Genomic DNA, 72,089 nt, shown 5'->3' on the forward strand with positions numbered 1-72,089 from the left:
GTTTGGAGAACTGGCAAATACCACCTCTGACTGGCCCCTCCCCCATCTATTCTCTGCCTCCTGAGTCCCAGCTGATTGGCTGGGTCTTCTTTTGTTGCCCTGCACAGGAGAACGGAGCTGGAAAGCAGGTCAGTGGGGTGGGGAATGGGAATGTTGCAGTAACCTTCCCCCAGGAGTGGGGTGGAAATAGAGATTTTGCAGTATCCTTCCCCTGGAGTGGGGCGGGAATGGAGATTTTGCAGTATCCTTCCCATGCCACGCCCACCAAGCCACACTCACCAAGCCATGCCCACAGAACCGGTAGTAAAAAAAATTGAATCCCACCACTGCTTTGCATGTAGATTTGATCATTTTGAACTTTTAAAGCATTAAACTTAAAGTGGAATGCTACAGCAATTGAAAAAAGAGAAACTATAATTTGAAAAGTTTTCTATAGCAGTACTGTGTATAAATATATTACCTAGTGATATGGAAGAAGGTATGTGACATGTATCTTCACAATTGTAATGTTTATATATAAACAAGAAGAAACTGGGAACATTTTTGTTATATAGGACATTGTCATCCATTACTGTAAGAAATGAATGAAAACAATGTTGGACACTCCAAATTTGGAACCTCAGCTCCTGAATTCTCAGCCAACATGGTGAAAGGCTTGCAATTTTGAAAACTATAATGTGAAACCATCTGAGGACGCTTATAGACAAAGCAGTATTGTCTGCACAAAACCTATTATATTGCATTATATTATATAATGTTATATATAAACAAAAAGAAACAGGGAACGTTTTCTGTTGTATATAGAACATTGACATCCATTACAGTAACAAGTGGGTGAAAACCATTTTGCCTTCAAAGATACATAATGATGTGGATGTATTCCTCCATTATCTTAACCTCTCAAAAACACTGCTTAAATAGCAGCTACATTAATTTTGAAAACCTTTTCTTAACCAAGTATAAGCATCATTTCAGAAACAAGCAATCCTTTACAGTATTTGAAAGCCTGATACTCATCCCTATAAATTATAATGTTGACGAATGAGTGCTTCCTTCTCTTTCTCTTGTATAATCAAGGAGTGGCTATTCACCTTTTGGCAACATCAGTCTTGAGAGCAGAATTAAACCCAATGTTGTTTAACTTTGGGGATATTCCATCTAGGCTGTAGTGATGGTCTGCATTTTTCCAAATCAGATGGAGAAGCACCAGGACTTCTCACAATGTGCATGGCTCCCACCCTTCTGCTGACTGGCATAAATTGTCCCCCTCCCAAAAGCCAAGGAATAGTACATTATGGCCACCAGCAATATCAAAGCATTCTAGACCAGGGGTCTCCAACCTTGACAACTTTAACACCTGTGGATTTCAACTCCCAGATTTCCTCAGCCAGCAAAGCAAAGCTGGCTGAGGAATTCTGGGAGTTGAAGTCCACAAGTCTTCAAGTTGCCAAGTTTGGGGACCCCTGTTCTAGACCAATGGTTTCCAACCTTGTGGCTTGGCAGCCTGACTGAGGCTGGGGAGAAGGGAACCAGGCCCCGTGAGTGGTTGGCCGGCACATGTGCACATGGATGCACAGTTCAACTTGTATAAATCGAGCTGCATGCACATGCTCATGCGGCCTGATTCCAAATAGGCCACAGTCTGGTAGTGACCTGCAGCCAGGGGTTGGGGATCTTTGTTCTAGACTGTGCAGCCAGATTTATGTACAATTAAAGGGGAAACAGTACTTTAATACTAGAGCAACATAAAATAATTTCAGGCTGCCTCTGCAGTGGGCTGGGATACAATGGAAGGGAGCTCATAAGTACATGCCTCTTCAAAATGGTTGCTGGTTGGGAAATTCTGGGAGTTGAAGTCCATACATCTTTAAACTGCTAAGTGTTGAGAAACACTGCTCTAGTATGACTAGATGTCATCATAATATATGCTAGGTTTATGTTTGAAGGGAGGTTTTTTTTTTAGGATGGAGTAGCAATACAATCCACTGGCATTTCAGACTTCAGAGTTTTAACCACTTTTATCATAGCACTGAGAGGTAGGTCAATAGGGCTGGGATGGTGTACATCTTATAAAATGCTATATGAGGGAACCGGAGCAAATGCTTCTTGAATCTGTTCGCCATATTCTGTCATCTTTAAAGATCAAATGTTCCTCGTTTATTGTACACCGATTCATGCAGGTCAGCAGAAGGTCCTAGTATGGTTAGACTAAAGCTGAGCTCTTGGCGTCAAAGAGAGCATCTGGGGTAGATACGAGTTGCAATCTCATTTTTTTCTTTATCACTTTTTCAGAGAGTATGTTCTGCAGCCAGGGTGACATGGAAAATGTGGGGATGGGAGAAGGGCCGTATTATTGTGTCCTTCACTACATATATGCATATGAATGGAGGGAAGGGGTTGGTTGGTAGCCTAGGGCTACCATACATAATGATGGCCCATTCTTGTTCTGGAATAGAAGGAAGGAAGGAGCAGACAGGAGAAAGGAATTAAAACCCTCCTGCCACCAGCATTTTTCCTCTAAATTGCTTTCAAAAAGCTGCCTTCCATGTGGCTAAGCTGTGTGCAGAGCAAACCTTTACCAACCCCACTAAAAAAAAAATAAACAAGAAGAGAAGACAGTTTCAGTGGAAATCCCAGAGTGAGAGGAACACAGCATTTTCTCTTTTTCTCCTACTGTTTAATTCCGTTTTTGTTTCCACCATTTTATAATGTTCTGGTCAAATTTTGCTTGGGATTTGCCCCTATTGGCTCATTGCACCCTGAGCATTGCCATGTTTGCTGGCTAGCACTGTTCCAAAATTGTGACTTTGCTTATTAATGATTGTTCTCGCTCTTTTTTTATTATTATTAGTATTATTTCTGGGTAATGCGCCAATGGCTTCTGCCAATACTTAAAAAATAGCAAGGAGTCTGAGTCTGACTCATTGGAATGAGCTGGCTTGCTACACTATGAGTCTAGCCAGATGGTGTATTGCTCTAATGGGGCACATTTGTAATACTTCAGGCACTGAATTAATAATAGTTAGTTTAGCCCATGGGGAATAGAAACCTAATTGAGTGTCTCCTCGGGATATCTGGCCCCCATCATTGTGATTGCTTTGTGCCTGTGAGGTTTTCCTTGAGCCTTAAGGGTGATCGTTTGAGAATTCAGGGGTTTAACTATGTAATACATTCAGAGGGATGGAGAAATAACAGGTAAGGGTTGAAGTATGCATTTTACGCACGCACAAATGAACAAACTAAAAAGTGTGACTTTTTCATGTCTATATCCTGTAAGGATATTTCATTTTATTTCAGGCTTAGAGGGGTGTTCCTCTGCTCATGTCCAGGACTAACATGTGTATGGGAATTGGAGTATGCTCATGAGCCCATCCTTACATGCTTGGGTCTGTAAAGAAATCCATGCATGTTCTGGATAATGCAAAGAATTGCAAATGACTTTCTTTGATGATGTTTAAAATCCTGTCCCCAATCAGAAACTCTGATTCAGCTGAGTGCCTGAGTTCCACAGCTGTAGGAATCTTTACCTTTTTGTTGATAACCCGTTTTACTTAACATTCATAGAGTTAACTTTATTATTACAGGGACTGATTTTTTATGTGCATTTTCTCATCTTGGTCTGATACACTGTTTAGTTCTAATGAAGTCATTCTTAATGACTATGTGTTGAGCAGAATGCATTGCTGAAGGGCCTCGCACTCAACCAAATACAGAAATTCTGGAATTTAAAATCCTGTCATTCTCAAGCAACGTGAAAACATCTCGGGAAAGCAAAGAAGATGGTATGGCTTTCTAAGCTATCTTAAAGATTCGCCAAGGGAACAAGTTGTAGCACCAGTCATCTGTGAGCTCATTTAGAAAGAAAAATAGAATAAACAGAGGCAACAATAAAAAGACTAGAGGTTTTGTCCAGGACAGCTCAAAAGGTAGCTGAAAAAAAAAATGATGGAAGTAAATACTGGGTTTTAAAAGGGAATTGTTTTGTCCTTGAGAAATTTTAAAAATAGTATGATAAACATATTCTTTCCTTCCATATGGTGAAGGCAACACAAATGGGATTTGCCAGCAGCATTGAAATCTGTGAGATTGTGGCTATGGTCTGAAGATCCATGGTCTTGTCTTATTCTAAGAGCATAGAGGTTGGGGCTTGAATTGTAATACCATATCCATCATCTTGCAGTTCGTGACACCTCGCCTCTGTGGACACCCCTGGGATTTCCAAATCTTTCCCTTTGTCCCCTTTGTCAAGTACTTATACTGGTATTTTAATATTTCTTCCCTATATCTTTCATGAAAATATTTACAGATCTCCACTATTAAGTGTAAACTTTTTTAATGATTAAGATTTATCTACTTTACGGGACGAGGGCTTCAGTGTACAATACCTGCCCATCATACACATTTCTGTGCATATTTTATTAATACTACGCACTGTATACACTAAGTTTCAGTTTCTTGTATTGGCTTCATTCCATTTCCCTATCAATTTGTTTTAAAGTTTACAGAAGTTTAAAACAAAGGATTACATTTTCTGAATGCGCTTTTCCCATAATATACATATTTTTTCTATGTAATTACCACTCACATCATGTATTTTTGCGCACTGTTTAGATATTCTCCTGCAGCATACTTTTACAGCATACTTTTCAAATACATCAAAAATATTTTTAGTGAGAACATGCGTTTAAGCAATGTAGTTTGAAGAAAAATATAAACGTATTAAGGCCTGTTTAAAATTTTAAAATCCCCAAATTAACGGCAAAAGAGAATGGAATCAGCAATAAATTATGCAAAAGTGGCATGGTTAGATTTCAATTGATTTAGCAGTCCCAGTCACTGTGAAGAATATACTTAAATCGTAGGTTTGTTTTTCTACCCCCGTTGTTCATTATCACTGTTATTTACCATTAGACTCAATCTTTTACATTTTAAACTGGCAAATACTTCCATTATTTGTGTATAAATTGCAGATATTTATAGTTAAAATGCACAGTAAAAAAATGTGTGTGTGTGTGTGTAAAATAAATGACAAAAATTTCTGTCACAAATAATCTGCCATCCCGAGTTGGTTATTCATAGCAAACAGGCATCCGTTGGAACCCTGACAATGGTATTATCTTAAAAATTAACAAAGATTCCATTACACGCGCAACATGTATGTATACTCAAAACACATACTTTGATAGTAACTACTACTAGCCTGGATTTGATGCATAGAAATGGGTAGTAGGAAAATCAAATTTCTTCAAGTCTGAATTTTTACTGTCAAGAAAGGAGAAGGCGAATCAGAAGAAATGCAAAAGAAGGGGGAAGCAACAACAACAACAAAAAAGCAAAACTGAGTAACCCAATGTGGTTTTTACACAAGTAACTTTAAAGAGCCAAAAATATATTAAATGTGTAATGAGTGAAAGCCTGAGAAAGTAAACACAATCCTTTCTCAGAAACCAAATCAAATCATAAGACCAAAGATCAGTAAATTAGAAACAAGGCTGCAATACATCGATAAAAAGCAGAGCCATCCATTAAGCACATGGGCAAATAAGTAGCAATGATGCTACTTTTTGAAAGGATGGGAGGTACACAGAAGGGTTTGGACGTCATCTCCTCCAATTTGATGCCAATCCATGTTGGTTAGTTAGCATTTATGTCCAACAAGCATGCAATGATGGAAACTGTAGCTGTCATCTGGAGTTCATCAGAGAAGACAGAGTAACAAAATTCTTCTGGAGGAGTCTACTGTAGTGCATACCATGTGCCTGAGATAAGTCTGTTCCACGTTATTTAATGCTAAATACTTTTTAAAAACTACCGATTAATTTTTAATCAACATCCCTAATTCTTAGTACTCTTGTGCTTAGAATCTCAACCAGCTGGAAAAATAATAGCATCCTCTATCATTCTAGAGTAAAAAAAATTGACTAACAGAAAGCAATTTACAAGAAGGAACCACATTAGATCTTACATTAGAACTACAGCAGCAACCCATGTATACATCTGGACATATCTTTTTATTAGGAGCTCAGTATTAGTCTTAAAAGCACCCGATGCAGACACTGTTTCAAAAAATCAGAGTATGATACTTAGAACTTTTTCTGGAGAGATTCAGTTCAAATCTTTGTCTACCTATGAAACTCTCTGAGTGGCTTGGATCAGTCTTAAGATCTCATAAGCATGTAGATGATCACTGTGGCAAATGCCTTTGATTTTATCCAGCCTTTGGTCTGCATCACACTGGCTATGTTTTGCTTAGTTGATATTTTAAAATATATTATTCTGAAACGGAATAAGACAATTTGCTGAACCTAGAAAAACAACCGCAGCGCTCGCCTTCTGTGGAATGACCACTTACAGAGCAAACTTTGCTTCTTTTTCTGGGTTCTGCTTAGGATATTTGAACACTGTTTAATATTCAGAGAAATTCTTAGATCTTTGGCCAGTCACAGCAGACCTGAAGGTGCTGGTGGTTGCTGTGAGACTGGGTGGAATAAGGCCATTTTCCTCTATAGCAAACAACAGCTCCATTCTCAAAAATAATACCCTGCTGTCTAGATTGCTTAAGCTGTTTTGCCAGGTGACAGATACATATAAGATCGGCTTGGAAAAAAAGCAACATGAAAAGCAAAGAATGGCAAAGAAGCTGATTTGCATTTATTTGAAATACTCTTGGAATTTAATTTTTTCCATCACCTTAAGTAGAAAAGAATTAAGGTAGCTCAACCTGGAAATCAACTCATTTCCTGACACCCTGTTTCTAAATTTAATTCTTAGAAGGAAATATTGCTGCTTCAACAAGTATCCCCATAGTATAGCTTGATGAATGAAAGATACATAACATACAGAAACAACTAAGTATTCTTGCTCTTTTTTCCCCCCTTCAAATGTTTAGAACTGCTTCAAATTGCACCGACAGGGTATCATTCAAAACATGAGGGTTTTCAGGTGTAAGCGGGATTTTAAAAAAGGCTTTCTTTTTGTCTGGCTGCCAATTATAATATCTCTTCTCACTCAGTTACATCTCACTCTTTAAGCTGCCAAAAGTATTCTCTGCAAAAAGCATTGCCTCTTTAGGGTATGAGGTTTCGTATTTGAAAAAAGCCAGTTACCTTTTGAGAAGCACACAGAATATATTTCCTATTATAAATCTCAATGCGGGAGTAAGTTATTCTTCCGCAAATAAAAACATAATTCTGGAATAATCCATATAGATATGTATCTGGGCCTGAGGTAAAATGTAATGAATACTTTTGTAGTTCTAAAACAGGGTTGTCAAACTCAATTTCATTGAGGGCCACATCAGGGTTGTGTTTGACCTCGGGCGGGGGGGTTTGGACGTGGCCAGCTTGACATCACTCATGTCGGGGGTACCGGTGGTGGCCAAAGCACTCTGTCAGCGAAAACATGCTCCCAATCTCCATTTTCAGCTGGGACTGCCTCCTGCAAATCCTCTGCCAGTGAAAACAGAGTTCGGAACTGCGTGCGGCCCTCGCAAGATCTATTTTTGACTGGGACGGCCTCCTGAAACTCTCTGCCAATAACAGTGGAGCTTGGGGGGCTCTGTTTTTGGTTAGGACAGCCTCTTACAACCCTCTGCCAGTGAAAATGGAGCTTAGTGGGGGCCATGTGCAGTCCTCCAGAGCCCCGTTTTTGCTGGCAGAGGCATGCACCAGGACAGCCCCCGTGGGCCAGATCTAAGCATCCCACGGGCCATATCTGGCCTGCGGGCCACGAGTTTGACATCCTTGTTCTAGAATGTCTACAGAAAACTACTCAGAATGCCACATTTGGTGAGATGAACAGCACAGTCTGCATCTTCAGAAATAAATCCCAGAATTCAAAGGGAATTACTCATTGGTGGTATCGTCTGTCTATTCAGAAATAAATACAAATGACTTGAACAGAGCTTACTTCACATGTCTGTGGCATAAGATAGGATAAGAATACCAAGTGTAAAAGTATTACCTTTAGGAAAAGGAAATCAAAAGTATAGATATAAGTAGCCCTTGACTTACAACAGTTCACCTAGTGACCATTCAAAGTTACGGCTCTGAAAAGTGACATGACCGTTTTTCACAGAACCGTTGCAGCATTCCCAGGGTCACATGTTCAAAATTCAGACACTTGGAAACTGACTCACATTTATGACTGTTGTGGTGTCCCAGGATCACGTGATCTTTTTTTACGGCCTTCTGACAAGCAAAGTCAATGGGAAAACCAGATTCACAAATTATTGTTACTAATTCAACAACTGCAGTGATTCACTTTACAACTGTGGCAAGAAAGGTCATAAAATGGAGCAAAATTCGCTTAACAAATGTTTCACTTAGCAACAAAAATTTTGGGCTCAATTGTGGTAAGTCAATTATCTTTACTTGATAAGTAATAATAAATAAATTAAACTGGTATATATAATTAGTCCACTTGATCACAGTCTGAGTTAGCAGTGAATTGCTAAACCAACAAAGGCAAATTAAAATTCCATCTACAGAAATAAGATTTTTCAACCATGGAAAGTAACGGCTCTTTATATCTTGCACTACTTAGTTGCACCACAAGAGTTGCATTCGGGCATCAGAGTTGACAAAACAAATCAAAGAAATTATCTTGGGTACAGAGAAAGAAATCAACATGATTAGAGAATTGGAAAGAAGGAGGGAATTGGGTTAATCTTAAGAAATAAGAATTGATCCAGGCTATCCAGATACAGGACTGGGATTTCTGCCTCTACTTCTGCCCATCTAATTAGACCAGAAAGCAAGAGCTTGCCGATGCTTTGGTTTTTGAGGAAATTTCATCTACAAAGACTGGGAGCTGACATTTATCAGTAACAGTCCCAGGGGTAAGATTCTACCGATTTGGACCAGTTCTATAGAACCGGTTGTTATGATTCTGTGCAGTTCGGAGAACCGGCAAATCGCGCCACTGGCTGGCCCCTCCCTCACCACCTGCCCCTCCCCACCCAGTCACTCCTTATCTCACATGCACGCCATCCAACTTGCCTGTGTTGTGCCTTCACCTAATTTTTGGTAAGTTGCTATTTTCCCTTTTTTCCCTTGATGAACAGCTGTTCTGACTATCAGCTGTGCCATGCAATTTAGATTAGCTAGAAAGCAGGAAGTTGTCAGATTTCTTGCTTTCTAATCTAAATCACTGTTGTACTGCTTTGCCTTCACCCAGGAGGCTTCCCTGAGGCCTAGTCAGGGGTGGTATTCAGGGGGTTGGGGGGGGGGAAGTGGCCTGAAAGCAGAGCTGAACCTTCCTTAGGACTGAAGCTTCTATTTTTCAGTGCAGACTCAGGCAGCAGATTGCAGAAAGGTAGATCTGTGAGTGACTGATTCTGCAAGCAATTCAATCTGCCTGCTTGCTTTGCCTGATTTTGGGTAAAAGTTGCTCTTTTTTTAAAAAAAATATTTACATAAATATTTACAATATTTACATACAAGCCATGCCCACCCAGTCACGTGACCACCAAGCCACGCTCACAAATTAGGCCACGCCCACAGAACCGGTTGTTAAGAAATTTGAATCCAACCCCAAATAGTCCTGTCAGGGAATTGCTTCCCTCCAGATATCTGATCACACCCTCTAAAGGACCAGAAGGATTAGTCTTTTAAGGAATGCATTTGGGGTGTGTGGAGATTTAGGGTTAGACTAATCATAACCTATTAGACCAGGGGTAGCCAACCTTTTTATACCTACCGCCCACTTTTCTATCTCTGTTAGTAGTAAAATTTTCTCTAACCGCCCACCGGTTCCACAGTAATGGTGATTTATAATGTCGGGGGCAAAACCCCGACCGTCCACCATGAAAGCTGGAATGCCCACTAGTGGGCAGTAGGGACCAGGTTGACTACCACTGTATTAGACAATTGTTTCAGAAAAAAAGAATGACCAAGGGCAAAATAGTAGTGGGAGAGGAAGCAACTTCTGACTTCCTGACAACTTGATTGTGGCTGACCACTCTCCAGCAGTCAATGATAGGACCAGTGTAGCCAGCCTTCAGAGGGCTAGGGTGGGACCAGTCTCTCTGATGCCCAGCAGCCAAAGGAGGAATCAGTCAACCTAGCTTCTAGAGGGCTAAGATAGGACCAGTTTACTGAACCTCCAGGGGATGGTAAGACAGCACTTGAAGCAACCTGAAATTTGCTCTTGCCAATTTTCAGTCCCATGGAAGTCATGGGGCCCAGATTTTATATGTACAGGTAGTCCTTGACCTACCACAATTGAGCCCAGAATTTATGTGGCTAAGTGAGAAATTTGTTAAGTGAGTTTTGTCCCATTTTCTGACTTTTCTTGCCAACTTTATTAAGTGAATCACTGTTTTTGTTAAATTAGTAATGAAGCTGTTAAGTGAGCCTGGCTTCCCCATTGACTTTGCTTGTCAGTAGAGCATTTCCCTTCGTAGATGTGGTAGATTGCCTAGAGACTATAGGAACTTAGCAACAGAGATACCTAAGCATGTGGCTGTGGCTAATCTATTTTGGTGTACACACACAGAATAGCATACTTCTGAATAGAAGATAATGGAACTAATTACAAGAGAGGTGGGAGGCTCTCGTTCACCGGGGGGTTGGAAGCTACACAGAAGCTAGTTGCACACTTACCAGGGTGCATTTCAAGGTTCTGGTTTCATGTTTAAAGCCCTTCATGATATAGGTCCTGGCTTTATAAGGGACTGCTTATCTCCAAGTGTTTACACAATCAGTAAGGCTAAGTGTGTTCTGGGTCCCCATCAATTGAACAGGTTTATTGTACAGGATCCAAAAGCAGTCCTATTCTGTTGCAGCACCTCCCACTCCTAAGAGATTTAGGCAGCTCCCACCCATATGACATTCATGAAGCCATTAAACATCTGATTGTTTTGGCAGGTCGTGTGGTTTGGTGGTTGTGAAGCTCTCTTTAATTATATTTAGTTTATAATTGTTTGAATTGTTCTCCCAGACAGCCAGGATCTCTTTTTATGCATTGTAATGTTTCTGTCATCAATACATCGGATTCAGTGGTGGTATTCTACCGGTTTGGCCGAACCAGTATCTCTGAGGATTATCTGTGAGCTAACCAGTTCACTCCGATGATCAGCTGCTGGGCCCACCCGCCCTGGCTCTATACTGACCTTTATTTCCTGGTTTTGAAGCTCAGTTGCTTCGCACAGCAGATTGCCACCCATCTGCACACACGCATGAGCATGCAAAGCATGCCCACCAAGCCATGCCCAAAGAACCGGTGGTAAAAAAAATCGGATTCATCGAGTTGGGCCCCATCGAAATTGTATAAGCAAGTAAATAAATGTTTTAATTTTGCCCTGAGCAGGGGGAAAGGCTTATGCAGCTTCTTCCAGTTCTAAAGTTCTACAAAAGTAAGCTGTTCTCCCAGGTTAATATGTGAAAACATCCAATTGAAACCCTTTATCGGCACAATGGATCAAAACTGGGAGGCAAGTTAGTAGGTCTGAAAGGATAAAACAGTATCACTTTTCACTGTAATTGGGAGAAGGGTTTTGGAAGATGTGCTTTCAAGATGCTTTTTCAGTTAGAAAAGAGATCAAATGTTCTAGGTGGTGTAGACTTTCTGACAGCAATTAATGAAAAAGGAGCAAAGAGGAAGTAGTCAGGTTATAACATGACATGGCAGACCAAAAAAAATGGCTACAGGAAAATTTTACAAAGGAATTTTTTTTTTATGTTTTTTTATGTTTCTTTTGTTGAAAGGTCTGTACATGCTTATCACTTGATGGGGTATCATGTGAGCTTTAGCCTGAAGGAGAAGAAAATCAAGGAAGTCACCATGAAAAAGAGAGATAGGAAATAGAAACATTTAGAGGTTCTTAGGAAGATTCTGCTTCCATCCCCCCATCCTTTTTCTGGCTTCAGATACTACTAATCTCTTGGGATTAAAAAAAAAGTCGCACACAGCAGCTGACAGTTGGGTTGTTCCTGTCAGAAACTGAAAACAATCTGAGCATTGAATTTGTTTGTATTTCCCCCCCTGGCTTTATAGAAAACTATGTAAGAGAAAAAGAGTAAGAGTAATATTCTGATGGTTTGTTCCCCATTAGTGATTGTGGGTTGTTGTTTTTTTGGTTCTAATCTAATAAGAAGAAATTGCTCCTCCTTTAATTATTGTCCCCATACCAGCCACATTTTTCCTCCCCAACCCTCCCCAACCCTAACCCCAACCTGACCCTCCACACCGGGAGAAATGTTTTAAAATTTTTGTCTTCTGTTACAACTCTTTGGCACACGAAACAAACAACTTCCCTATTCTTCCATTCTTATGTTTTTGAGAGATTCAGGATGCTGCTTCTGCCTCATCCTTTTCCCATAGCTGAAGCATCAAAGAGCATTCTCAGTTCTTCCAAATTGGAAGTGTTTTTCTTATTTGCTTCATATAAAAGATAAACAGGATAGGTTGCTCTGGGACAAACTTGAAGATGTTGTATTTAGCAATGGTAATCTCCTCAGCTCCAGTTGTCCTGGTAAGTTGCTACGCTTCCACAGCCATTTTGAACTTGACCATAGAAGACCAGACATCTGGTTTTTTTTTCTTGTTACGCTATCAAACTTCCACTTAATTCATAGGGACAGCAAGGAATCATGTTATTTTTAGTGTGGATGCATGATTGCATCTTGCATCCAATCTAACATCTTTCACTGGTACACATCTCCACAGCCAGGTGGTTTTTTTTTTTGGAAGAACTGAACACCTTTTCTTACCCCCTAAATCTACATGATCTGAAAGAAACATAGGCAGAGGCCAAACCAGAGAGCTCTGTGCCTCTAAGAGAGGGATGTCAAACTCGCAGCCCATGGGCCGGATGCATCATGTGCTGGCCATGCTTATCCCTGGTTTAGCAAAGGGGGGGTGAATCGTGATACATCACATGATGTGACGCCACGGGTTTGACACCCCTGCTGTAAGACGTCTTTCCTTGGGTTTCTTCTGAGTCATCTTTTGGTCCGAGAGCCTCATCTATTCCCTCCCCTCCTCCATACCATACCTGTAAAGGTGTGTATGATCTCTCTAGCATACACACAAATATACACAACACTTTTTTATTTGTTTGGGGACTCCCCCCACAAAAAAACCTAGATATTCCAAAATCCTGGCAGCTTGTTTAATTTAAAAATTACTCAGCTGTCTTTTTACTATAACATTCAAATTTTGTATGAAATATCCCTGAGATCATTCTTTCTCGTAAGACATTTTTACTGTAGTGTTTTGTGTCCCCATCTCTGACACAAGGCTTCTGGCTGGAAAAGGTAGAAAGCTTCTCATTTAAACGAGGAAACAGAATGCTGTCATGTTGACATACTTTATTTCAGATAGAACTGTATTTACGAAACGTACATTGTATGAATTAAAGCAAAAATGAATTATGTGAAATACTAACAGCTCTGCATGGCAGAGATTAACTGATGCAAATCAATACTAGTTTAACTGGTATTTTGGACAATGTGCTTATACATACAGTTATGTATAGATTTTGTATGTGCAAATGTGTGTGTGTGTGTGTGTGTGTGTGTGTGTGTGTGTGTATTTCATCTCTGCTCCTCTAAACCAATTCATTCATACAGAAAGCAAATCCTCACTTCAAAGACTGCGGAAGACAGGTAGTATACTGTGATAAAGCCCTAGGAATCACTCATACCCAACACCTTTCCTTTTGAGACTTAAATCTTTGGAATGCATTCAGTTTCACTGTAGCAGTGCTTAATAGCCAGGAGATATGCCAGTCCCAACCACAGTCCATGGCCACTTCCTCCAATTATGTTTAACACCCCTTTTACAGTTAAGCGTTAGGTGGCATTCTTTGTGGTTTATGAACGGTAGTTTCTGCAGAATTATTTATGCAGTTGATACTTAAATGCATTTGAACTAAATTCTACTTTCATGTGAAAGTCCCGTTCATATTTTATTGCTGTGTATTATTCAAAGTTATCCTGAAGATACTAGACCCAACTGATACACACACACACACACACACACACATACTATTTTTTAAGGAAATAAAAAGTTACTTATATAGTCTAATAAGTTGTCAAGAGAAAGCAATTGGCTACCTTATGGCTCACTGATTCTGGATAAACACTCTAATCTTAGAAAATATAGGCAGGAAGGCTAGGTGAATTTGAACTCGGAATATTTCTAAGAAGCTTCAAGCTTAGCTTAACCCAACTTCAAAGTATACCCAATGGGTTCTGCCCCAGACTGCTTCTGGATTCTGGCATTTGTAGATAAGGAGAGAATGGCATCCACAATATGAGCTGAATGCTTGAGAAACCGTATTTCTGAAATAATACAGGTAGACCAAACAGGTTATATTCCCAAAAGGAAAAAGATGGGGCAACCCAAGATTTATAACAAATGCATTAAAATACACCCTCAGCAAAAAAAAAAAAGGGCAGCAGTAATATTTTTCAGATGCAGAAACAGCCTACAACTTCAAGTGGCTTTTCTCATTAAGAGAGTGAATCCAGGAGAAGAATTTAAAACTTGATGGAGCACATATCAGTGGCAAACAGCAAAGATCACAAGCAGAACCGTCTCCACAGGTGTTCCAATAAGCAAAGGCACCAGAGGTGTCCATTTCCCACTCTCATTACTTGTAATGGCTTTAGAAGTTTTAGAGGAGATGATTCCGCGAGACAAACAAATGCTTTAGAATAAGATCTAGGAAGACAAATTCAAGGGGAAACACTATGCAGGTGCACATTCTACGCAGATGATTAATCACCGTGCAACCATAGAGCACTCAAAGGCTTTCAAGGCAGAGCAGAAAGGCTGGCACGGGGTATCACAAGCCAGATTTTCTCTTTACAGTTTTTGACTAGGCTTCCTACTTAGAAGCAGAAATGTAGGCCACGCTGAATGAGACATAGAAAATAGGTCTCTTAGTTTTGTTTTGTTTTTCTTTAATAGAACATTGCTGCAACACATTTCAAATATAGCACCATGCACAGCTAATTCAGGTACGAAGCACTGAACTCTGAGCACACAAATTTGAAAATAGCCCATTCTTCCTTTTTTTTTTTTCATTTTCAAGGAAGAGTTATATATATATATATATATATCGCTCTTGAAATATATTAACATTTTTTTATACTCTAACTCTTTTCATTAAATATTAAGTTTTCTTTATATGGAAATTTTTGTTTTTTGTTTTTAAAAAGTGGAAAGAATCAAGAATCGACACAGACTGCTCGGAATCCCCAAATAAGTGTCTCAAAAACCAAGGGGATAAAGTGCTGGGAAAATAACGGAAGTCTCAAAAATAGCTTTGACTATTGTTTCAATAAAGTGCTTCTTCTAGGTTATTTTAATAACCCTACCATCACTTCACTGATATCCCACAATTTTCTCGCAACCAAGTCATCTGTGGCCTTGGGCAACAACTGCTCCTCTTTGCAGTCCCCAAAATATTTCCCAGATACACCCTCTACTTCAGGAGAAGATGACAAATAAACAATGGTCTGGGCTCCTTCTGATGGAGACTTGAAGAATGCCCAAGATACCAAATTGAAAAGGGGCTTGGCTAATAAAGGAATATGTATATACCTACCTAGATTTGTTCTGACAATACCAGGATGCAATACATTCACAGTGACACCTGTGTTTTGAATGCGTCGGGCTAACTCCCTGGTAAACAATATGTTGCCCAGTTTACTTCGACTATAGGCAAAGCTTTTGTTATAACTTAGTTCACTGTTTAAGTCATCAAAGTTGATCTCTCCATATTTGTAAAGCTTGGACGATACCACTACAATCCTGCTCGGAGCAGAACTTTTTAGAAGACCAAGGAGAAGATTTGTGAGCAAAAAGTGACCTAAGTGATTGACGCCAAACTGCATCTCAAAACCATCCTCTGTCTTCATATAAGGACACTGGAATATCCCAGCATTGTTTATCAGGACATCCAGCCTTGGCTCTTCCTGTACGAGAGAGAGAAAGGGGGGGAGGGGGGAGAGGGAGAGAGAAAGACAGAGAGAGAATTAAAATCTTTATCTTCTAAAGGAAAAATGGTGAAAGATTAAGTTCTTTATATTCCATGTTTACAAAGCATTTTTGATAACCTTTTGTCAAATTTTCTTCTTGCACAATTTTGAAAGACTGTCAAACTTAGACAAATAGTTCCTGAGAGGGGAAAAAAAGAGAAGCATGTCTACAGAAAGTCAAGCACCACAACGCAAAAGGACCTTAGCCAGTCTTTACAGCTTGCTTCATGATTACCTGATTCTTATGTGCTTTTTTTTTTTTTAAAGACACACATTTATTAGAATTACAAAGCATCTTTTCTTCAGCAATACACAGGGGGATTTCCTTCTTATTCCCACAGCAACTATCTTGTGAGATTGTCTGGATGAGAAACAGCAAGTCTCAAAATTTCCATAGATGAAAGACTATTCAGAACCTGTGCTTCTCATGCGGGCTGCAAGGAATGAGTGGCCATCCAGTTGTTACAATTCCCCAAAAGCCATGATGTGGTGCATTGTTAAGCAATGCGTATGAGGCTCACAAGTTTGTGACAGCCCAGCATTCCTCCCTATTAGTTGTGCCAGTTAGGGTCAGGAAGAAATACAATACAGCAGCCATAGGAAGTGGGCACAAGTTCTTCATTTCTGCAACAGGATAAAATCTATTAGCTGAACTTCTATAGAACAAGCAAAGGCAAACCCAACATTGCTCATATTTTTATAATTTCTTCATAGGCTCTGGAGATCCAATCATTCCTACATCTTACTCTGATGCACAGTCTTCCATTTGATTAAGATAATTTCAAAATAAAACACCCTCCTCTGTTTAACATACAAACATAATTTTTCATCTTACAATTTGTATACAAAAGAAGCCAAGAAGCCTGAAGGACCAGTAAATCTACCTCATCTACCCAGTTTTAAATCAACAGAAGATTGTGCCTGTCTTAATTTTATAATATCAATGTGGTGCTTGAGGTTATGAGCCATTCAACTATTCAAGATTGTCTTCTGAACTAGTCTTCATTTCAGGCCTCACATCCTATCCTCATAACTTAAAACACACCGCAGTGCTAATATTCATGCTGGAAAGGCTGTTCATTGCTTCTTCAGCAATATCTGGGGGGAAAAACAAACAGCCTCTTGATGTTGCATGCTCCCAGTGGAAAATCACAACTAATTTTAGCCTACCAACTTGCATACACACAATGTAATGTATGCGTTGATGTCCTTTTCCACATCTGCTGTCTATTAATTCCCGTAAGCTGAAGTGGTTTCTTTGGAGATACTAGTGGAAGGATCTGGGACCCTTGTCTACATCTGCAAAGCATACACTGTCTTTGAGCAATCCACACAAACATGCTTCCTTACTGTCGCTCATGGGTGAGGAGCAGAGGATAAACAAAGATCATTTGTGCTGATGAAGAGGCTGTGTAAAACTTGGATCTTTAAAATCCTATACAAAGGATCCTCCTGATTTCACAATTTTTTTAATACCACCTATGAGAATCCAATATTAAAAAGTAAACCAGTTGCGTTATTGCCTAGTACATTTTAATGATCATGGATCTATTTTCAGCATCATCATGCTGCAAAAAATATGAATGTAAAGAATGGATCCTCTTAATGATGCATGATTTTTATTTGGAATACATAAGCAATTAGTATATTACAGTTAACTTCTATCTACAAGCAATGAGTCATCTCAACCACAGAGTTGACAATTTAAAATACCATCTGTAAGAGCTGGTTCACAAGCTAATAGGATGGCCAGTAGGGGTTTTCAAAACAACAGGTGCAGACAAGTCTTTGTTACATAGGAAAGAAAAAAAAGGAAATAAAATAAAATAAAATAAAAGCAGAAAACTAGTTTACATTTTGCCTATGTATAGACTTCTCATGTGAAAGTGCTCACTGGAATTATTGTTATTAACATACTTCATAATAAAACTTACTAATCAGAATATGGACACTTGTTTTTAGGGCTAATTGCTTCAACTAGAGCCTGCTACTTTGGTTGAAGCTGGATGTCATTGGGTGCAAAAATGTAGTTCTATGGCATGGACCCTCATAAATCTACACTTTTTCATACAATCTTCAGGAAAACTCCATCTTGCTGAATGCAATGTCTTCAATGAACCATCACAAATATGGATCTGAAGTCCATATTTGGTTCCATAATGGTTCCAAAATCCATAATGGTTCATTATAAGGCATTGCAAAAACCCAACAATGACATAAAACCACTTTGGAACTGTTTTTGTTATATGCCTCATTGTATACAGATGGATGTAATCTGTGATTTGACAGCTTGAAGTTCAGATCATAAAATAAGGCAAAAAAAAACCCCAAAACCCTACATTCTATATTTCGTATACACACGTTTGTACTACAGTTACATCATCACAATGTGGCCTAGGATTTAATAGAGAGGTCATGTAGATCAAATAGATTTGTGGTTATCCATACTGCCAAAATGGGTCATATCATGACTGTCAGGGTTCCCTGTATGCAGGCAGATGTGTTCTATTATCTGATTGTGGTTTCATGTGGCTAACATGTTTTTATGTCACAGCAGTGTCAACAGTGTGAGATCAATATTGGCCTGCAGTTTGCAGATATTTAATGGGATGGGGACTGAAAGACTCCATGTAAGAAAATCATGTGGATCACGTATGTCTCTGTGCCATGCTGCCAGAACCTGCATATGATATTCATGACAGTGATGGCTTGTTATGTGCAGCTGAACCTGCTCATGGAAGATTAGATGAAAAAACTATGAACTGCAAAAATGAGATTCAAGGATACAGGCACCAAATGCCTCCCAAATCTTCCAATCTGTGATAAGATAATGCATGGAGCTGATACCATCTATGACGTTGCTATGCTCAGACCTATGTAAAAATCATGCGAATGAAGAAGAGCCATTTTCCAGTTTCCTACTTTAGCAATTGAAGGGTGCGTGGGGGAAACAAAAAATAATCAAAAGATATAATTGTCAGCATGCCGGCATAATTGTCAGAAGATGCCCATGAAAAAAAGCCCTTGATGGGAAATCAAGAGGCTCTGTATTTAGAACCCATGTTTTGTTTTGTTTTTCTGTTACTGGATTAGCCTCAAATGGCCTGACCTATTTTAGGGCGCACTGTAGGTTATTTACAGGCATAATAATCTGTTCAGGTGGATGCCATGTAAAAGCAGCATCGAACGAAAAAAAGACGTTATGCTTGGTTTCCAAGGGCTGCAATGCGGACCCCTGACTAGCCATAACCTGCTGCAGAAGAAATGTTGATGCCTCGGCCAGGCGCCACAATGCAATTAGGCGAGGGACCCTCTTTTACTTTCCAGGCTCTGCCAACTGGATCCTGCTCGCCCCACGCACGAAGGATTCCGGGACCCCCTTTATGTTAGACCTCCCCTCCAGCCGCGGGGTGGGCTCCATTTGTATTTCCTGGAGCAGGGAGGGCCCCCTAATGGATTAAAATCCACCCCCCCCCGCGCTCCACTCCCACCCGACCGTACCTGCAGCACCTGCTGGCAGAAGCTGCGCACGGAGCTGAGCGAAGCCAGGTCGAGCTCGTGCACCACCAGCTCCCCGCGGCACTCGCCCCCTCCGCGCGAGCAGAGGCCCACTTCGGCGCGTAGCTCGCGGGCGGCTTCCTCCGCGCGGCCGCAATCCCGGCAGGCCATGATGACCCTCGCGCCTTGCCGTAGCAGCTCGGCCGCCGTGGCCCGCCCCAAGCCGCTGTTGGCCCCGGTGATGATGGCAGTCTTGCCTTCCATCGGGCCGCCGGCCGGCATCCTCAGCGCGACTTTTCTGGCCACGGAAGAGAAGCAGCGCGCGATGAAGAGCAACCCTCCCCCCAGAGCGGCGGCCAGGAGGATCCCAGCCGCGGCCATCGCCTAGAGCCCCAGGCGGGACGGGATTGGGCGCGGGCTGGCCCGACCGAGGGATCACTCAGAGTTACGACCCAATGACATTGCGCGGCGGGCGGGGCGGGTGGGGGGGGGGGCACGAGGAACCTCCGGGAGTTGGGTAGGTTGGCCGGCTCGCCTCGCTTGGCATTCTGGGAAATATAGTTAGTGGGCGCGAAGCCGAGATTCGATTTTTACCTGTCGCTCACCCTGCTCCGTCCTGATTGGCTTTTTTCTTATATTCAATTTTTGTCTTTATTATGCAAATAAATGAGCCTAAATGAATGTCAACTTGCTTTAAAACAAGTTGCGCCTGTGCAAAGAGGAACCGGGTCTACAAAGCGGGAAATTAATTTGCTTAACTGAAATGTTTGTGCTTTCATCAGTCTCTATAGTTATGACTGGTCCTTATAATTTGGTATTCCTTCAAGTTCAAACTTCCTTCTGTCCTGTTTAAATCTAATTTCCAGTTGCTTACATTTTTCCTCTGTACCATGTGTGGAGGACAACACTTTATGTATTTGATGAACTGGATTCTGTTCTACAGTTTACGGTATAATAAAATTACTAAGTCATCTGTCTATAAATAAAACCATGGTGTGGCCATAGAACCAACCCCTTTAACAGGGGACTTCAATCTGCTGCAGATGCCATTGTGCAAATGAGGTAGATTGCAGCAGAAATCTGATGTATTGCAAGCTATATTTGTTGTGCCTATATCTGGTAATATTTCACTGTAATGCCTTTAGATAACAACTTTACACAACAACCCAGGATTGTTATAAGTCCAGTTTTATCTAGTTGGAAAAAAATAGTAATAGAATCATTTAAGATGACCAGTCTAGAAATGTGATAATAAATATAGCTGTATTGTTATTGCTGAGTCCTTCCCAACCTCACTTTTAATTTATAATGTCAATGGTAAATTCTATGGGAGGGATGTCAGAAGCAGCAGCATGTAGCCTTTGGTTGTAACTGAACACCCCCCCATGCATATCTCTTTTATCTCAAAGCAAGATCTTGCCAGGGATGTCAGGTTCCTGCTCACTCAGCAGAATGAGATTCCCCTCAACCCCTCCTTTTCCAAGATATGAGGCTTGTTCTTAGAAACAGAGAGCTCTTATATGGGAAGAAAGAAAATAACATGTTTGCTGATGTAGAAGGTAAAAGCTGAGATATCAGATTTAAGTTTGGGGTTTCAAAAAAAAAAAAACACCAAGAAAAATTGAATCAAAAAGGAAATATTGCTTGGATAAACATTAGCAAGTGACTAGTTAACTTTGTTATTGTTTATTTTCTGTTTGCTAGTCAAAGTTGTTATTTCTGAAGTTTATCTAAATAAGCTCAGTTATTGTATGCTTAATGCAACCTGGGATAATTAATTACCATTTGAGAGCTGCCCCATCTCAAATTCATAATTAGGGGCAGGTGTGTTAAAGAAAATATAAATATAGAGAAAAACATACAGGTTAGAAAGAATAGCTGGGACAAAACCAGACCCCTCAATCACAAACCAACATAACCAATGTACAGGCTCAGCCTTACCTCCTGACCCCTAGATCCTGTGTCACAATGTCATTAGCCTATCCATCATAGCCTGTGATTGATTGATTTACCTATACATTTACTTATTTGTATCCCACCTTTATTATTTTTACAAATAATTCAAGGCAGAGAATATATCCATCATACCTTCCTCCTCCTGTTTTCCCCACAACCACCATGTGCGATGGGTTGGGCTGAAAGAGAGTGACTGACCAAAGTTACACAGCTGGTTTTCATGGTTAAGCTAGACCTGAACTCACAGTCTCCTGCTTTTTAGCCTGGTGCCTTAGCCACTAGTTTTCCACTGAGTTTATATGTTCAGTAATACTATCTTTACATTTTCAATAATCATTTGTAGAGCTACATCTTTATCATATGATAACTAACATTTAACATTGAACAGTAATGCTTGTACTAAGGCAGAGGGAGCAATACAATGTATTTTCTATCTTTTGTTACAATAAAATGTTGATAATTATTTATTAGGAATTCTATTATTTGAGAGAATGATCATTGATTATAGAAACACAAAATACGTGCAGAGTTTAAGTCTGTAAGATAATTGGACATTCTTTTATGAAAAGTTCTTAAGTAGAAAAATATTGAACATTTAGATTTTATTAAGATGGGAAAGTAGCTTTAAACAGAGAAGGTTTGCTTATAAATAACAAGATAATAACTGACATTTTCACTTCACTCACATGATCATTCAGCAGGATAAATAATGTAATACATTTAAGAAAGCAAAGGGATAAAAACAAAGCTACATCTGATTCCATTGTGTGGAAAGCCTAAACTGGGATGGTTTGATCATAGAATGAATGGAGATCAAAATGTAAAACAAATAGGAAGAGTACATAGGTTGAGAAAAGGGAAAGATGGAGAAAGTCATGGCTAGATGGAACTGATAAAAGTATTGAGACTGGAAGAGGTGAATAGTTTAATGAATGAAGGCAATATATGAAACAATCTATGAAGGCAATGGAATCAAGGATAATTTGCAAGGCTAGAGAAGTAGGGAATACTGAAGTTGTGATGACCCAAAGGGGCGTGGCACAAAAGCAGCACAGTCAAATAAGCAAGAAGAGTCCCCTTATTATCTCCAACTTTGCCCCCAATGTCCAGGTTACCTTCGGCTGGAAAAAACTCTCCCAGGAACAGTGTTTAACTGTAGAAAATTCAGTCCAAAACAAGCTACATACAGACTGTAACTAAAAATCCAAACAAACAAAGCTGTAGTAATTAACTTGACAAGACAGGAGAAAGACTTTCAGACTTGAAAGCATGGCAACACTCACACAGTTGGGAAGATGCCAGGAACACAGATAAGCCATGACAATACCAGATAAATTCATGATTTGCTCCCAACAACTGGCTGTGCGCAGCTTCCCTTTTAAACATTGTGTTCCCAGCTGCAGCTAATGAAAGGAATCAGGGCCCTTTCCTCCCCTGTAAGTCACGCAACTCATGTTGCTCCCTTCTCCATTTTTCCCTGCCCTAGGATGAAGAGGGAGTGGGCCTGAGTCTTCCCATGAATTCCCTCTCCCTTGCTCTACCTCTCTCCTGCTCTGCCCAGCCGAACTGTGCCCTTCCCCAGTTCCTTCCACAGCCAACGGAGCCACACTCCCATTCCCTGTCAGCTGTTCGGCCTCACCCTCCGAATGAGATTCCAACAGGGGCATGACAGTAGTCTTGGTGTAGACCAAGGGTCTTCAAACTTGACAGCTTTAAGATTTGTGGACTTAAACTCCCAGAATTCCTCCTCCAGTCATGTTAGCTCAGGAATTCTGGGAGTTGAAGTCCACAAGCCTTAAACTTGCCAAGTTTGAAGAACCTTGGTGTAGACCAATGTTACCTGTATTTTCTTTATTTTTTCTTATGCCCTTAATTTCTTTTGTTATTTCTTATTGGTGTCTGTGTTCTTCATATAGTCATGCAACTTACCATGAAAGGAAACAGCACGATGGATATGTATTTATGTATGTATCATCAAAGTGGACCTAAATAGTTTTGAACTCTGATAGGAGTCCTGCAATGGTCAAATGCAGTGATAAACATGGAGCTGGAGAAGGATCAATGTAAAACATTTCTTTGGCAATGTGCTTTTAAATTATTATTTTCCCTTCCCAATAGAATTGATACTAGGGCTTCAGATCCCACCAAAAAAAATACATACACTCTTTAAAAATTTATAGACATTTCTACATTTGTAGATTTTCCTATTAATTCTACAAGTTATTTTCAATAATTTTGGAAGGTGTTCGGCAGTAAACTTTTAGTTTGTGCTGAGTTTATGGCTGTAACAGACTTCTACAAAGCCAAGATACTGTTTGAAAAGCTCTGTGGTTATTAATTTTCAGAAAAACTGGACTCACGGGCCCAATTGCTGTGTCTTGGGAGCTACTAATAATCAGCAAAAGGCAAAAATCATGACTCTCACTATCTGTAAATGGAGGAAGATGTTCACGTAGCCTGCTTATGTACCCTTTCAAGGCAGATTTCATCAAGCTCTAGTCAGAAAATGTATAGCTACACATTACACAGAACAGAGATGGTCTCATCCTGAGAATTTTCTGCCCCACTTCTCATTAATTTGCTTAACAAGGCCAAATAGCTTTACTTGCAGATTCTCCTATGTGGTGATTAATGAGAAAGGATAGTGACAGCAGCCCAAACATATACTACTGTATTCATTAAATGCTGATTATGTTGACCTGAAAGTTCTGAAGTTTAAATTAAAACAGTATGTATGTATGTATGTATGTATGTATGTATGTATGTATGTATGTATTTATGTATGTGAGGTGCGTGGTGGTTCAATGGCTAAAGACGCTGAGCTTGTCAGCTGCAAAGCTTACAGTATGGGTTTGAGACCCGTACACTGTGTGATGGAGTAAGCTCCTATTACTTGCTCCAGCTCCTAATAGCAGTTTGGAAACATGCAAATGTGAGTAGATAAATAGGCACCACTTTGGTGGAAAGGTAACAGCGTTCCATGTACCTTGGCATATAGTCATTCCAGTCGCATGACCATGGAAAATGTCTTCGGACAATGCTCCCTAGGCTAGGAAACGGAGATGAGCAACACCTGTAGAGTCAGACACAACTATATAGGATAAACTTTTACATGTATGTATGTAAATACTGTATGTATGTATGTAATGGCAAACCTTTTGGACTTGGTCTGTCAAAAATACAGAAAATGCCCAACTTGACTGCTGGCATATCGCATGCCATCCATCCCCTTTCTAGACCACCCCAAACAACAGCACCATGAGCTTGCGTCTCAAGTAGAGACCCAGATCTTGACACTAGCATTACTACTACTCAAAAAGGCTACCTCACATTGTTCCCCAAAACATGTGAGTCTTGGGGGCTGAAATAATTATCGCCATGGCCTAGGACTCCCTAGGATCTGCTCCACATGGCTTCACTTCAGATGCTGTTCTCTTTCTGTTGACAAGTCCTCTCTGGGTTACCCAAAGTTGCTCTGGATCACCCACGAGGCATTCTTTCTTGAAGCAGCTTTTGAGAAAGCTCTTTCACAGCCTGCAAAATTCATGAAGGAATGTCCCATTCTCGCACCATTTTCTGTGGGTCCAGAGGCCACACACCCCATTCTTGCACAACCACTGCGGTCTCCAAAAATTATACAAGAATAGGGAGTTCTTTCACAAATAATTGTTGGGTGTTGTTGAATGCTGGCATACCACCCAAAATGTTGTATGTCATCTTTGATGTATCAAAGCTTTGTCATCCCTGGCATAGGGCTACCCAGCTCCACTTCATAATTCTGGGTGGTGAACAGCAAATGTCAGCACTTCTTGTCTGAATAGAAATAGTTCCATTTCACCTGTGATACACACAAATTGTGCTAAATTACCATCAATTCCACAACAATTTTGCTGCTTGAACTTGCTACATTAGCCATTTTGGAAGCATAGTTGTCCATTTGAATTTCCTGGCTGATTAGATACAAAGTTTGATGTCTAAGGCAGGGGTCCCCAACCACCGGTCCGCGGACTGGTACCGGTCCGTGGAACAAGTCCTACCGGGCGCTGGCTTGCTGGCGCCGCCATCTTGTTTGATGAAAAGTGCTTCCGGTGAGCTTTTCCGGTAGAAAGCTCACCGGAAGCACTTTTTCATCAAAACAAGATGGCGGCGCCCAGCTGATGTCGGTACCGGGCCGCGCCATAAAAAAGGTTGGGGATAAAAAAGCGGCGTAAAAAAGGTTGGGGATCACTGGTCTAAGGGATCAAGATTTTATCTGTTTAGATTCTAAATTGAGCTGTTTTATATATCCTTCTGAAATCTTATCGCCTTTAAGAACAACAACAAAGTGTTCCCCTATAAATAATCCTAAAGTCTCTCATAGAGACTAAGCTTTTTTTTTTTTGCTAATGAATGGCTAAATGGCGCAAAGGCTTTATGTTGCAACAGTCCTAAACTGCAGAATATACAGTACTTTATTAGCTGTATCAAGGATATAAGTTTAGCTACCTAAAATGCGTTCTGCACTATTGAGCATGTCCTCTACTGGAGCCTATAGGGTCGGACAGACTATATCCAGTAGAGAGACTATATCTGGTATATACAGTATCTAGTAGTAGGCAACATAGTCTCCCAGTCTCTTCTGACTTTTAAAATCTATCATCTATCTATCTATCTATCTATCTATCTATCTATCTATCTATCTATCTATCTATCTATCTGTCCGACTGTTAATCTGCCATTCTATAAAGCAAAACACAAGCTTCTCATAACACTTCTTTGCAATAGTTATGTTGGGGCACACTGGGATAAGCCAGGGCACGCTGGGGGCACGTTCACTTTGCAAGTGGATGTTTTGTGATTGGCCATGTCAGAGCAGTCATTTTTTGAAGAGGGAAGCTTTCCGCTACAGCCTTTTTGTGAGTATGTTCACAAAAGTTCAAATGTGCCCCCAGCTCTACAGGTTGCTTGCCTCTGCAACAACATAAGCAAAATTTCATAAAAACTGTTAGTAGTTTATGGGCAATGATTGTTTATTAAACTCTGCTCTGTACTGTACAAATTTTATAGCTTTATTTTCCAACACTAAATAAGTGGTAGCTAGAAATGTTGTCTAAAAACAACAGCATTCAAAGTGTTTTATTATTGGTACAAGAATGTGAATATCAAAATGTGCTCCCCACCCCCAATAACTCCCATCAATATAGCCTTGATAGAAACCCACATGTGGAAATATTAAACTTTACAGCAAATTTATGGGCAAGGTCAATGGAACTAATTTTTGGCTGGGTTCTCTTTCAGTTTGGATTTGTGGTACTTCTGTCCGATGCCATACGGTACATGTGCAGCAATAGTGCCCAGCTGCTGTGCTCCTTCTATGTGAAACATCTGATCATCAAAGAAAATGTGAGGCCTGATTTTTGCCAAGATTGGACCCTTGGGTGCCCCTGCAAGGAAGAGGGCTTCATCAATCTGCACCCCCCAGCTTCGAAGAGTCTTCAGCACTCTGGCTCCGGAGCTGGCAGCACTCCTGGCTGTCACCAGATAAGTCCTGACTGGTGAGTCCAACCGTTCGTTCTTGAGGTAAAACTTTTTTTGGAGCCTTCCAAGGTCTTCCAGGAAACATTTCAAAGGACCCTAAGAGTGCAAAAATATCATAAATACATTTAGAATCTTACACCATTTTTCCTTTAAAGAAAGAGGCAGGATTGCTGATCATTAATGGGACTTTCAATGCATTGCAAACTTCTTGACTGCAGCGCATATGTAGATATATCTAGACTGCCTTTGTCATTTCAATTGAGGAGCCAATTCTATGAGGGCAAAGGCTTTATATAAAAAAACATCCATCCATGAAATAAGGGTGCATAATCTGTCAGAATCCAGCATCATCCTGAAATTAAGATTATTTATCAACAGGAAAGATAGCAATCTGTTGCTACATATGGCTTTCAGCTCTTGGTGTTCTCCAAAATGCACCACCTAATTTTAGCAGCCAATTGTTAAATGGACAGAAACATTTTTGACTTTTTATCTTTAAGTGCAAATGTCATTATGGTTCTGTGTATTTTAAAAATTGCTATAGTAATCCATTATAAGATCCTTTGAACTGGTTATAAATATTTAAAATAAATACATAAATAATGAACAAGCTGCTTTATGCATATCTCTGCCAAATTATTTGAAGTTTTTAAAAGCTTAATAAACATTTTGAGCAAGGAGCATATGCTTAAATCAAAACAGAGATTCCTAATTCCTTTTCAGAAAAAAAATTAAAATCAAAATACAGAACGAAAATATAGGCCACATTATAAGAAAACAAAGAAAATGCAGAAGGGGGCCACTCTACCTTCGCCAGAGGTGTATTCTCATGGATCTTCTCATGCTCAAAAAACATATCCAGGCCATGTTCTTTCACAATGATTTCAGATTCATCAGAAAAAAGAACAGCATCTCCATCAAAGGCTACTCGGAGTTGTTTATCATCATAAGGCACATTTTTATTTCCAGAAAATAAAGTGGCAGCAGCAATTCCTGCAGAAATATTACAAAAAACAATTTAGGATGCCTTCTACTAAATCTCAAGGCCAGCATTAATGAATATTTCCAAAATGTACAAAATTGTCAGCTAGTTATGTTAGCAAAAATGGCAAGATCTAATAATTTTCTGCCTTCTCATAGACAACTAGAATTGCCATTATGAACATGCCCACTTAGACTAAATGGAACATAATTTTTTCTTCTGTTCCATTGTGTCAACTTCTTGGAGATTGTACAAGACCCTGCAGTTTTCTCGACAAGGTTTTTCAGAAGTGGTTTGCCACTGCCTCCTTCCTAGGGCTGAGAGAAAGTGTCCCAAGGTCACCCAGCTCGCTTTGTGCTCAGAGTCTGTCACAATCTCATGTTTAGATTGGTGTCTTAACCAGTACACAAGAGTCCAGTACATTTTGAGATAGAAGACACAGCTGCATTACCTTCTTATTAAAACTATTCTCAAGTATGTAGCATCAGATCCATATTTTTAAATGTCTAATTAAGGTTTTGATTTAATCAAAAATTTCATTTTTTAAAAAAAAACTAACAAATTGATCCAGTTAAAGATTTTATTGAAAATGCAAATAATTCATCAAACTTTGCTTAATACCAGGGGTGGGATTCTACCGGTTCGCACCTATTCGCTAGAACCGGTTGTTAACATTCTAAGCAGTTCGGAGAATCGGTTGTTAGAAATTACTGGCCTAATCCTGTAAGGAAGGCAGGAAGGAAACATTCTGGTGTTGCTTACAGAAACTGCCTCTCCATTAACCCTTATTACATTCTTGGCAGGACTAGATTTCCTGTCTCTGGAACTTCTCTGGAGTTTTTCCCCCTCCTTTGCTGGTACTTTGCTTGTGTGGAGTGACCATTCAAAGTTACAATGGCTCTGAAAAAAGTGACTTATGACCATTTTTCACACTTACGACTGTTACAGCATCCCCCACAGTCATGAGAGGCCAGATGAGGAGATGCGTGCCTCGCTGTGAGTGGTTGAGTTGGCCACGCCCAGCCAGTCACATGACCATCAAGCCATGCCCACAGAACCAGTTGTTAAAAATTTGAATCCCACCCCTGCTTAATACTCAACCAAAGCAATGAAAAACTCAATGCAAACCTGCTTCTATGGCTTCCTGGACTTTTTCAGAGTCAGCAGAAAGATAGAGATTGGTAAGGTATCCTTTCAAGTACCCAACGGGACTCTTGCCTCCAGTCATACAGAACCGTTCAATTAGAAGACCTAGATATTAAGAAAAATTCTCAGTCCCAACTTATGCAGAAAAATTCTTACTTGTTGCTGTTATTTATGCAATAGTTCATAGTTGTGTACCAGTTACAAAGAATTTGAATCTCCTTAAAATTTTGATAACTTGACATTATATTTATGTGCAATAAATCTTTCTAGCTACACAATGCTAAAATGAATCAGCTGAAAAGAACCATATATTTCTTGTTGAAGAATGCATTTTCAACTAGGTTGGAAAAAAATCTGTCAGGATTCTACTCAACATTTCTAGAGAAAAACTATTTTCCTCCAGACTGATATTTTCCTAATATAATTACCTAGCAGTATAATCCTGAGGTGGTAAAAAAAATAGAAATAAAAAGAGTCATGAACTTCCTAAATGTGGAACAATACATTTCTAGGCAGAAGACTGAACTGTAACCAGTGTCTTGATGCAGTTGTATAACTCCGCTTTTAAGAATAGGAATAGGCCACATATAGCTGGCCAACAGATGTTTTATGGCTCAGAGTAATTAGGGTCAGATGTCTGAGCTCCATTTTGGCATTTTAGGCTTTGAAAAGCAAAGCAGGTAGCCTACAACAGAGGTGTCCCCGACCTTTCTAGCTCCACGATCGATAGGTGGGTAGGATGGTTTCACATGTGCAATCTAAATCCCATGCATATGCAAATGAAGCTTCAAGTGCTTGCCTGTTGCTTGCATGGCCTGGTTCCCAATAGGCTGCAGACCAGAGGTTGGGTACCCCTGGCCTAAAAGATAAGATGGTCTCAAAAGCCCCATCTCTCCTTACTTTGGGGTATGGACCTTTGACATGCTACCTAAACTTGACAAAACTCTTTGGCCAACAGGAAGTGCAATACAATGATGTACTGTTCTACATTTGTCTATGGAGATTCTCAGCCATCCAGGTCACGGTTGTCCCAAAGGTGCTTTTTTCAAGAGGCTGAAGAAGCTTATTGAATGAGAAGCGAAAAATCTTCAAAGAAAAACCAGAAAGTCCAGTTGCCTCTTGAAAAAAGCACCTTTGGGACTGTCCTATATTACATTCAACTCTATGTAGTGCCATCAAATCGTTATCTCAGAGTTCTTTTTTTCACACAAAAGAAATAGGAATGAATCAAGTGCACTTTGTTTTAGTCTTAGAATTCTATAGGATACAGAAAGATGAAAGATGTCACAGTATCCTAGCCTAAAGCACAGGCAACCAGACTTCAGACTCACCGTAGTGGTTAATGCTGTTGATAAGTCTCACTCCCACTTGGGCATGGTTATTAGTCATGAGCACAATATCAAACAGCTCTTCATCATCAGGATATAGTTCACGAAGTCGTGCATTTACATGTTCCACTGCCTATGAGAATCAAGTGGATAAACAAATATATTTGCTCAATTATTTCATCAAGAGGCCTGGGTGGGATATGCCTAGAAGAAGAATGCACTTACCAGTCTAACCTGCTTCACTTCTTGACCTCTCCAGGATCTGTTAGGGCTTGCTGGAGATGCATCAAACCCAATCGTCTTCCTTTAACAACTACAGTAACTAAGATGCTAAGGAACATAAATAGGAATGGCTTCTCTAAACAAAGGGAAGTTGGTGCCCAAGCAGCAGTAGCTTAATATACAGCAGGCAACAACCAGGGTTGGAAATAGATGACCCATCCGGTGTCCCTTAGGCTCGCTTGTTCTCCAAGCATGTGGAAGAATTTGCATTACTGAAGACTCAATTACTAATATGATGAACTTCAGCACCTGGAATGGGTGGAGGACATAATGTTGCCCTTTGCCTTAGGCAATAAGTTACATGAGGTTTCCCAAGTTCGAGTGCATTGTATGCACAGACTGAAAGTGACTCATCAGCTTTTCAGTCTACAGTCTTTCTCAGCCTCACCTGGTAAAATAGGAGGCTGAACATGAAACTGCCTGATCTGCTTCAGCACAATTTCTCAGCTTGTCATCATCTATTTTCTGCCCCCCCCCCCCAAATTAATAGTATAATCCCCTTGATGAAAAGAAGGGAAGTTTAAGATAGAGCTATGAATTAACTAGATTCCAGCTGGATGAAATTGCCAGGAAAAGGCTTAGTGGAACAGTATATAATTTGCATGGTAAATAAGTCCACAGCTGAGTATTTTCAGCCACGTCAGTCAATGTAGATATAATGTAGGTTAAATGTAGGTTAAATGGAATACTATCCCAGTTTAAAGTTTAAAGAAATTTTTAATGCTCCTAAATAAGAGAGCTGTGGCAGAAGGGTGAAAGTGATGCAGTGGCTCAAATAAGGGTACATACTGAGAAATGGATGGAAAAGGAAATATTGATAATGAAGAGGTGAGAAGTTGGAAAGAAAAGGATGTGGCAGTAGGAATTGTCTCTTCTGGTCATCAATGTGAAGCTGACTATCTCTAGAATGAAGAAGCAGAGGGGACAGTGGTGCAACTCACCCCATGTTTTTACACAACAGTTTCTAGCAGATCATAAAGGAGGAAGGAAGGTATTTAAGGAGGGTCTATAGAAATAATAGCAACAACTCCAAAAAATTTTTAAAAAACTGCTTCACAAGCAGCCTCTTTTGATGGAATGTAGAGAACACTATTACAAAATTAAGCATTGAAATCCTTTTAAATTATAGGAACTGACAAATTTCTAACAAATACCTTTGCCAACTCAGATGGTCTTTTTACCCAAGTTCGAGTGCTGCCACACAGACATTGTGGCACAAAAGCTGCAGTCTAAAAAAGTTTCAGATTCTGTTCAAATCAATGAGATTTGATGGCTGCAACAGTCTCTAACTTCTTTCTAAGACAGAAATCCATGCATTTCAAATGTATATTGATTTAGTACAGATAATTTAATGTTATTGGGTTTGACTTTGTTCCTTTTTTCAGAAAACAGGAGGAGGTGTTAAGGAGAAATTACGTGCAACTACTCATCCCATTTATAGCTCCAGTGGTCAAGTTCTGCAAGCTGAAAAAAACTTGAAATTAGGAAAGATAAATAGGAAATGTCCATTAGTGTAAACATATATCATGAAAAAACCTCTCTGGATTTTTATTTCAAAGTCTCTTAGAAGAATGAACCTGGTCATTAGAAAATCTATAACATAGAAAGAATGGTTGCTGGAATTGAGTATGTCAAGTTTAATGACAAGAAGGACTAGGGGTGATATGACAGCAGTGTTCTAGTATCTCAGAGCCATCACAATGATGAATAAAGTACACAATGTATAAAATAGCATATCATTTTTGGATAGCAGTGTTCCAATATCTCAGGGGCTGCCACAAAGAAGAGGGAGTCAAGCTATTCTCCAAAGCACCAAGAAACAATGGATGGAAACTAATGAAGGAGAGAAGCAACCTAGAACTAAGGAGAAATTCCCTAACAGAACAATTAACCAGAGCAACAATTTGCCTCCAGAAATTGCAAATGCTCCAACACTGGAAGTTTTTAAGAAGAGATTGGACAACCATTTGTCTGAAATAGTATAGGGTTTCCTGCTTAAGCAGGGGGTTGGGCTAGAAGACAGAGTTGGTCCCTTCCAACTCTGTTATTCCATTCTATACATACTCACTGCATCTTTTTATTTAATAAGATTTCAACATTATAATATCTTTGACCAGGAAATTCCCTACCCATTAACAAATATTGGGGAGACATACCCAAGGGTGTCTGTCAGATGGCAGAATTATGAAATGCAGTCATATTATTTGCCATGTGCTCAGGAGAAAGAAAGATGGATCAGAAGAGGTAAATAAAGGCAGGGAGGAAAGTAAAGAGGAATAAAAAAAAAAAAAAAGATCTCCAGGGAACTGAAGGGAGTTTACCTTGACAAAGGCAAAAGCAGGGCCAGGTTTCAGAGTGACGTTCTCGTTGGCCTGTTGGTATTCCACGTACTTTTCCAGACCTTGCTCTTCATAAATTTTCCTTTCCTCCACCATATCGAAGAGAGCTCGGGAAGACACTGCAATGGTGATGGCATTTTGAGGCTTGGGCTGAAGGAAAAAGGGAAAAAAAACAAAACGGTTGGACTCCAAACCAAGACGAAGACGGGGCAGTCTTGGGAGCAGTCAACAAGGGAGGAGGGAGCGTCTAGACGAGAGAGAGAGAGAAAAAAACAGAGGGCTGAGCGGAATAATACACGCGAGAGAGGGAGCTCCATAGAAACCAGGAGTAGGAGTGGCGGGGAGAGCAAAGCGCACGCGGCGGAAGCATTTTAACAGCGTAGAAGGGAAAAGAAGATGGAAAACCCTGCGTGGTCCCTGCCCCTCTTGAGGCAAGAGGGTCACCGAAGCCGCCCCCTTCCCGCGCTTTGCCTCGGCATTCAGCCCTCAGCGACCCTTCTCGGCGGAAACGCCCACCCTCCTCTTCACAATACTCACGGGCCGAGGTCTCTTGGTGCTGGTGAGACTCTCGTAGGCAATCCTCGCCGCCTCCCAGTCCATCTCGGCTCCGTCGACTTCATCCTGGGGCAGTTCCGTTTTGTTCTCCCCCTCGCTCTTCTGGGGTTCCCCTTTGTCTGGGCTAGAGCCGCTCATGGTTTTTTTTTGGGGGGGGGAGGAAATTCAGACGGGGAAAACAAAAACGGGTCTTCAACGAGGCCTGGAGAAGAAGCTGAGAAACCGCAACCCGCCTGGAACCCCGCGGCCCCGCCCGCTCCAGCAGGAAGCCGCACAACCGGCCCTTTTACGCCCGGAGCAGCGGAGTTTCTCTTGGGCTACGCGCGTCTATTAATGCCTCGCTTCGCCACACCCTTTGCGTTCGAGCTGCGGCTGGGCCGAGGCGAAGAAAGGCGAGTCGGGTGAAAGGGAACCAAGTTTCCGGATTGAAATCTTTCTTTTTATCTGTTTGGCTTTTTTTTTTTTTTAAAGGAAACCTTAAATACAGGTAGTCCTCGGCTTACGACCACAATTGAGCCCAACGTGTATGTTGCTAAGCCGGACATTTATTAGTGAGTTTTGCCCCATTTTATGACCTTTCTTGCCACAGTTAAGTGAATAGCAATCACACTTAGACTTATGTACCAATTTATAGTGTGCTTTACAGCCCTCTCTAAGCAGTTTACACAGTCAGCCTATTGCCCCCAACAATTTGGGTCATCATTTTACCCACCTCAGAAGGATGGAAGGCTGAGTCAACCTTGAGCCTGGTGAGAATTGAACTGCTGGCAGCTGGCAGTCAGCAGAAGTAACCTGCAAGTACTACATTCTAACCACTGCAACACCATCAAGGCTCTTTCACTCAACTGCCAATCGCTGCAGTTAAGTGAGTAATATGGTTGTTAAGTGAATCTGGCTTCCCAATTAATTTTGCTTGTCACAAGTTCACAAAAGATGACCACATGACCCTGGGACACTGCAACCTTCATAAATATGAACCTGTTGATAAGCATCCAAATTTTGACCACATGATCATGGAAATGCTACGACAGTCATGTGAAAAACAGTCATAAGTCACTTTTTTCAGAGGTGGTGTAACTGAGTGGTCACCAAGTGAACTGTTGTAAGTCGAGGACTACCTATACATTAAATCCATCTGAAAAAAGGGAGTAGTGGTTCTTGACTGTTGAGTTGGGTTAGAAACTTTTTAAGGAGGCGGTGAATGCCAACTTAGAAAATAACCGCAAATAAGCTACATAATGGGGGTTCCTTCAGGAAAATGGGAATGGAACGGGATGTTAATCTGAAGAAGCAGAAAAGGGCCTGGAAGCAATTTTCATTTTTCTTGTTTTTTTATCCCCCTTAGGTCTTATAGCTCTGTCAGATGGGAGTACCGTGTTTCTCACAAAATAAGGCTGGGCCTTATTATTATTTTTTGACCCCTGAAAAAATGGCTAGGCTATCTTTTCGGGGGTGACTTAATCCCCCCCCCTTGCATCCTCAGGTGGGCGGGCGGCGATGGCTTGGATGTTGACCTCAACGTTGGTGGGGCACTTCAGGCGCTCCTGTCGCCGCCTTCCCTTCACCTTCGAAGGCAAAGCCAATTCTTTTAAAAACGACACCCTACTACTGGTACAACAAAGCCTCCCCTGCCCGAGAGGGCAGCCCAACCCCATGTGGGGAGGCAAATCTCCTGGGGCCGCAGCGCAGGATCAGCCCACTCCGGGAGAAGCACCCAGCCGCCATCCCTGCCTGAGCGTGAAGAACTTTGCCTGGGGCGCCCAGCGCAGCTGATAGGCGGGCCCTCCCGCCCGGCGATGGAGCTCTCGCCAAGGCAGCGAGTGCCTCCCCGCCGGGCCCTCTGCTCATCCTGCCAGGGCCATGCCAGAGCCGTGTGGGCTGGGCAGAGCCGGGAAAGCGAGCCATGGGTGCGCGCCCACCTGCCAAGCAAAAGAGCCGGGCTGACCCGAGCTTGGCTTCCTTCCCAAGTCCCTCCAGCCTGAACCCGAAGAGGCCACCGGGAGAGGCCGCCCGAGGCAGTGATAGCGCCCACCCATCCGTGGACAGGGAGGCAAGGCAGCGGCCTGCACCATGTCCTCCTCCAAGCTGAGCCCTGTCGAGGAGTGCCTCTGTCCGATGCCCATGCCACTGCAGTGTTTGGAGGTGCCGGCGCATTTGGAGATGCGTGGGGATGGGGATGGGCTGGGTGGGGGGTGGAAAGGACGGTCGGCTTCGGGCTCTCTCCGCCGGACCCGCCGGCCAGGGAAGCAGCACTGCCGTTGCCTCGCCTCCCTGTCCGCAGATGGGTGGGTGCTATCACTGCCTCAGGCAGCCTTTCCTGGTGGCCCCTTCGGTTTCGGGCTGGAGAGACTTGGGAAGGAAGCCAAGCTCAGGTCGGCCCAGCTCTTTCGCTTGGCAGGCGGGCACGCACCCACGGCTCGCTTTCCTGGCTCTGCCCAGCCCTCACGGCTCTGGTGCGGCCCTGGTGGGATGAGTGGAGGGCCCGGCAGGGAGGCGTTCGCTGCCTTGGCAAGAGGGCCCGTCTGTCAGCTGCGCTGGGCACCCCAGGCAAAGCTCTTCACATTCTGCCCGGCGCCAAGCAGGGATGGTGGCTGGGCGCTTCTCCCGGGGTGGGCCGATCCTGCGCTGCGGCCCTGGCAGATTCGCCTCCCCACATGGGGTTGGGCTGCCCTCTCAGGCAGGGGAGGCTTTGTCGTACTGGTAGTAGGGCGTCGTTTTTAAAAGAATTGGCTTTCCCTTCGAAGGTGAAGGGAAGGTGGCGACAGGAGCGCCTGAAGCCGAGTGTCTCCACCGGGCTCTGGTTGCAGGGAGGAGCCCTGGCTGGCTGTATGTGGCTGCGCCAAACACTAGCAGCACAGGGAGAAGGGAAAGCAACGGTGGCGGAAGGTCTCCCGAGACGAAGTGCCCCACCAACGCCGAAGTCAATGCAGGCAGCACCATATCCGGGTATGCAACAAAAGTACTTCCTAACAGCAAGCCCCCCCGCCATTCCCCCCCCCATTTCACATGTTTAATATAGGCCTTAATTGGGGGGAGGGGCTTAATTTGATTTTATGCCTATAAAACATGCTGGGATTTTCTTTTGGGGGAGGCCGTATTGTTGGAGAAACACGGTATATGAGGCAACAGGTGTTGTTGCTATTGGTGTTGTTTAGACTCGTGCTTCAAAAAGCATCAAAAGGGCTGATTTTTGCCTCCAAGGAGTACACTAATTAAATGGGATTGCTTCTAAGTGAATCTTTCCCAAAATATGTTTTCCAAGGAGGTTAGACCAGTGTTTCTCAACCTTAATGACTTTAGCTGTGTGAACTTAAAAAGTCCCAGAATTTCCTAGCCAGTCACATGTCTTAAAGTTAACCCAATGTTTGTCAACCTAGGCAGACTATGTTTGTGTCTGGAAAATATGGGAATTACAGTTAAAACATTTAGAGAGCATTAAATTATATAAATTAAAATTATTTAATTTAAAAACTAAATGACGCAATATGTATGAGAACATTAATTGCTCTTCAGTCTTTATATGACATTGAAATATCCAAGATTATATAACATGAAAGATGTGCATTGAATTTCTGGGAAGAGGTGACTCTTGCCCAAATAGAATACCTTTGAAGTTGTGTTTTAATTTTAGCTAATAAGGAAAATGTAATAAGATCTCTGAGATTGCCATTTTATAATTTAGAATTAATGGTGCATAATTTTTAATACAAAAGCTGGTTTTGTGGAGTGATTAAGGCACCAGGATAGAAATTAAGTGAGTTTGGAGTTCTACCTTAGGCTTGAAACCTTAATCTTTGGCCAATCAAGCCTGTCAATCATGGGAAGAAGACAATGGTAAACAACTTCTTGTTTAAAAAAAACAACAACAACTGCATGGACTAGTCCAGACAGGATTAAAAGAATGGATTTGAAGGCATTTTTAAAAAAATCCTTAATAGATGTCTTTAGGATTGGTAGTGAAAGGAAAACTAAACAGGTAAAGGTAAAAGGAAGCTTTCTTAGAAGAGTTTGGAAAATGTGAACTGTTCCTTCATAAATATGTGTAAAGAAAAACAACTAATATATTGGAAATTCCTCTTTGATCTGGAGAAACCAAGTTTCTCAAAGAATAGATACATTAGTTTCTAGAAGAAAGAAAGTCTAACCCTGTTGGTTCTCTGTCAGGTGCTGATACTGGAAACAGAGTGGCTAGTTGGATGGAAGATTTATTTATTGATTCACTGCAACTGTGATGACCGTGTGATGGAGTGGTTAATAGCAATAGCACTTAGACATATACTGCTTTATAGAGATGAAGTTAGTTGGAAGCCTATATTAGCCTAGCCTTAGCATCATGTTTTTCAAACTTGGTAACTTTAAGATGTGTGGATTTTTTTCCCCCTTTGCCCTCTCCTATTGGTCAGCTGCAGCGAGTACTGATCAGCTTGTTAAGTCTGGAGTAGTGAAGAGCATTAAGAATGGTTTGAATAGAGTGGAGAACGGAAATGGTATCTGGAAAAAAGAGGAACAACTGGAAATAACTGATAATACTATAAGTCAGTGTTTCTCAACTTTTAAGGTGTGTGGATTTCAACTCTCAGAAGTCCCCAGCCAGCCTGCTGATTTCAGCATGATATAGCATGAATTCTGGGAGTTGAAGTTCACACATCTTAAAGTTGTCAAGTTTGGAAAATACTGGCCTAGAACATATTGCTTTATTGACAGGAGGGAACAGAATGACATAGAACAAGTAGGAAGAGAAACTCAGTTGTGGGACTGATAGGACAAAAAAAGCAGTCAGTGAAAGCTATGCAAACAGTAGTGAAAGAGGCTATAGCCTGAGATGAAAGGTAAAATGCCTTCCCAAATGACTCAGCCAGCTGTCACCGAGAGCCCGTGGGCCAAAAAAAATACTTTACTGTGTAAAGAGACTGAAAGTGAAAGCAGTTTCAAGGAAGAGAGGGGAAAATCTCTATACAGTACAGAATTTAAAGTAGCAAATAAGAGAAAGCAAATAGTAAACAGCAATGTAAGAGTTTCAAGGAAGGAAAATATCTACAGTACGGTATTTGAAACAGCAAAGTAAGAGATAAAAGCAGAAACTATGTTTTTAATTTTAGTTCATCAAAGGGAAAGTAGGTTTATAGCCCAATGTGCTTAGCCTGGGACGTGATGATGAAACTAAGAGGAAAACAGTGAAAACTCTGCAAATAATATAATAGGCTTGTAGGAAATGATCTGGAGTGTGGATTCAGACTATCAGTAAAAATTGAAGCAATACCAATGTAGTATAAAACAATAAATAGAACACTTTCTTGGATGAACTCTTATCTGCTGGTCTGTCCCGACTGTGTCTACTCTAAACCATCCTGAATGATCCCATAACATTGGGCTCCCACTGACAGAGTTTATTAAAGAAACATATGTCATGATAGATCACCTAAAATAAATGATCTGAAATGTGGATTTTGACAGCCTTCCTCTGAGAGACTGAGTCTGCCATTCCCAATATTTCCTGCCAGTAGTTATATTGGGGAGGGGAGGAAGGATGTTTCATAATGAATCCTAATTTTTTAAAGTTCAGCACCTTTAAATAAATATATTCTGGCGTAGTTCCTCTATGAATTGGGCTCACAAATCAAATCTGGGATAGTCAGCAGCTTTCCAAGTGATTTCATAGATGTACCAGCATATGCCTCCATTTCACATTTTTATAACCCTAAATAGGAATTGAGGCCTGTTGCCTTCAGAGGGACTGAACTGCCAGATTGCATTGTTACTGCATATATCATTTGTAGTGATAAATATGCATACCTTGCAAATAGAAGTATTGAAATGAGATTTAGATTTGGTCTGAATTCCATTGAAGGCTACTTCCAGTCCTGTGAGTTATGGTTGTAAGACAGCAATAGACTACTTGAAGCCCAGGTAGTAGCTATCTGTGAAACAAAGATCTTTAAAAAGTTACAAGGGCAATGGCAACCCATCTGTACTGTTGCCAAGAAAACTGCATGAACCTCTATAAAATCAACAGGAGTCAAGCTGTACTTCATTTTTACTAGAAAGTCTCAAACTGATTAATCAATTTTCTTCTGACTATTCCATGGATTTTCCATTTTCCTCTCCCATCTGCCAGATGTGTGGAAAAATAAAATAATAGTTTCTTATTAAGCTGTTGCTTTAATGGAAGCTGATGCATCATTTTAAACACTGAACCAAAAGGAAGGAATTAACAGTTGTCATCACTCTGTGCTAAAATTAGGGAAAGTTAAAGAAGATCACTTAGGGCATAACCTAAAGGCTTTGTTAAAATGCAGTTCGCTAGTATGAACTGAGACAGTAGAGATGTCTACTAGTTTGACAAGTGTGTCTGAACCCAAGTCTGCTTGAAGGGGGGCATTCTCTCCCAACAGTTGTCACATAGAACAAATTAAAATATTAGTGCTTTACCTTGGTGTCATTTCTCCTCCCATGTAGGATCACTTGCAGGTGGTACTAAGAAATCAATTGTCTTCTGTGGTGTCCCTGACTAGCTAAGTCTTCAATCTGGTCCGCATTCTGAGCGGGAGCACCGACTGCTCCCATTGGTTGATGCCGTTTGACAGCCGGCTATAAAAGGAGCTGTCAAACGGCATCAGCTGCTTGCCTCCAGCTGGCTGCCAGCCCAGCTGGGCAGCCGCAGCAACCTGTTATCCTTCAATAAAAGAAACGTTATTCTTCAGCTCCGTGACTGGTACCGGCCGCGGCGTAAAAAGGTTGGGGATCACTGACTTAGGGCATAACCTAAAGGCTTTGTTAAAATGCAGTTCACTAGTATGAACTGAGACAGTAGAGATGTCTACTAGTTTGACAAGTATGTCTGAACCCAAGTCTGCTTGAAGGGGGCGTTCTCTCCCAACAGTTGTCACATAGAACAAATTAAAATATTAGTGCTTTACCTTGATGTCATTTCTCCTCCCATGTAGGATCACTTGCAGGTGGTACTAAGAAATCAATTGTCTTCCTTAATGGGTGATGAGATAATGCTAAGTGTAGATATGTGCTTTGAGTGGTGTGTTTAGCCACTTGGCAAACTCCCGTAACTAAGGATCTCACATAAACTGCCAAGAAGCAGTTTGCGCCTGCCAAACATTATGCAAGCAAATGCCTCTGCAAAATCTACAGTAATTGCCCCCTCTCTTCTGTGCCCAAGCACAAATAATCATAGACCAGAAGTCTCCAAACTCCCAGAAGTCTACAAGTCTTAAAGTTGCCAAGTTTGGGGAACCCTGCCATAAACTGTAGTGTCCTGAGCGGAGAAAGATGGACTAAACAAAGAAGAACTGAGCAGATCTCGATTGATGGCCATGTCATCAAGCACTTGCAGAAGAGGCTTGTTCGGCTATGACCAAGGCAATAGTTGGATGGGGAGAAAAGAGAAATTATACATAAAACTGGAGCAGCTAGCTAGGCACAGTAAAAGAATTCACTGGCTTTGTGAACAATAACAAAGAGCTGACAATTATGAAATGAAATTATGAAATGTTGCAATTGCAAGTAGCAGAGTTTGCAATGGATTACTTTTAAATGACTTGACAAACAAAAATAAGGAAGTTCATTCTTCTGCTCTTTAAGGGCAAGATCATGACAAATTTCAACATTTCACATTCTTTTAGGCATTGCCTTTTTATTTTTGTTGCTGTGTGAGCATTTACACAAGCTACTTATACCTGTATTATGTAGATCAGGGGTGTCAAACTCACATCGTCACATTGTTACATATGACGTATCACGACTTTCCCCCCCTTTCTCTAAAAAAGGTGGGCGTGGCCAGTGTGTGAAGCATCCGGCCTGCGAGTTTGACTCCCCTGATATTAGGGTTGCATCAGAACACTGTTAAGATGCAGGAAAGTAACACATAACTTTCATTCTCTATATACCTGTTCATTGTAGACCTCCTACAGATCTTCCATCGAAGCAGTATTTGCTTCCAGTTAAATTTCTATATGGATGGTAACATTTTCCTTAGTTTGAAATGACCATATGGGATCACTTGCAAAGTTAGTTTCCCCCGAATTGCTGTGGATATTTTCTTGCGCAAATGTGATGAAACAACAGTTGTGCATTTCATATGCCCATTAAAGAAATATTGGTTCATATAATGCTTTTTTGAAAATTCTATATGCTAGTTATGCTGCCCCCTCAGCTGTTTCTGAAGTCTTCAGAAACTAGTCTGGATTGTAGTGTATTGGGAACAGGCTGGGCCAATGGGCCATTGGGCTGTGGCACTGCAAGATCTCACTGGTCATTCCTCTGTTTCTTCTTCCTAGTTATGCAGGGAAGGTATGCCTCACCTGCACGGACTGGTCTATTAGTGTCCGCTTTTCCTATTATGGATTGTTCCTTCTTACTAGTCCCCAAGTCTTTTCTTAGATGTTTGCCCACATGGATGCCTTCCCCTCCCTCCCTCCCTCCTTTATTTCTTTTGACCCTAAAGAAGATCTTACTTTCCTTTTACCCTGTTATAAGACCATTTCTATCTCTGATGTAGAACAATCAAAGCAACAAGGAACAGGTTGTTCTTTCAGTCCTACCTTCTTTGGTAATCCACAGAGAGTTTGTAACAGGGGAGAACTTGATATAATTTAGCTACGTAGAAACAAAAGAACAACATTTCTCTGTTGCAATTTAAGGATGCTTAAAAAGTGGAATGGGATGGAATCCCTGGGACTATGGAGATATAGAGTAGAAAAGCAAGGGGAGAATAGTTCATTCAGTCTGGATTTGGGGGCGGGGGTGTCCTTTCATGTCTCCATTAAGTTGCCCATCAAAATGTTACCCATCTATCTACTCCTGGCTGCCTGCTTTCCAATTGCTGGGTCATTAGACATCGACAAAAGACATTGGACTCCCTCTCCCATGCAAATGATTAAGACTGAATACTTACTTTTAAATATTGGCGTGACAGAGTAAAGAGTTGATAGAGCAAATTCATCATTTTGGGGAAGGCCAAGATAATCTCAACACTTTATAAAATGAATGAGGAGAAGTAGGAAATTATGCTAATAAATATAAAAATGGGTAGGCACAGCAGATAAAAGCAAGGAAACTGTTTTCATTAAGTACATGCTAGTAAAATGTCTTTCCATTCTAAATGTATATTATCTATGCTGAAAATTTAAAAATATCCACAAGACATTAATACTCTGAGAATTACTCAAAATCACTTAATATAGATTAGTTGCTTCTTGTCACAGTTTGAACAAAACTTTAGATAATCTGTTGCTTTCTTTAGAAATACACAATTACATCCAACACCAAATAGGTTGACTGCCTTTTAGTCTTCCCCCTCCTAAGCCATTTGCCAATATGTAATCTAATGCAATTTTCAGTAAACTGGACAGTTTTGTTTATTAACGTGCAGGATTTTAGTTTGATACAGGCCTGGATTTGCTTACCATATAGTAGCCTCTGCAATGCTGAATGGGATTTAGCCACAGGTATTGGCAAGAAACACTGTAGCAACTTCTCCAACTTAAACCAGCACATCCATGCATCGGATACCGTACTCATTGCTGAAAGTTCTAGAAACCAAAGAGGATGATATTTTCACGCAAGTTCCCTTGTTTAAAAATAAAAATAATTAAAAATATTATTTTAGTTTAAAAATCTAAAATAAATATACTGTAGTCAAATAAGAGCCAGTGCCATCATTTAAAAAGTAGGAGCCTAACTCTTTCCCAATCCCTTTGATTAGTGAAATCTTCCCTATATACTGTAGATGCATTTAAAAAATAAAAAATACATTTAATTTTTAAAAATGTATTGGTACTATTACTCCTACATGTATGCAGCAAGAACTACAAAGTTTTATTTTAAAAAGGACTAAGAGAATAATTAAATTTCACTCATCCTAGGCATATGAGTATCCTAGGTTGAATTGCAACATTTTGTACTTTTATGTTTTTAATATTCCAGATTCCCAGTAAGATAGCTGCATGATATACTGTATATTTTGTGTACTGTATAGTTTAGCTCCAAGAATGAGCAAGTAAAAAGAAACGGAGCTGTACCTTTCTCCTGAAATGTTGGGGTTGGATTGGCCCCCTTTATGTGATAACAATTTGAAGAGACACTTAATTGAAGGAATCTAGTCACCATTGAAATGTATGTTTCACCCCCTTCTCCTCGTTTCATTCTCAGCAGTATTCCAGTTGGGATTGTCTAAAGGCTATCTACATTGATTTGTTTGACTCTGAGGGGAAAGTACATAAAACTGTGAAGCCTGATCCAGACCTCTTTTATAAGTCATTTCTTGTTTAAGCATAATAATTACAGTACCTAATTATTCACTGGATTCACAAAGCATTCTAGGTCACAGTTTGCTTGATCCCTCATTTATTGATTTAAGTTCCAGTTGTAGGTAAGCACTATTCACAGGTAGGTGTACCTGTGAATCCTAAAGATGACTAGATTGAGATTCATGAGAATGACTATGGACTGCTTTAGGAAATTAATAAAATTTGTAGCCCAGGGAAATTAATAAAACGTATAGCCCACTTTGTATCTAAGTTGCTTCATGGATATGTTTAGCTGTAGTACTATCATCATGCAGTTCTGGATTTTTTTTAAAAAATCATTTAAAGACAAATTTAGAATAATGAATTATGTTTATATATTTCATGTAGCATAAAAATGGACCTTGTGCATTTTTACGAGGACCACAAAACTGAGAACAATTTCCTATCCAAACCTTGAGCAAGGGAGGCACTGAGCAATCAGATAAGATCTACAAAATATTAGGAAGAGAGGATATGAACAATATAAAACAGAAGACTAGCTGTCTCAAAGGGAAACAGGCATAAAAGGAAATTTGGTTAGCACATTTCAGAAAAAAAGCCACAAAACTTTGCAACATCATAAGCCACTAGATTTGCAGCCTATATTCAAGTTGCTGCAAACCTAAATTGGCTTTGCTTCTCTTGATCCCCCTGATATAGTCCTTATACTTTGGGTGCAGGAAACCCTTGCTCTAGGGAAAACTTTGCATTTATTAAAGGTGCTTGCTCATTTTTGTTCCTCTCTAGAAATACCACAATGAATTGTGCTTTCTGGGCCTAGGAAGGAAGCACACTTAATTCTTCAGCCACAACTCTTTCGCTTTTTGTTTGCTGCTGTCTCTGCCTTACAGTTATGGAATCTCAAGATGTGGACAAGCACTACCATTCCTCTATCTACAATAGACATTTAGCATTTAAGCCATTTCATTTTCTAAACTGCCTAAGCCGCCAACCACAAGGCACCCAAATAATATCATTCAAGAGTTGAACACTGATAAATTATGGCCATAGATTCAATGGCCAGAAACTTCCTGTCTAACTTCACAAAAATAGCTTTCTTACATTTTCTGTCAAGGTAGAAATGGTAGTATAATCTTGGAGCCGAGGTGCCTCTTGGACAAAGGAGGCTTGGGTTCAAGGCCTTACTTGACCATAGATCTCATTAGCTACTTTGGGCTAAATATAATCTCTTAAGCAACTTTTTTGTGGGGAAATTGTATTGAAACCTGTATGTCAGCTTGAGCTCCTAGAGGAAACAATAACTCAAAAAAGTAATTAATTAAAATTATTTAATTAACAATTTAAAAAGTTATTTTGAATGATTTAATGCTCTTTGTTTTATATTGTGCTTTGCAATATTGCAACAAATAAACTTAACAAATCTTAGAGCACCTTGGTACAATTTTGAATTTACTACAGCTGGGCTGGAATGCTGGAACATACTTCAACTTTGGAAGTTTTGTATCCCCTGCCCGCTATATTAGTTAACTTTGGCAGAAGAGGCTGTAGTGCAAGAAAATACAGAAGGAAAAAGAAAAATAGGATGATTACAAGCAAAGTGGGTAGACTCAGTTACAGTGGCTGTACAGAGTGCACCATTGGGTATCATAATGGAGAAAATCCATGTGGTTTCCAGGAGTTGAAAGCAACTTCATGGCACATAATCAGTCATCCTAAGTTCTCCTCTTGTCCCTTTTCAGGTTTCAAGCTCGCACTTGCCTCACTAAGTGACAGTAGCATCTTACTCAAGGCTGAAGAGACAACAGGAGACAAGGAAAGGAATGTAGATCAAAACAGAGACCCTGGAAAAGGAAGCTTGCCTGAGGGGTTTCACTTTCAACAAGAGCATACTGAAGACGAGTCAAAAATCCAGTTCAAAATTCAGAGAGCTCAGTAGGGTTTGTCAACCAGTCCAGGGTCAGAGTTTCTCAAGCAAGATTCACAGGATAATACCCCAGAACAGGAAATGGGGAGCTCATTTCCAACATAGATGTGGCCTATCTTTTAAATCAGGCTGTAGTCAGCTGTCTGTGATCAAAAGAGTTCATCCTTTCCTTGGCAAGAAGCCTCATTGAATGGCTTTATTCTGGTATCCACACTCTTGGAATCTGAGAGCTTTGATACAATACATCTTTATCTGACTGCTCCAGGTATTCTGTTGGTGCTTGTGTTGACCAAGTGTCTTCTGAGGCTGACAGTCCACTGGTTTAGCTGGACCATTTCTTCAGCGTTTGAGTCCTGGATCACAATATTTGCAAGGGAATAAGCCCGGTAATGGAAAATTTAATGCTGTAAATATCTTTCAGAGGGTTCCAATCTGTAGTTCTATTTTGGGCTTAATTTAAAAATTGTGTCAGAGTCCTGGAAAAGGTGTGGGTATGTGTCTCCATTGAAATGTTTTCTCCAGGTTGGTATATTAACTTATGCTCAGATTGCATTTTGGTCTCTCTTGACTCACCAGTGTGCAACTCTTTCTTTTAACATTATTGGTCATATGGGAGAGAACAGCTATGTTGATTTGAACTGCTAAGAGCCTCATCAACTTTTGAAACTGATCATCTTGGGAAATACAAGGTAGCATGAAAGAGAAGATAATGCCTGTGTTTCCAGGAAATCCTATCCCAGCTAAAGAGTGCTTTATCAGGAAGGAAATCCTTCTCCTGAACAATTTGCCAAAATAAATCTCTTCGATGAAAATGAATCACAAAGGCATTCCTTTCAGCTTATTCTTTGACAACCTGGCACTTTAAATATGTCAAAGCCAACAGTTTGGTTCCTATACTCCAGACATATGATTCTGTGGGTTTCATATAGTCCCTGTCAAACGTAAATCTATATAATATTCCCAGACTGCAGAGGCTGTCATGCTCACAATATAAGTCATCTACATAGTTCTACTTTTAACCCCCTCGGCTTCCTTTTTGCAATTTGGAGAGAGTGAGCCTTGACATGACCAGCAAAACCTGATCTCCTAAGATAGCATCGCTCCAATTAAGAAGATCTTAGATCAGGTTATGCTGGTCATGATTGGTTTATGATATGCTAACTGAGACTGCATGGATAAAGAAACTCTTGCCTTTTAGATGCTGCTGAACTACAGCTCCCAGAATTCCTCACCACTTTCCATGCTAGCTGAAACTTCAGCAACATTTGGGAGGCCATAGCATCCCTATCTCAGTAATTTTATGCATGCTTACCAGAGGTGGTATTCAGGAGGTTTTGACCAGTTCTGGAGAACTGGTAGTGGAAATTTTGAGAGAACTGGCAAATACCATCTCTGACTGGGCCTGCCCGCATCTATTATCTGCCTCCCGCATCCCAGCTAATTGGCTGGGTCTTCTTTTGTTGACCAGAACAGGAGAACAGATCTGGAAAGCAGGTTAGTGGGGTGGGGAGGAAATGAGGATTTTGCAGTAATCTTCCCCTGTCACACCCACCAAGCCACACCTACAGAACCAATAATAAATTTTTTTTGAATCCCACCACTGATGCTTTCCTTGTAGTAAGTCCTATTGGACACAGTAGTGAGGTTTCTTTTTATTAATTTGTTCAATTTATATGGGTGGGCATCTCATGTATGTGATTCTGGGCAGCTCACAACAGTTAAAACAAAACAAAATACAAATGAAAACCAACATACAAAACCATACAAAAGAATCTTTATTAAAACCATATTTTAAAAATCCACAAAAACATAATCGGTGACATTCTTAATAATTGCCAAGGTATGTGTGCATTGAGACATGCAGTTTAATGCAGTCATGCAGTTTAGTGACATTTACAGGTAGAAATAATAAAACTTTAGACTCTAGATGAATTGGAAGAAAAAACATTTTGAAAAGAGGATTTTTTTTCTCTTTGAACAACGAGATTGCAAATTATTTGGTCCTGCTTCTTATTTGTAATAGGAGACACACAAATATTTACCGATGGCTAGAGAATAAATATGAAAGTCAGAAATACAAGTAGATCAGTGAAATATAGAAAATACTGTATATTAATGGAAACATAAGATAAGGATTGTTACAGTATTAGATATATTATGTATATCAGCATTAAGTCAAGAGTAAACCAATAATGAATATGGATGTAAATTTTAATTGTTATTGCACAAGACATTTGTACCCAGATGACACAGTTTAATGGAAGATGGATTGTTTGTGTTAAAATAAAATAATTTTTTTAATAAAAAACAGACTTTTAATAATTTTCAGTAAATTAAACTGTACCTTGTTAGATATATTTTTCACTCTGTCCAAACATTTTTATTTTACCCAGAGTCACCCTGCAGGGGAAATAAGCATAAAAGTTTAATTAATAAATGAAATAAATAAAAACATTCACTTGGATTTAAATTTTGGCAACTTTCACCCTTTTGGATTGAATAACTTGTTAAAAAGCGGAAAAGTGAAGAATGGATACTTCAAGTTAGTTAATTAAGAGACTTCATAATATGCCAAACTGGTAAATAATATTTTCTGTTGCTTTCGTCTCATGATTAGCTTCTGCAAATGTTTGACTAACATATATCTTTGGTGATGTCACTGTTTTCATTTGCAGGGAAGACTGTGTCTTCTTTGCCATCTTGAACAATTTTCCTAGTTTATTTATACTGTCATGATAAGGGCACCTTTGAATGCAACACTCCCTATTGGTATTCTAGGCATTCTATTGTTCTTTTATTAAAGACGTCTTCATTTCTCTAAAACAAAATTCTTACAATAATAAATCAGCAACACATCAAGGCTGTGGCAAGTTAAATATATATGGTTCCTGGCTATTATGTAATTTCCAAATCTGCTACAATGGCTGTTGCTGATAAGTCAATCGTCAGGGGAAAAAATGTTCCAGACTGATCTTTGTTACTGTGTCCTTCACTGATGTATGTAGTCCAGTCTTTCTATTCACTGCTCTTTTCTTCCCTCTCTTTTTTTAAGAAAGGGAGTGCAAGAGAACATAATTGCAGCTTTCCTCTCTTTTGAATGAGTCCTCATTATAACAGTTTATATCTGGAAAATATCACAGAAAATGTGAAATGGAAGTAAGTTAAAACCAAGAAATCAGACCTCACTTAGCAGAATGGCTCAAAAATATTTCTTGGGATGTGTTTGTAATAGTTCTGCCTCGTAATAAAACTCAACAGTGATATATTTCTCCGCTTCTCAGGTTGGTTTGGCATTAGGAGGCCAGACAAAAGCAATTTGTAATAAGGTCCCTGATCCATGCGTGTAACATGCAGAAGGGGCTCAAAGGGCTCCATGCTCATTTAAAGCTCTTTAAAATGATTAATAGCTAAAATGCATTGCAAATGATCAAGTGCTTTCCATGGAGAAAACAGGGAGCTTTTCAGGAAATTGCCATAACATTTCCTCTGCCAGTAACCAAGGGTAAGAAATCAGACAAAATTAGCAATTGCAACACATGAATGAAACAGAGCATTCATTTCAGAAGTTAATCCAGTGGTCCGGTGGGTTGTTTCCCCCCCCTTCAGTTAGTGTATTTTGTTTACAAAAGACTCAGCTGTCATCATCCATCCACCGATGAGAAAGAACTTACCACTGAACAGAATGAACGAATAGCTCACAAGACAGAAAAATTAGCTGAGCTCTGTTTTATTTGAAATTGTGGAACTTTAGTTACAGCGAAATTTCTTGTGGGATGAGGAGGCTTTTGAAGCTCAGGCCTATCAGAGGTCTCGCTAGAAGTTCCCAATCTTTCTAGGCTGATGGACATTTTGGAATTTAGCCTTAGGAGGAAGCATGTTATGGACACTCTTATAGGTGACAGCCATTGTGGGAAGCAATCAGGCATAAACACACACATTCCTCAAACTGGTATTGTTGCTTCCTGTCACCCCATTTTGCTTCTTTACTGCTTACCTTTTTGCTGGACAGGTAAACATATTTCCAAAGAAAATTTTGGGCTGCACCTAGTCACCATTTGATTTTCTAAGAGTGCCCCGGAACATAGATGGAATTAGAGGAAAATACCAATGATGCTTGTGGCTGGAATTTATTTTGCAGCATGCTAGCCAAGTAAGATAAAATAATGAAGTGGGACAGAGTGTCCAAAGGCAAAGATATCAAAGGTATTGGTGCCCCCAGTTTAAGGATCCAGATGCTAGAGTGTTCTCCAAGAATATTCCTTTTGGATCAGTTTCTCCCTCCTAGTTTCAGTAAGGAAGAAATAGCCACTATTGCATGAATCTAATCCAAGGCTGGGTTACTCCAAAATGGTCTTTGTGGGATGGGCCTTGGTGATAGTCCAAAAATTGTAATTAGTCCAGAAAGCAGCAGTATAGGTGGGTGGTCTAACATATCATATCTTGCCAGTTGTTTTCCAAACCCAATTTAAGATGCTCATGATTGGATGCAGAGATTAAGCCCAAATTACCTACAGGATTTCTACTCATATCCAGCTTGCCTACACAGGTAGGCTTTCTATAGATTGTCCCCCACCCTTTGCAAATCCTGTCATAATTACATCTAACATCAACGGTGAACTTTTCCATTGTGGTGCCCATAACTGTGTAATACGTTGTAATGCGACTGGAATTGAGGCAGGGCTCTTCTTTTAGGCAAGTTTAGGTTTAAAATTTAGTAATATTAAAATATTAGTTAAAATATTTTAAGAATGTTTTGATATGAAGATACATAATTTTGTAAGTGTCACCAGTCAGAGGGCCAGAAAACATATTAAGCGAAGCATAAATCAAAATATATGACACAGCACAAAAAGATTAGCCATTGTAGTAATTTTATTGTCAGGAAGAAGGAAAGAGACATGCAGCCTTTTCTGTCTAAATTTAAAGATTTCCTCAAGTTGAGTTTGAGTCCTCATGTGTACACTACATGCAGTATTCTTGGTAACAATAAACAATGTTTTTATTGCCTGCTTTAGATTTTTCTATATTTTCATTTAACTTATTACTACAAAATTCTCTTCCACCTAAATAATCACCAGGTTTGATCTTTTATAGCTAGGCAACTCTGTCTCCTGTATTTTACCTCAGATGCTAAAATAATTGGGTATTGTGATCCTTGATGTGATTGAATGGAATTTTATTTTCTGCTTTACACAATAAAATATTTTGGGGCAGCCATGTCTTTAAATTCAGGTGATTATTTTAAAACTTTCATGGTTAGTTATTTATAGTTTCATTGGCATGGCTTGGTAGCTCCAGTTTTATCCCGATCCATAAGCCATGATCTAAACATTCATATTCTCTTCCCCTTTTTTGAGCCTACAAATGTTATATAACAACAAAAAGAGTGAGATGGCAAACACAATCAAATAACCTATTATTATTATTGATTAATTTTGGTACCACCTAATGTCAGTTATTATTATTATCAATAGATGATATTAAAAACTGCTAGAAGGGATAGTTTCTCATTTACAACTAACTTTTCACATTCCTTGGAACCAGTTTTTTTTGTATTTTAAAGCCATCCTAATAATGATGAATAAAGTACACAAGGAATAAAATAGCATATCATTTTTGGATAGCAGTATTCCGATATCTCAGGGGCTGCCACAAAGCTATTCTCCAAAAGCACCTGAGGGTAGAAAAAGAAGCAATGGGTGGAAACTAATCAGGGAGAGAAGCAACTTAGAACTAAGGAGAAATTCCCTGACAGCTAGAACAATTAATCAGTGGAACAACTTGCCTCCAAAAGTTGTGAATGCTCCAATATTGGAAGTTTTTAAAAAGAGATTAGACAACCATTTGTCTGAAATGGTAGCTGGTTTCCTGCTTAAGCAGGGGGTTGGACTAGAAGATTTCCAAGGTTCCTTCCAATTCTATTATTCTATTAATAATTATGTCACTTGTGGAGATGATGTTGGATTGTTTATAGTAGAGAAAGCAGGGCTGTATAGTTATTTCTATTCATTCCCCCATTCCCATTTCCCCTTTTCCTTGGAACTTGGACAATATAGGTTTATTTGAACCAATTTCATCATCTTTCCAAACTTCAGAGTAACAACATTTTGGAGGTAAAGTGGCCCCGTAGTATATGTGCATTCCAAGTTCATTAATTTTCTTAATAACTCCCTTTTCTGGATTTCATCACCTTTATAGCAGTTACACAATGAATTGAAGGTTTTGCTGAGTTGTCCAAGATTTCAGGTCTTCTTTGATTTGTCTCCGTGAGCAATGTCTCCCTGCTGAATGTGCACTTTAGTTTCATCTCTTCTCTTTTTCTTCTCTCTCCAGTGGGTATCTCTTTACACTGACTAAAAATGAGCTGTATTTGCCTTTGGTAAGTCTCCCTTACCTATTTTGGAAAAACAATTTTGAAGCTCTGGGGATTTCCCATCCTACTGTTTAACATAATTTGCTGTCATAGCATCTTGTTTAAATGGTGTTGACCTTCATCTCTCAGCAGCTTCACCTGGCAATAAAAGGATCTAGATGTTGTAGTTCAGTAACATTTAGAAGGGCACAGGTTCTTCATCCTGGTCCATTCTTAAGGTTAAGCAAGATCCTGGTGGCATGGCTAATGATTCAGGGTTATGAGAGTTGTAGTCTAAAATATCTGGAAGAATCAAATTGCCTTTGAGTGTGTACCTGTGTACTCTTATATTCACAAAACATTCTGTGCTTCCTTTCTTCTAGCCACCTATGTATGCAAAAGTCAAAAGGTGATGCCAAGACCTCTTTTACATGGCCAATTTTCAGGAAAACCCAGAGCTTCAATCAGTGTTTTCCTTTCACAATGAACATTCTTCAAACTGGTCAAGAGATGATTTTGTGAGTTTTGAGATTTCAGATAGAATTTTAAGAAGTTTTGACTGTAACAGACAGATTTTACACTTTTAAAAATAGGGAATTCAGAATATTTGCTTGTTCCTTCTGTGAGAGAACCCTTTTGCAATCTAAGACATTTTACTCTGCATTCCTCATATCCCAGACAAGAAAGATGCAGATCTGATCACATTGACCTCTCCCTTCCTTTTCTGAAAATCCTGTCTCCCAATGGCTAAGGGATTGCTCTTCCCCCTTGTTTTCGGCCAATCAAACAATAGGTATCACTTATATAATGTTTCCTGGTTGAATTTGTCTTCCTTTCTTGCATATGAAGGGAGAGTTTGCATTATTACTGGAGGGGTTTTGCAGCTCACCCATTTCCAAATTCCTATTCTTTGACCAGGCTGGCTGGCTGGCTGGACTAGCTTAAAAAATGCTCAAATGCATTATATTGTTATGCCAATATCAGTAAATGTTAAAAAGCTTAGAGGCATGCTATCATATCTGAAACGGTATAGGGTCTCCTGCAGGGGATTCGACTAGACTCCAAGAGCCTTTCCAACTCTATTATTCTGTTACGTTAAACAGATATGATTTATGTTGATTGCTTTTATTTAGTATCCTATGGCTATCATTGAGTGTTGTGTCTTATGATTTATGATGATTATATTTTATGATTATGATCAATATCTATCACTTATTGCTTGTTTGTATACTGAGAGCTTATGCACCAGAGACAAATTCCTTGTGCATCCAGTACACTTGGTCTATTCTATTCCATTCCATTCCATTCCATTCCACTCCACTCCACTCCACTCTACTCTACTCTACTCTACTCTACTTTACTCTACTCTAGTCCACTCCACTCCATTCCACTCCACTCCACTCCACTCCACTCCAAATATGGCTGATTGATATAAATACATTTCTTTTTTATTTTGAAGAGAGGAAAAGGGTGTTGGTGTTAACTCTGGGGAGGATGAGGGATGTAGAATACAATGCAATTAGTTAATGATTGATAGCCGAGCATGTATTGATTGATAGTTCATCTATTACTTTACAGATAATTCAAAAACAGTACTCATCTATTGGTAAAAAGAAGCAAATGCTGATTGGTGGAAGTTCTCTACTGATTATCATGCTCAATCTTCATAGCATGTTATATTTTTGTTGTAATGTTCCCAGGTATATGAATCCTTCCTCAGTCTTTCCTTCACAAGGCTAAATATGAAAAATTCCACCAACTTCTCTTCTTAGAATAGTTGCTGATGATACCTGATCATCTTCAGTGAACGTGTTCAGGTTTGTCTCAATCTTTCTTCAAAAGTGGTGCCTAGAATGAGATAAAGGGCTTGAGGTGGTATCTCTGTGTGTGAGCGCAAACAAGTAAATTAGGATTGTTATGTCTCATGATTTACATTTAAGATCAAACCATACCTTTTCAGGCTTAAAAAAGGTTGTACTAATAACAAATAATGTATGATACCCAGAAGAGATTAACCTTGCCAATAACCATGTCAACAAGTGAGGCAACCTGGAAGAGTAAACAATAAGAAGACACCTTCAAATCTTTCATAAAAGTTTAGTTTTTAAATATTTTGGCAGTTTTTAATTTTACAAAAGGACCTTTTCCTCATTGTTTCTCCACAGCTTTAAAATAGGTTCTTTCCTGAACAATTTGGAGATTGCTGGAATGTCTTTTCTTCTACCCCTGTCTTTAAAAGAGGTGCAGGAGTAAAACTTCAAAGAGGCATTTCAGTAAATCCCTTGAAGCTGTCTGGCTAAAAGTTTACAGAAGCAGTAACCTTGAAAAGGTCTCCCTTTAGTTTTATTTTAAGCATGAAATTTCATTAACTTTACCAGCAGATGCTTGCTTGCCTGAGTTTGGAGCTCTTAGATGGAGCTTTGTTGCACCCTTGAATCAAAGCCCTCTTTTCTGGATGAGTTGCAGATGGAAAAGAACAATTTGTAAAAGCCCTGCTCTTTTTTTTGCCTCTTCTAAGTCTCTCTCCTACTTTCTGTAATGCTTCCCCCTGCCTTCCCTCTGATGCTGAAAACTCCATTGTGTTGCTAAACCACTTATCCCGTTCAATCTCTTTCTAAGGTTACCTTTGGTGGAACCTTATTTTTCAAAAGGAAAGAGCAAAAGGTTACTCAGCCTTGTTACTTACAGACTTTGGTTGGTTGACTAGTTCTCGATGACACCTTTTACACACACACTCCATTTTAGCATTAATTAAGTTCTAATTAAATCCAGTGGTATTGGTTATTTTAAGTCAAAGCCTGGTTTAACATAGCGTGTAGGATAAATCACGGATAGTCAACGATATCAGCCTTAAAGATATTGTTAAACAGCTACTGAAGAAGTTTATTCTGAGGAGAAATCATAATGTCAGTGCAACATCCGAGGAGTGCAACAACTATCTGGTAACACAGCAAGTGAAGGAGCAGAAAATGGAATATACAAAATATACAAAATGTCCATAGAACAACACAAAGTAAGACCAGTGGTGGGATTCAAATGGTTTTATCACCAGTTTGGTGGGCGTGGCTTGCTGGGTATGGCTTGCTGGGCCACTAACAGTGGCTTGGCCGATCCTGCACTCTTCTCTTTTCTCTCAGCTGATTGTCGGAGGATTTTTTTTCCTCCTACTGGTTCAGGTGAACTGGTCCGAACTGGTAGCATACCATCACTGGGTAAGACACATTATTAAGTTAACCTTGTTAATTGAGTATTAAAACAGTCTCAAGGAAGAAAAGAGTACGTGAAAGGGAATGTTTGGGTGTGTGTGCGTATACATGTTTGTATGCATATAAAAATGCACACACATTTATACACAATACAGGTAGTCCTCGACTTACAACAGTTCATTTAGTGACAATTCAAAGTTACAACAGCAATGAAAAAAGTGACTTATGACCATTTTTCACACTTAACCATTGCACCATCCCTGTGGTCATGGGATCAAAATTCAGACACTTGGCAATTGACTCATATTTATGACAGTTGCAGAGTCCCGGTGTCATGTGATCACCTTTTGCGACCTTCTAGCATGCAAAGTCAATGGGGAAGCCAGATTTGCTTAACAACCATGTTACTCATTTAACAATTGTTGTGATTCATTTAACAACTGTGGCAAGAAAACTCATAAAATGGGCCAAAACTCACTTAACAAATGACTCGCTTAGCAACAATAATTTTGGACTCCATTGTGGTTGTAAGTCAAGGACCACCTCTAGTATGTTTTTGCAGATGGTGAAGGTCCGAGGTCCTGGCCTATTAATTTATCAGCAAACTATTACCAAGTAACTTTTGCAAGTAAGCCATGAATTAGCTTCAACCAGAGTTGAATCCAAACTCTGTCAAGGATCTTGGAGTACTCATCTCTAATGACCTAAGTGCTAGAGCCCACTTTAACTACATAGCCAAAAAGGTGTTAAGAGTTGTTAACCTAATCTTACGTAGCTTTTTCTCTGGTAATATTACACTAATAACTAGAGGATACAAAACATTTGCTAGACCAATACTCGAATACAGCTCATCAGTCTGGAACCCACATTACATATCTGATATTAACACAGTTGAGAAAGTCCAGAAATATTTCACAAGTAGAGTTCTCCACTCCTTTACTCGTTGCAGAATACCTTATGCCACCAGACTCAAAATTCTAGACCTAGAAAACCTAGAACTACGCCGCCTTCGGTCTGATCTAAGTATAGTATATAAAATTATACATTGCAATGTCCTACCTGTCAATGAATACTTCAGCTTCAACCATAACAACACTAGAGCAAACAATAGATACAAACTCAAGGTTAATCGCACCAAACTTGATTGCAGGAAATGTGACTTCAGCAACAGAGTGGTCAATGTCTGGAATACTCTACCTGATTCTGTGGTTTCTTCCCCAAACCCCAAAAACTTTAACCTTAGACTGTCTACTATTGACCTCACCCCTTTCCTAAGAGGTCTGTAGGGGACGTGCATAAGCGCACCAACATGCCTACCGTCCCTGTCCTATTGTTTATTTTATTTTTCTTATATGTATCCATGTATTCATAACTATGTTTTTACTTATACCTATTATCTTGTAAGCAATTGACAAATAAAAATAAATAAATAAAATAAAATAAAGAGTTGGTTCATCTTAATCACTTTCTCTATGCTTTTGCTTGATATAACACCTGCCTTGACATTTATCAGAGAAAGTTAAAAGAGGCTTCTTGTTATAGAAATGGCTAGTTTATATTATTATGTACAAGTTAAAAGTTGAGGGTAGATGTTAATGTCTTATTTTATTTCACCAAAGGAGTTGGAAGTCAATGCCTTTTTTCTCCCTTTTCCCTTTGCTTTCCTCCACTGCCACTTCCCTCTTTTCCTTCACTAATTTCCCTAATATTTACTTTTGTATTCTTTTTGTATGTCATAAAGTAATAAATAATATATTTTAAAAAAAGAAGTTAAAGAGGCTGACTACAGATGCTTCAGTTGTAGGAAGTGTTAGTTTAGATGACTTTGTTAAACTGTGTTGAAGAATTTTGCATATTGGCCCATTCTTGGAACAAGGAAAAGGAACATGGCATTTTGCTTTAACTGTGGCTGAAAATGTCCAGGCAAAAGTCCAGACATAAAAAGTTCATTATTAGCATTATAAAACATACCCAGGGATGGAGATATTACCTAATTAAGTGCACTCTTCATGCTTATTATGTGATATTAGCCTAAAGTGTGCATGTCTTTGATAAATTAGGAACAAATGATGTAATATCAGGAGACTCTGATGTGTATATGTGGATTTATAGTATAAAAGCATCTTGCTGATGCTTTTACACTATAGACACGCTTGATTTGGAAATGGATCCCAAACATCCATCTTTTGTCCAGAAATAAGGTGTTGAGTCCCAGTTTCCTCTCTCAGTGTGACTATTGGCTCAAATTGCACTGGGTAAAAGAAACCAGCGTTGAACTGGGCCAACAATAGAATACCAAAAACTCAAGACCAGACAAAAGTATCCCTGTAGTTAAGGAAAAAGGTACCAAATATATTTGAAGTTTCTCTCAGTTCCATATGAAAATATCAAGCAGATTATCACTGTCTTTTATTTCATTGATTGAAAACACCAAATCTGCAGCCATCCTAAAAATTCTGGCAACATAAATATTATAAGGGATAATATTTCTGGGACTTTTTAATTTCAATTTAAAACATTTGCCTCTATTCTTCCTGCACTGCAGATCAATAATCAAACTTTTAAATATGAGTGATGGTAAATGTCAGTCCTTTAACACATTGATCAAATGGATGAAGGAAACTGTGGGATTGAGAAGGCTAGTCTTGGCTTTGTTTCTTTCTTTAATTGAATGTGTACACATCCCGAAAACACTGGGTAGTTTGTTGTTTATAGATGCACCTGCTTTCAGAGTACATGGAAAACAAGCAGCAAGGAAGATGGTACTAATGGTAACAAGAGCTACTCAGTGTATGGAAGCAGCTGAGCCTCTCCTCCCCATGGTCCCCTTCCCTGATATCAAGTCATCTGCTTCCATTCATTATTGCAGGGAGACTTTTGTTGTGTAATTTCTCTTGAGTTCCACTCAACTTTGATTGTCAAGATTAGAATGATCCATACCTAGTTAATTTCAATGCACTCCTGATAAGAGTTTCAGTTTTTGAAAATTTCTAGTTTTATTTATGAACCTAAATTGATAAGTTAATAGCATGCCATTATTTTTTATTTATTTATTTATTTGTCAAGTGATTATAACAGGTATAAGTATAAACATAGTTATGAATACATGAAATGGATACATATAAGAAAAATAAAAAAGAAACAATAGGACAGGGACGGTAGGCACGTTGGTACGCTTATGCACGCCCCCTACAGACCTCTTAGGAAAGGGGTGAGGTCAATAGTAGACAGTCTAAGATTAAAGTTTTTGGGGTTAGGGGAAGAAACCACAGATTCAGGTAGAGTATTCCAGATATTGACCACTCTGTTGCTGAAGTCGCATTTCCTGCAATCAAGTTTGGTGCGATTAATCTTGAGTTTGTATCTATCGTGTGCTTTTGAATAGCATTCTTCCATCTATATTGCTTTATCGAATTAAAGTGGCATTCATGGTGTTGCCAAGACCAGCATAGTTGGAAGCAAGATACCTCATTAAAGTATCTGTATTACTAGGGTACATCCCTAGAGTCTTGGAAATTGTATGCAGAATGTCCCAGGTTCCTTATAATGCATACCTTAAGGTGGCATCTTTAAATCATTTGAAATGCTTCTTCTCAAATTTCTTCTATCCTGGGCTGAGGTTCTGTTTCTGAGATAAACTGCCAACAGACACATCTTCTGCATTTTGATTGTTTATGTTTATGCTCTCTTCCATTCCTTTTTCAGCCTCTCTTATAACTCGACAAAGATTCTACGCTTGTTAAACAATAATGGCAAAATAGCAATAAAAAGCAATTTCAAAGTATAGATTCAAACATTTGCCTGAAAAGTTCCAGCAGTGCTGGCATTGCCAATAGTGATGCTACTGATTGGATAAGACACTTCTGGCACTGTTCTTTGTATTGTAGAAACAAATAGGCATTCCACCAAAGTTGTAGTAGCTCTCCAAGGCTGCATCCTCAATGCCCAACTAAAAATTCTTAGTCATTTTCTTTGCATTCCTTTATTCTATTTTTTAATCCCTCCTTTATTATTTTTATAAATAAGGCGGCAAATGTGCCTAATATTTTTTTCCTTCTCCTGTTTTCCTCATAGCAAAATCCCCGTGAGGTGGGAAGGGCTGAGAGAGAGAATGAGTGGTCCAAAGCCACCAGGCGCTTTCGTGCTTAAGATGGGACTAGAACTCACAGTCTTTTCCAACCTGATGCCTTAACCACTAGACTAAACTGGGTCTTTCCATTCCATTCCATTTCTTTCTCTTTTCCATTCCATTCCAGTCTTCCTCTTGTTGGAAGGAAAATCCATCTGGTTCGGTTCTAATTTGCGGAAAGACACTGGAAACATGGAGGCTGATTGGAAAGATGGTTTATTGATGAAGCAAGAACCACCAGGGTTTGTGGTTCTGGGTCAGCTGAACAACTAGCTAGATGAGCGTCAGGATTTTTTATACAGGTTCTGAAATGCCTGTATAAATGGTGGGTGGGTTGTTCAACGAAGAGGCTTGTGTTCTGAAAGGGTGTTGGGCAATTCCTATTGTGGCTAATCACACCCTCATTCATTTTAATATATAATTGTATGAAATAAAAAATTAGAAGAGTAAAACCCATATAAATTTTGAAAGAAGGAAAGTAAAAAAAAGTAATAAGTAAGTTATGAAGTACAAATAAAGAAACAGAGAAGATCGGAAAAAAGGAAAGGAAAGCCTAGGACCAGGGGTGGGTTTCTACCGGTTCTGTCCACCTCTGTAGAACCAGTAGCTCTGAAGAGCAGCAGACATAAAACCGGTTCTATGTCTGCTGATGTTTTTGCTCACCTGCCCACCCGGGCTCTTACCTGATCTTTATGTCCTGATTTTTCAACTTCAGCTGCCCTGCGAGGCACAGCAGCAGTTAAAAAAACAAGAAAAGAGGGCTGTTTCAAAGGCTGCTTCTAGGCACGTGCTAATGATGTGCTAATGATGATTTATGATGATTTACAGGCTCAAGCAGGTTCACAGGGGCCCGGGAAGCTCGTAAATCCCAAACCGGTAGTTAACCCTTTCGTATCCCACCCCTGCCTAGGATCATATATGAAATGGAGGATATGTGATTCTATACACTGAAAAAAATTCATATTAAAAAGTTGTCATCCTGTTTGCCGTTTGAGTGGGCTTTCCTTTTCCTTTAGCTGTGTATACAGTAGATACAACCATCAGTCTACTAGTGTGATGGCAGCATATTTCTCAGTCCCATGTCATGTAGGATAGGATGGTCTGGGCTGTGAAGAACGTATACTAACATTCAGTGATAGGATTCAACCAGTTTGCACCACTTCGGCCGAACCCCACCAGCCGGTTGTTAAATTGCTGGCTGGCCCCTCCCCTCCTCACCCCTTCCAGGAGTCCCCAAGGCTCCCAGATAAGTACACGAAGGCCCACTAAGCCCAAAACGGGGTGCCATGCCCCCCCATGGCCCATTTTTGCTTCCAGGTGGGTGCAGGAGGCCGAGTGCTGCCTGTCATATCTCCTGGCCACCCCCACCATGGTCCACCCCCACCAGCCGGTCATTAGTGCAGAGAACTGGTTGTTAAATTATTTGAATCCCACCACTGTTAACATTGTTATTTAGATCTCGGTACTTCTGGAAAATATTGGTACCCCCAGAATGAGATTGAAATCAAGCTAAGGTATTTAATGATAGAAAATTCACAGCCCTCTCATTTTAACGCCCTTATTTTCATGGTAAATAAGGAAAAGCTACTCATGGAAAGTGTCCAGCCTGCCTCACTATACTCTTCTGGCAGTGGTGGAATTCCAAATTGTGTGATGCCGGTTCCGTGAGTTGACATTCAGAGCATCTGGAGGACAACAGATAGGAGAAGCCTGGGGAAAAAAGGAACCTTTCCCAGCTGAACTGAAGTCCTTTCCACTATGAAGAAGAAATAACCATTCCAACGTAATATAAAATATAAAACTCTTGATGTGCATAAATATCCATACTTGCTTACCTCACATCTTTGTTTCGCCTCTGCTGAAAATGCATCTTTGGGGTTCTTTATGAAGATTTTATGAAAAGCTTGCAATTCTTATATATGGACAGTATGGCTGGGATGTCTTTTCCATTCTTTTTCTGACATTAAACCTGTCCTAACTTGGGTTTCATTAATTGTAGCCTCAGTGTATTTGAAGGCACCCTGTTGGACAAGGCTATTTTAAGCAAGGCACCACATTTTGCTTTGATTTAAAGATCTTTTCAGAATGGCTCAGTATGTCGTTGTGCTGTGATGTTCTCAACCTCCTTTTTTTAAGCAACTGAGAAGTGTGTAACAAGTTGCTTTTATTTGAAATAAAGGAAGACCACCCAGCTATCTCATCAATTGGAATCTGATCCAAACTTTTTCTACTACCACCCAAATATTTGTCTCCCTCTCTCAATCTTTGGATTTTACCTCTCTTTATAACCCATACGAAGTTCAAGCAATATGTGTGGCTTAGGAAAGCCACAACTAATCAACCACTATCAGTAGCCTAAATTTGTTCATTAGTCAGTATTGTGGTGGGGGTCCAATTTGGGTAATATTTCTCAGAAATATAAAATGAGAAGTGCCAAAATATATAGGATGAATTCCAGTCCATTAATAATAAAAATGTTGCTGAACAATGTACAATTAGGAAACTCCTAAATATCGCATTTTTCTTCTCTTGGGAGAGATACAAGGTTTCTGAGAATGTGCCATTAGGAGCTTTAAAATGAAAAACATTTTCTCAAGAGTCCCATACATTCTTCATATCATTTTGAGTAAAGTACATATTGAATGTATAAATATTAAGATGTATAGAAAAAGACCATTGCACCAAGGCTCTCTTATTAGTAACCCACTAGTTATCCTTTATTCCTGGTGACTTTTTCTAACTTTTTTCTTTCTTTTGTGATTTGTGTTTGTGATAGTAGGTAATGAAATACATTCTCACAGATTAGAGTACATTATGAAGTATAAATCGATGAGTTAATCAGCAAAACATTGAAATACTTTTCTTACTTTTTTCAGTTAGGGATAAATGGTTTCAGCCATTTGGGAATGGGGGAAGGGGGACTACACATTCTTGTGTTTATTTCTCTGCATATAGAAATTTTTGTAAACTTTTCCCAGGGTGCAGAGCTGTAAAATATATTTTTTTTTAGTTTGAAACTTTGCTTTAGGTATTTCCTCTTATAATATCCATTTTGGTACACATTCTTGATTTGGAACACTCTGTATGCAGTGGATATTGGCATGCACATCTGATTTATGTATAGACTTGGGATTAGTAGATTGGCTGCATTTATATATTCAAATATAAATCTAAACTAATCATCTTTCTCTTCAGTCCTTATTTCAGGAGTTCCCAAACTGTGGGTGGTGACCTCTTACGGAGAAGGTCACAAGCAATTTTGAAATTCTGCAAGCTTGCATAGTGAGGACAGGATTTGCTGTCAGAAGTTGTTTTTACTCTGTCCGAGCACAAGGTTGTCCAGGTGTCAACTCGTAAAACATTTTGTATACATGTGTTATAGTTGTCAACAGAAAGAAGGGGGGTGGGGTTCAAAAAGCAGGCAGCAGTGTGGAATTGAAAGTACATTCCATTCATATTTTCTACAGAGACTGATTAGATGACTGAAGCTTCTGCGGAGCAAAAATCTAATTGGAGAGCATGATTGATGACTCTTGGCTATGGATGTGTTTCATTGGATGATACACCCAGAGGGGTGGGGGAAAAAGCAGGATCAAGGGTGACAGTGAATTACGTATCTCAGAGTCGGCTATGCCCAGGCTAATGCTGGCATGTTAACTTCTAATAAATCCTTTGAAGTTTGGGGAGTGTGGCTCGAGGCTCATGATTTAATTGGAGGAACAGTCGGAATCCTGACACCAGGCAGAACAGGAGTGGGATCCTGTTCTAGATCCCATCAGGGTCCAGTGGGGTCTTTCAAGGGTGCATCCTTGAGCATCAATGCCATTCATGGCTGTGGTTGGATTGCTGTGTGTTTATGGGGAGGGGCAGGAGAGCATGGACTTGGAAGGATTCAACCCAAGGCTTGAGCTTATGGGTTTGCAGTGGGCACCAATGGAAATTAAAATGTACTTATTGAGAAGGGATGACATGTTTATTTCTTGCAAAGCCTATCTCCTATGAAGTCATTGGTTTGGTTGATAGGGGCTAGGAAGTCACGTAGGTTCATTTATTAACTGGGGAGTTGCAGCAATATAAAGTTTGAAGTCCTTACTTACAATCAATTTTTTTTCTTAAACATATTCTAAAATTGCTCTTATAATTAATTATAAGCTTAAAAACAATACATCTGGAGGTCATCTAGTCCAACCCCCTGCTCCAGAAAGTGAGTTTCTGACTTTTGACTCCCCAGTTACATGACCACATAGCCATGCCCACCCAGTCACATGATGACATAGCACGCCACTCAGTCACATGACCACATAGCCATGCCCACCAAGCCACGACCACAGAATCGGTAGTAAAAAAATTTGAATCTCACCACTGATCTAATACATTTTTTTTGCTGAAAGAACACTAATCCAGAGTTAATTTGCTTTTCAGATATTCCTCTTTCTTCTGAAGTCCTATGAGATGATAACATTGGGTCTATATCGGACTGTTCCAAGATCCACATATAGAATTTGGGTTCTGTGGCAGTGACTTAATGTATACTGTAACCTCTCAACTGATTGTAACATTTCACTGACAGTTACTACACATTTTTATCTTCTACTTGTTCAATGATAGTTAACCTATAAGACTCGCATTCTATTTATCTGTACAGCAGAAGGAATGGAAGATTCCAACTTCTTAATCTTAATTTCTTCTACTGTTTGCATCATGAGTATCATTTGGGAAGAAAGGGAGGATGAATATCACTATTGCTCACCATCACTACCATAATCCTCGAGTTGCTTTCTTATTTCTTTTAGGACCCCTTTTGACTTCTTTGCACCACTGTTTTAAAAATGTGTTTTCTTTTCCTTCCTCCAATGTATTTCCAATATTATGGTCAGCTTTGGTTAAATTGTGAACTTCACCTTTAAGTACCACATGCATCTATTGCTTTTTGCACTCGAGTCAGAAGCACCAAGGCGCTTCTGGGTTGAAAGATTAGCTGGTGACATCACTGTTGCTCTGGGGATACACAGTTGGGGGCTCCTTTCATGTCCCTGTCAGGAGCTGGAGTGAAGGACAAAAACTCAACTCAACTCCGCCCTCCCGGAAGCTCTCATGTCTCAAACGCGGGTTTGCTAACCTCTTGCCCAATGATCCAATGACTCAACCCACCGTGCTCCTTCCATATGCATCTAAAACACGGAGGCAAGTGACAGCGAATTGTTGGATGCAAGGCTTTCTGTGAAAAAAAGTTTGCAACCACTTCAAACACAGGCCCGTGTTTTCTTCTCCCCATCTTATTCTTATGCCTGGTGGAGTTCCACCCTTTGGTGTCTGAGGAAAGCTCTTCATATGAGCGGAGAGAGGAGTGAGAAAATCCTGCTGCTGTTAACGTCTGAGAGAGTTTACTTTCAGGGTCATTTGGCAGGCAGGGCTCCAAATTATAATCCCACCAGTTCTTCATCCCTATGGAGATGGCTGTCTGAAATCTTCAGTTGTGTGGTCTGGAGTATATGGACCTCCTAGCACACTGCTAGGACCAGGACCCGAGGAATTATTTCTGTAATTTAATAAAATGCTGAAGTATAACATGACCCATAATGTAATCCAAGTACATATCAGCATGATATCATTTTAAATATATCTTAGCAAATCAGGGGAATGGAGCAGCCCAGCCACCTTCCTGTTGCCAATGTTATGTGAAAATAATAAATAAACTTGGAAAAAGACAGAGAGTCTCCCCGCTCCACTTTCTCTCTCTCCAGATCTCAATATTATCTCAGGCTAAGAAAAAGGATGATAAATTTGTAAAGGATGCTCACCAGAGAGCTTGCTTGATTGCGATCTGGCCTTGCTCTTAAAGAAAACACGGTCCAATTCTCACCAGGCAACAGGCCTGTTGGAAGCAAAAGGAATTTAAAATAATAGCACCTCATTACATTTGAAAAGGTTGCAAGGACCAGAGGAAAGGAAAGGAAAGGGAGGAGGGAAATAAAGCCTGAGAAATGAATGCTGTAAGAAACACAACCAGGAGACAATTCAGCAGGGCCCAAAAGAGACTGAAAAGACCACAAAACCAGAAGACCTGTTCAAATTTCAAAACCACTTTCTGCTGGTCATGTTTGATGTCATATGGAATCTTACAGACCAGGATGAAAACCCTGCAGCGTGAGAGCAGTGGAGAGCAAATGTGTCTTGGGAAGCACCCCAGGTTCATGCCAGAAGGCAAAACTAAAGTCTCAGGGTCAGAAGCATCCAGAATATTTATGAAACACCCATCCAGACATGTGCATCTCATATAGACACCATTGAAGAGTAGATGTTGGCCAGCTTTCATGGATTTGAAGATAACCACAGTTCATTCCTTTCCTTTGGCCACACAAAAGTGTGGGAACTGCTGATAATTCCTGCTGTAGCTGTAAATGATGGTCATAGATGTTGGCTAGCATTCCTCAGAAACATAACAAAACAAAACTGCAGTTGATTATCACAACTCCAGTATTTGTTCAGCAAAAAACGATGTTAAAATAAATGGAAACTATTGTGGCATCATCCTAATCCCAAAGAATGTATATGTATAGGAATTAGTCTTGTTACTTATTAGCAGGGGTGGGATTCTCCTGGTGTAACAATTGGTTTGCTAATCATGCGCTTTGCGCGTGCACAAATTTATAGATTGCAAGCTGCTAGTCTATATATAGTATTAGTGCTGTGGATGTACAGATAGTTAACTCAAGGCAGTGAATACACACCACACTCTTTCCTCCTCCACCTTTCCCCACAATAACAACCTTATCAGGGGACTTGGTCTGCGAGACTGGCCCAAAGTCACCCAGTCAGCTTTCATGCCTAAGACAGGATTAGAACTCACGTCTCCTGGACTCTAGACCAAACTAGCTCTCTTTACAAATCATGATTAGAACATGGCATTTGAAATGTAAATATTTTACAAATCTGTTTTCTGGATTACACTTCTCCAGAATTATTTTCTGAGCCATTTTCTCCTAGACTTTTGAAATGTTAACTCTTTTTGTTGGGTACTATGGGATAATTTATAATTAAGCAAATATGGAGGACTGCAATTCTATTGGCCAGGAGATACCACCAACCATCCAATGTGTATCTGTGTGTGTGTGTGTGGGGGGGGGGAAGAAGAATAGAGTATTAGTGATTTGAAGTACCACAGTTTGGTGATATTGAACTGTGGAACATCTATATCTGATTCGATTGTTGATTCCAGATGATACCAAGGCATTTCATTCTATCCCTTAATGACGTCTATGTAAAAGTTCTAGAAAATGAAATATGGAAGGAACTTTAAAGTGTTTTGAAATATGGAAGGAATTTTAAAGTGTTTTGAAATATTTAAACATGTTAATATTTAAGCTGCAGGCCAGAGGCGTTTTGAAATGGGGAATTCTATTAAGTAAGACCGAACAGTGAAACTCTATTGTTCCCCTGGTTTTGTCACTTGCTTTGGCTTCAGTTTCTTTCCAGGCCTAATTTCACAGCATTTGTTTTCACCTTTCAAGACTGACTGATTGATATCCAGATGTTCTATAAACTTTCAGGGGTCACCAACCTTTCAGACCTCAGGGACCACTAAATTCATAATTTTAAATCCCGTGGACTACTAATATATATATATATATTTAAAAAAAGATAAATAGTATTTAGTGCAATATAAAAAATGCAAATAATTTTTCTGCGGATCACCAAAATTTTCTCGCAGACTGCTAGTTGGTGACCGCTACTATAGACACTGAACTTCACAGCCTTTACCTGGGTCTCCAAGTGAAATGGAGTGGATGGTTAATAGAGAGAACCCTCAATGTTATGGAGGCCTTTATATAGCTTTCCTTGGTAAGAGTATCAAAAGTGATTTGTCACTGCTTCTTCTTATGCTTCTTGGACTTTCTAGTCAAGTCTTCAACCTGAGATTTTTTGGTTGTCTCCCGTTCAAATAGTAATCAGATCCATATGGGCTTACTTTTTTAAGATCACCAAGATATTGCCACCAACCTGGGTATACCCCCACTCCCTTCCAGATAGTGCCTGATTCCTATAATGTAAAATTTTCAACATCAAAGTGACCTTTAAAAAAAGTTATATGTACACCATGCATACTTTTTGATATTTTATGATGATTTTATATTTTATGGCAGTTCAGTTTTAAGGCTGTTTTTCATTTTAACTTAAATTTTATTCTACGCCTGGCTTCATTTGTTTTTCCAGAACTTTATTTTATTTATGCTCTTTATTTTATTTATGCCCTTGGCTAGTAACCTCCTTCTCCTTTCACTTCCCCAAACTAATGTGAAGGTAAGACTTTGCAGGGAGTCCTGAAATATTCAGTCATTTAACATATATCCCATAGATTCATAGAGATGGAAAGATCTATTTAGCCAGGGGTGGGATTCAAATTTTTTAACAACCGGTTCTGTGGGTGTGGCTTAGTTGGTGGCCGTGGCTTGGTGGTCATGTTATTGGCTGGGCATGGCCAACTCAATATCACTCACATCGAGGCACGCATCTCCTCGCCTGGCCTCTCGTGACTGTGGGGATGCTGCAACAGTCGTAAGTGTGAAAAATGCCATTGTAACTTTGAATGGTCACTCCACACAAGCAAAGTACTAGCAAAGGAAGGGGAAAAGACTCCAGAGACGTTCCAGAGACGGGAAGCCTCGTCCTACCAAGAATGTAATAAGGGTTAACGGAGAAGCAGTTTCTGTAAGCAACAGAATGTTTCCTTCCTGCCTGCCTTACAGGATTAGGCCAGTAATTTCTTCTAACAACCGGTTCTCTGAACTGCTTAGAATGTTAACAACCAGTTCTAGCACATAGGTGCGAAATGGTAGAATCCCACCCCTGTATTTAGCCCATTGCGACCAACTCTTTAATTAGTGTAGGTATCTGATTTCATCTCATTCTTCTGAAAATAATTAAAAAAAGAAAGTATCAGCTGTTTCCTTCTCCTGTTCATCAGGGAGTAGGAGAATCCCATGTTCATAGTTCAGCTGAATAGGTAGGGACCTTTCATGTCCCACCTCCAGATCAGTGCCAAATACAGGTGGTCTTTGACTTACAACAGTTCATTTAGTGACTATTCAAGTGAAAAGTGACTTATGACCATTTTTCACACTTACAACCATAGCAGCATCCCTTTTCTTAAAAACCTCCAGTGATGTAGTACCCACAGCTTCTGAAGGCAAAGCTGTTCCACTGGTTAATCGTCCTCACTGTTAGGAAGTTTTTCCTTAATTCCAGGTTGCTTCTGACCTTGATTAGTTTCCATCCATTGTTTCTTGTCTTGCCTTATGGTGCTTTGGAAAAAAGGTTAACCCCCTCTTCTTTGTGGCAGCCCCTCAATTACTGGGACACTGCTATCATATCACCCCTAGTCATTCTTTTCTCTAGACTGGCATAGCTATTTCCTGCAACCATTCTTCATATGTTTTTGTTTCCAGACCCTTAATCATCTTAGTTGCTCTTTTTTGCACCTTTCCCCCCCAAAGTCTCAACATCTTTTTGTAATGTGGTGACCAAAATTGGATGCGGTATTTCAGGTGTGGTCTTACTAAGGACTTATAAAGCAGTAGTAATACTTCACATGATTTTGTTTCTATGTTTTTGTTTATACAACCAAGGATTGTGTTAGATTTTGGCAGCTGCTGCACACTGCTGGCTCATGCTTAGGTGATTGTTCACTAGGACTACCTCTCACAGTTACTGTTTTTGAGCCGGGTTTCTCCTAAACTGTACTTATACCATTAGTTTCTCCTGCCTAGATGTAAAACCTTGCTTTCCTCTACATTAAATTAAATGTTGTTGGATGGGACCTATTGTTTAGTCTATTAAGATCTTTTTGGATCTTGAACTTGTCTTCTGGAGTGTTGGTTATTCCTGCCAGCTTAGTGTCATCTGTAAATTTGATGAGTTCCCCTTCTATTCCCTTATCTAAGTCATTTATGAATATGTTGAAGAGTACTGGATCTAAGATGGAACCTTGTGGTGCCCCATTGCTTACTTCCCTCCATGCAGATGTAGTACCATTAAGTACTATTCGTTGAGTGCGGTTTGTCAGCCAGTTACAAATCCATCTGATGGTGACACTGTCTATATCTATCTATCTATCTATCTATCTATCTATCTATCTATCTATCTATCTATCTATCTATCTATCTCTTTGTCTATCACTCTATCTATCACTCATCTGTCTATCACTCTAAGCAAAACATTCATTTTTATTAAAGAAATTCTCCCCAATTGTAATTTCTTCCATCTTTACATATCAAACTATCTCTCAATTGTCTCTGCTCAGATAAACATATCCAGTTTTCTTCACACTATTGTCCACCACAAGATTGAGATTCCAACTGATAAGCAATCTCACTGACTGTCTGAATCCTTCTTAAAGCTGGTGGTTAGAATGAAACAATCTTTTTATGTAATCTACAATGCCAGAATAAAACCTATAACATACAAGGGAGGGGGGGATGGTGGGAGTGGGGGTTGTAACTGCTACTTGGCACAGTACTCCAGCACCAAGATTTGTCACCTGTCTAAGCTCCTATGAATCGGAAGAGAAGCAGCAGAGTAGCAGTTGAGGTGGAGGCCATCCCATCTAGGATTTCACTTCCCTTTTAACTGCAGCAAGAAAAGACAACAACTTCACAACACCACCTGCTGTGCTGCCCGTCTTGACCTGACCCCTTTCCACTTCTTTTGTTATTATAAACAGTGAGCCCTTTAAGTAAGCACTGTTTAAAGGACTGGGGTCCCTAAGTGTTCCTTCCTGGAACCAGATGCAGGGAGAGGCTGGGAAGCTTTTGATCTCAGTTTTATGAGCGTCGGATGAATTGCCTCTGGCACCTGGCAACTGAAATTTCACTATCTGGAAATGTCCTCTTCTGTCAAACAATGTGGCAAATTTCAGAGTATGAGTTACACTAAGCTACGATTATTTTTCTTCTTTAGAGTCTAAGTATGGTGCTTTCCAACTTTGCCCACATTTACACACACACACACACACACACAATGTGCTATGCCTATGTTTCAGTAGAAATCAGCATGATTATAAAAGTCATTATTGCGGTCTTTCCTCGCTTAACTCAGTGGATTTGGCAGTATATCTAGTTTTAAGACCAAGAAGCAGTAAGTTGGGAAGTATGGGAGGTGGAATTCCCCACACAGATGGGGGGATTGTTGTGGGGGGGCAGGGGCTTGAAATCAAACACATTGGAAAACAGGCAATTGGGAAGACTGCCCTCACTGCTTCTGACTAGTTCCTATGGCAAAGTATCCGTAGCCAAGAAGAAAATAGGTCTGTTGTTAGAACTCAGCCATTCTTCTAAATAAGACAGTTCATCACTGTTTGAGTCTTCATCCAGAAACCTTTCCATCGTGTCAATTTCAGTGGTGGGATTCACATTTTTTTTTTTTACTACTGGTTCTGTGGGCGTGGCTTGATGGGCGTGGCAGGGGAAGGATACTGTAAAATCTCCAGTCAGAGGTGGGATTTGCTGGTTCTCCAAACTACTCAAAATTTCCGCTACCGGTTCTCCAGAACTTGTCAGAACTTGCTGAATACCACCTCTGGTCAATTTGTTTACAAATGTTGTTGCATGTGAGAAGCTGGTTACTGAGCTAAATTGGAGTGACTTCACCTTTTTTCAATCCTGAGGAAAGCGTATAACTCCTTTTTAGTATCACTATGAGCTCTGATAGACTAAGTTACTAGATTACAGGTAATCCTCCATTTACAACAGTTCATTTAGTGACTGTTCAAAGTTACAATGGCACTAAAGAAAGTGATTTATGACTATTTTTCACACTTATGACCGTTGCAGCATCTCCATAGTCATGTGATTTACATTCAGATGCTTGACAACTGGCTCACATTTATGGCAGCTGCAGTGTCCTGGGGGGGGGTCATGTGATTCCCCCTTTTTTTGAGACCTTCTGAGAAGAAAAGTCAATGGGGAAACCAGATTCACTTAACAACCGGGTTACTTATTTAAGAACTGCAGCGATTCCTTTAACAAATATGGCGAGAAAAGTTATAAAATGGGGCCAAAACTCACTTAACAATCTTCTCACTTAGCAACATAAATTTTGGTCTCATTTGTGGCTGTACGTTGAGGACTACTTGTACTTTAATGAGAATAGTTCTATCCTTGGTTTAAATCTGGGTGGCAGTGATGCAGCCATTCACTCTACTAAAAAAAAAAAGTACTGACCCAGCTAAAAAATAAACTTACACAGGGAGTTGCTACAGGATCGTGACACCAGAAGCTTGTTTGTGCCAGTGGTGGTATTCAAATAAAGTTGCCACCGGTTTGGTGGGCATGGCTTGGTGGGCGCTCTTTGCGCGCATGCACACACTTTGTGGTGCACGGGCACGCCAAACACGCACTTTGCGCAGGTGCAGAGGCATTCTAACTCGCCTCCTGCAAGCCTGCACGATGCCGGTCGCTGCAGCAGCTGCTGCGCTGCACTATTCTGCAACGCGCAAAGCAGCTGCGCTTCGAATTCTGGCCATAAAAGTGAGTATGGGAGCCCGGGCGGGCGGGTAGGCCAAACACAGAGCAATAGAGAGAACCAGTTCTGTCTCCGCTGCTCATCGCTGCTACTGGCTCTCCAGAA

General features: G+C 40.0%; 2 protein-coding genes across 2 annotated transcripts; both read right to left on the reverse strand.

Annotated features, from left to right (window-relative positions):
* Nucleotides 1–13,293: 13,293 nt before the first annotated feature.
* On the reverse strand, nt 13,294–19,958 carry RDH14 (retinol dehydrogenase 14). Its single transcript, XM_026675573.2, has 2 exons — nt 19,494–19,958; nt 13,294–15,929 (listed from the first exon to the last, which is right to left on the reverse strand). The coding sequence occupies exons 1-2, from the start codon at nt 19,869–19,871 to the stop codon at nt 15,312–15,314; spliced, it is 996 nt and encodes a 331-aa protein (XP_026531358.1). The 5' UTR covers nt 19,872–19,958; the 3' UTR covers nt 13,294–15,311.
* Nucleotides 19,959–26,437: 6,479 nt separating this feature from the next.
* NT5C1B (5'-nucleotidase, cytosolic IB) lies at nt 26,438–33,974 on the reverse strand. The gene is made up of 6 exons (XM_026675572.2): nt 33,578–33,974; nt 33,023–33,190; nt 30,423–30,552; nt 29,074–29,196; nt 27,772–27,956; nt 26,438–27,059 (listed from the first exon to the last, which is right to left on the reverse strand). Exons 1-6 carry the CDS (start codon nt 33,731–33,733, stop codon nt 26,697–26,699), a joined length of 1,125 nt encoding a protein of 374 aa, XP_026531357.2. The 5' UTR covers nt 33,734–33,974; the 3' UTR covers nt 26,438–26,696.
* Nucleotides 33,975–72,089: the final 38,115 nt, after the last annotated feature.

The sequence above is a fragment of the Notechis scutatus genome, chromosome 1 (genome assembly GCF_049901735.1).
Source record: "Notechis scutatus isolate UNSWTSFEM ecotype Mainland chromosome 1, rNotScu1.2, whole genome shotgun sequence".
NCBI classification, from domain to species: Eukaryota; Metazoa; Chordata; class Lepidosauria; order Squamata; family Elapidae; genus Notechis; species Notechis scutatus.

What these genes read in the sequence shown, in the direction of transcription:
- NT5C1B (XM_026675572.2), bottom strand. Translation starts at nt 33,733, where the DNA reads ATGAGCGGCTCTAGCCCAGACAAAGGGGAACCCCAGAAGAGCGAGGGG. An exon ending in CAACAGCATTAACCACTACG is followed by an intron (nt 29,197 to 30,422) that starts GTGAGTCTGAAG and finishes CTTAATATCTAG; the next exon opens with GTCTTCTAATTGAACGGTTC. An exon ending in AGAATACACCTCTGGCGAAG is followed by an intron (nt 27,060 to 27,771) that starts GTAGAGTGGCCC and finishes TTGCACTCTTAG; the next exon opens with GGTCCTTTGAAATGTTTCCT.
- RDH14 (XM_026675573.2), bottom strand. Translation starts at nt 19,871, where the DNA reads ATGGCCGCGGCTGGGATCCTCCTGGCCGCCGCTCTGGGGGGAGGGTTG. An exon ending in TCTGCCAGCAGGTGCTGCAG is followed by an intron (nt 15,930 to 19,493) that starts GTACGGTCGGGT and finishes TCTCTCGTACAG; the next exon opens with GAAGAGCCAAGGCTGGATGT.